Below are 71,670 nucleotides of genomic sequence, written 5' to 3'. Positions count from 1 at the left end.
CCCAGCTGGATTTTCCCAAAGGTGTGTGGACGCGATATGCGAGCGTCTGAGTGTGTCCGGGACGTCTAGCCGCGCTAACCAGCGCAGCCACAAGCTCTTGTGCGAGTCGTTCGCTTCTATTCGCATCGCTTTGTCGGCATCCAGGTACGGCCCACATTTTTACATTGCTTGATTGTGTTTGGAGACGCCTGTCGCGTGACAAGCATCGCCAGACCAGCCGTAGGTTTCGAGTGTGTGCTATGTTGATCCCACTTGCCGACGATCACAGTAAGCTTAACTTCAGAATGATAGCAGCCGATGGTTCTCTACTTACGGCGCCAGTGCTACCATTCAAACGCAAAGACCAAACATAAGTACGAATGACGTCTGGTTATAACAAAAATTGTTAACTATTCTAAAGAAGTGGAAAGGTCGCAAAAGTTTTGAACCTTTCAGTACTTATTACGAAATTGAACGCGCTTGGAGTGAGTTCGAGTTCATTGGTCAAAGGCTCCAGCTGCAGAATGAGAAGATATGACAGTGCTTTAAGAAACGTTCCAACATTCTATCGTATGCGTTTTAGGTGTTAACCGCGTTAAGAGTTTTGCACTGACTTATAGCTCCTCATTTCCTGTATCTTTTCAGCCCTGGTGATGTGCTAGTCAAGTGCGCATGCTACAGAAGCCAAAGGAAGACGTCACAGCCGTACCATGTGAACATCGTGTTGGCTGCTTCTGGACATGTAAAATCCGCAAGGGACCTGTGTGCAATCGGTGTCAATGGTATCTGGAGCCATTGCTTGTGCTCCTAAAGAACAACGGCTACAAGGAAGCCCCTCTTGAAGTAAGTTGCACAGAACTGCCACAGCAGTGGCGGCGCCCACGAAGCAGGCCGTTAGCTCCTCTTCCACTCGAGTTCGTTGACTGGAGGAGTGTGCGTGAAAAAGGGCTGTGTGAGCCCATAAAGTCCCGGTTCTACGACGCAAGGAAGGGTGACCAGAGGTTTGGCGATGCAGCTACTAGAATAAAGGACCTGGGAGAAGGCCTTGCTGCTGTTGCTTCGTCAGCTTTCATAAGGCAACTGCAAAATGCTGACCTGGTGGAAAGCACATCAATGAATGGACCGACTCCGCTTGCAAGGCCCCTACAGTACCTGAAGCCTGTTCTTCCCCATGGATATCAGGCTTTATTGTCACCAGAGATTGCCTGTTCTAACGAGAGAACCGATGCAGTGCCAACAAGACCCCAGCGCTTCCGCTCGTGCAGGCAGTGGCGACACCTATCTGGGACGTGCCCTCTCGACCAGACATCAATACTTGAGGTACCTAGATAGTCTCAACATTCGAATACATACACAGGCAGCTGAGATGCACATTTGTGCATTTTTTCGGTAACCATCTGGGTGCTGGCCGCATGTGTACAGATGTGTGTCTTAATCGGTGTCTTATTTATACTCAGGCACTCGAAACCTCCTCTGATGAAGCGGTTTCACTGGAGCAAAACACAAGGCTACAGGCTGAAAGTGCTTTGTGGAGAGAAGCACGTCTCCATCGTGTAACTGCATCCTCGTTTGGGGTTGTTGTCAAGCGGTCCACATGGACAGAAAAAGGTCTGAAGACACTGACGGCGCACAAGGACTTGTCCCGTGTACGAGCGATCCAGTAAGTACATAGGTCGTCTGTACTGTGCCTGCATCTTTGCATGTTACAAAATATAATGCACATTAACATAGAAATATATGTTCGAGCGATATATAATATACGCCTCTCATTGCTTGTGCAGGTATGGAATCTCCAATGAACATGCTGCCGTTGAGAGGTACATTGCCTTAATGAAGACAAGGGGCCATGACGTAGAAGCATTTCGGTGCGGGCTCTTTGTTGACCCCTCATGTCCCTGGTGGGGTGCGTCCCCAGACCGGCTGGTCTTCGACCCAACAGAGCTGCCAGTGCATGGCCTTTTAGAAGTAAAGTGCCCTTACAGTTTAAAGGGCAAGTCATCCGAGGACATTGGGAGCGGTCATTGCGTCAAGAATGATACTCACGGAGTCTTCAGGCTGGACCGCGGCCATGATTATTACTACCAAATTCTTGGACAGATGGCCCTCTCAGGCCTCTGTTGGACAGATTTTGTGGTGTTTTCAGAGAAGTTCATGGTTGTGAAGCGCATCAAATTCTGTGAGAGTGACTGGGCTGCCACAAAGCTAAAGCTTGACAACTTTTTTTTTTCTACCTTGCTGCCCTACGTCGCTGGAAAGGCTGTGTCTGCATCGGCCGCTTCGTGAGGACCACTGCATGCTCCCTTTTGGTTTGTTAACTGTGGCAGCAGCACTAGATTAAAGAAATTGTGCAATATCTCACATAATGTACTTATTACTTGAGCATTTGCTTATTAGGATTACGCGGATTAGGATTAGGTTATTAGGAGCTGCGCAGCACGGGCGTGGTTTGTTCTGCTCTTCGTTAGCCCTAAGGTAACCTAGCTATCTTAAGCCCCAAATAAACCCCTCACTTTCAGGCCGATGGCCAAGAATGGTGATGGTGGTCGTTCCGGTCTCCCCGGAACGCACGACGCGGTTCCCCGAGGCCGTAGTCGCTCCCCGGTACGGAGAAACCGGTCGAACTCCGCCCCTTGCGAACGGACACTTCTGTCGCTGTAAAACCTTTACTGCTCCGACTTGCACAACAATTAAAACAACACCACAGTAGACGTTTCGCCGCCTATCCGGATAGGCGGCGAAACGTCTACTGTGGTGTTGTTTTAATTGTTGTGCAAGTCGGAGCAGTAAAGGTTTTACAGTATGTCTTCATCACCCGGCTTTTGGAGTATTTTCTCACTTCTGTCGCTTCAACAGCCTTCTCTGGCAGAGGACCGAACAGCAGGCACAGAAGTGTAGGACGTAAGTCAGACCAGTGATGCAATGAATGGTGATGAATCACTGGACCAAGATATGGGGGACCCTTTCACGCTGGTGACTTACAAGAAGAATAGGCCTCAAGGCATCCCTGTATTGTTTAAGCCAGTTGATTCTGGAAAGTCGTTTTGGAAGGTCAATCCCAACGTGGTAGCGAAGACTATTCGCTCTGCGGCCCAGGAATCAATTCTCCGTCATCGTGTCAACGCTGATGGCTCCATGTGTGTCTTCGTCCAGACGGAAGGGGCAGTGTCTAATCTCATGACCCTTAGTGAAGTGGCTGGGGTGGCAGTTACTGTCACCATCCCCTCCTCATACGTTAATAACATGGGGAAAATATATGACGTCCCACTGGAGTATACCGACGAGGAACTCACTTCGTATTTGGGAGAGGATGGCGTCATAGCCGCTTGGCGTCAAGTGCGGCATGTCTCTCATGAAGATGGGTCGGACCAGTACACCCCCCTTCGAAATGTCATATTGACCTTCAAGTCCAACAGAAGGATACCTGAGGAAGTTAAGTTTGGCTTTTCAACGCATAAGGTGCATGAGTATGTGGAAAGTCCAGTGCAATGCTATCACTGCCAGAGGTTCGGTCATCTTGCTCGAAGCTGTCGATGGCCACTACGGTGCAAGTTTTGCTCTCAGCCGCACACACTCAAGGAATGTACAGCGCGGCGCCAACCGGAATGTGCAAACTGCGAGGGACCGCATGCTGCTTCGCATTCTTTATGTCCCCGGAAGAGGGCAGCTACAAGGCGCTTTCAGGCTCGTGTTTTGACCAACACCCCTTCCCCTGGGTTCAGGAAGGCACGACGTAGTGCACAAACGGACGGAGGTTCAACTTTAGGTCTCCAGGCGGCCAAAAGTGATGGTCGACCACAAACTACTGCGAGATCCCAAAGGGCACCTCAGCAGGTCTCAAAACCAACAGTCAAAACCCCAAACCACAAGCATTTAAGCCTCAACCGAGTAGGCATGTGCGGCTGCTAGATAGCCAGCATGACATCCGTAATGCTACGACTCCTCTCCGTGCAACTTTCGCGGCCGCAGTGCGAGGTCCAAGGAAGACCGACGAGACTCTGCCGGCAGCGCCTCGACGGCTGAAATGGCAATCCCCCCAGTCTTCGAATGACTTCTGTGTCATCATCCCCTTAGTTCTTGCTGCTATGAAGGCCATTGTTGCTTGTTGCCCTGAGGCTGCGCGGTTGCCCGAAGTCAAGGCTCTTCTAGAGATTGACAGCCTTTTCCTCGGTCATGGAGCAAATCTATAGGAATGCTGTCTTCATGCAGTGGAACGCGCGCAGTCTGCGCAACAAGCTGCCAGATCTTAAAGAATTTCTACTTCGGCATCGAATTCCCATGTTGGCTATTGGTGAAGCTTATGTTGAGAAGGACTTCAGACTCAGCGGTTATAGGTTGGTCACGCAAGAAGATACAGATATCTCAAGGACGGCTCTGCTTGTTCGACGCGATTTCAATGCAGCTGCCCTTCCAACGCCGAAAGTGGCTGGTCAAGACTGTATCCGGTGTAGAATTCGCGTGGGTAAAACTGTCGTCACTGTGGTGAACTTATACGTGCCGCCGTCAGCTAAGGTGTCCAAGACCGATCTGAAGGCTGTGCTGGACAATTTAGAGTCTCCTTATCTAGTGGTCGGTGATATTAACGCTCACCACCCTGCATGGGGGAGCACCAAAACTGATCGTTGAAGGAAAATATGGATGGAGCTGATCGAGAGCATGGATCTCTGCATCCTGAATGATGGATCACACACGTTTTTGCGGAGGTCCTTCACTACGGACGTTCTGGACGTCTCCTTCTGCTCAAGAGATATCTATAGGAAGCTCCATTGGTACACGGACCTTGATGGCAGGGGAAGCGACCACGTGCCCATATACATCACGTATGATGGATATTCAACGACAGCGGGATGTAGAACGGCGAAATTAACAGACTGGCGTTCGTTTCGTACAGTATATGGAGATAGGGTCCACCCTTTGTTTTCTGTGGATCAGCTAGAGAATGTCATTGCCGATGCCCTTGCCTCGTCCTCTAAAACAGTCAACGTGTGTTCTGGTCACTTAGGGTCTAACCCTCGTGTGGAGCAACTACGTGCTGTCCGAAGGCGCGCTGAACGTAAAGCTCGACGGACAGGAGATCTTTCTGATATACCGGAAGCAAGACGCGCGAGTAGGCTTGTACAGAAAGAACTCCGAAACCTTGACCGTCAACGGTGGCGGCACTTCTGTTGCTCCTTATGACCTTTTGAGAGCCCTGCTCGGATATGGAAAGCCGCAAGAAGTTTAAAGGAGAACCCTCCAGTTCGGAACCCACTTAGAGCTCTTGCGCTCCTAACATCTATGTCTGAGAAAGAGGTGGCCAGGGAATTCTGCCGTGTCATTACGAAGGGAGCCAATGTAACCAGCACCGAGGAGTACCTAACCCATACAGCCCATGTGACATCTATTCTCGAGCATGCCAACCCAGCAGCTGTCCCTGCCTTGGATATGGACTTCTCCGTGGCAGAACTTTCGTCAGCCATTTCAGCTGCATGCAAGAAGTCGTCTCCAGGCCCGGACGCCATTACATACACAGTGATTCGAAACATTGACCCTACTTCCCTTCAAGCCCTGCTGAACATCTGCAATCACTCGTGGAGGCATGGACAGGTTCCTAGGCAGTGTAAAGTCGGCCAAGTGGTACCGTTGCTAAAACCAGGAAAACACCCATCCCAATTGGCATCATTTCGCCCGGTAACTCTGACCAGCTGCTTGGGGAAAGTTATGGAAAGAATGGTCTTGCGTAGAATTGAGTGGTGTCTCGAAAGCCGTGCCTTCTTCCCTCAAGAGCAAGCTGGGTTTCGACGGCACCGCAGTTCGATAGACTCTGTCCTCGACTTGGTCACGTCGGGGGAAGAGGCACGACGAGGCAGGAAGATCTCGGCGGCGGTATTTCTTGATGTTAAGAGAGCATACGACACCGTTAGCCATCCATCAATCTTACATGCTCTATACAGCGCTGCGCTCTCACGTACAACGTTGCTTTGAATAGCCGATTTCCTCAGTCAACGAGGTATTTTCGTCCGGACAAGACAAGGCGACACAGAGCAATTCCCCATCTCTCAGGGGGTACCACAAGGAAGCGTCCTAAGTCCGCTCCTCTTTAATGCCGTTATGGCGGGCATTGGAACCTGCATTCAGCGGAAAGTCAACTTGCCCCTGTATGCCGATGACATCTGTGTTTGGACTACAGGCACTTCCCGTCCAGCACTCCGTCAGCGTCTTCAGCGCACGTTAGATGCCATTCGCCTCTACTTACTCCAGGCAGGAATGGAGATATCTGTAGAGAAAAGCGCAGTCCTAGCCTTCACGCGCAAAGACATGCATAGATATCGCCTGTATATTGGTGGAAGCCCACTGGTGCAGGTGACACATCACAAGTTCCTCGGCGTGACTCTATCATGGAATTTGTCGTGGAAGCGCCACATAGACGTCATTGGACAGAAAGTCCAACGCTGGGTCAACGTGATTCGTCACTTCGCAGGTATGAGATGGGGACGAGACGAGAAGGATCTCCTCATGCTGCACAATGCCCTGGTTCGTGGCTCAGTGATGTACAGCCTTCCCGTCCTGCACGGACTTCCTCAGACACTGATTCAAAGGATTCGAGCCATGCTAGCGCGCAGTTTTCGGGTATGTCTCGGGGTCCCGCGAGGCGCTGAAACCCGTCTAGTAGTGGCTGAGGCCAGGGACATCCCCATTGAGGTTCTCCGTACTCGGGAAACTGCACGCCACTATCTGCGTCTACGTGCCCATCATAACCGTCACACTCTGATTCGCAAGCTTCACGCTAGACGGAACGCGACGGTTCATGCTGCTGTGACATCATTCAGACCTCATATCCCCAAATTCATAGTCGACCAGACGGCACCCAAAGTGCCTCCATGGACGTTGCCATCGCCGCCTGTCACTGTCTCCATCCCCGGCCTCAAGAACAACAAAAAGAACTATCCTGATTTTATTCTTAGGCAACTTACCCTTGACTTCATCGAGGCTCAATACCGCAACAGTACCGCTGTATACACGGATGGATCGTCGACGAGGGACACTTCATCTTCAGCCTTTGCCATTCCATCAGAGTCTGTTACACGTGGGTGTCGTCTATCTCACCGTACCTCATCGACATCCGCTGAACTTTACGCTATCTTGTTATTCTTGACATATGCGGAAGACTGTGAACCGCGGCACTGGGTAATTTACACAGACTCCAAAGCAGCTCTCCTGTGCATTAAAAACATGGGCATCCGCGGTTCCCTTGCCTCAGTGGGGATAGACATCCTGTGCGCCCTGAAGTCCCTACAAGATCGCTCCCACTCCGTTGCCTTTCAGTGGGTTCCAGGGCATTGCGGAATAACTGGGAACCACGAGGCCGACGCTGCCGCTGCCACTGCACACCAACAACGACCTTCTATGCCCATTATACTCTCGAGAGGAGACAGAAGATCCCTCCTCAGGCATTTGTCCGATTCCTGGTCTACCCTACAGTGGCAACACGACATTCCAACTATGTCCTCTTTGGGAAATGTAGACCCAACGCTGTCATACCGGCTGCCTGCAAAGCTTCCTCGTCCTCTGAAGTCACTCATCCACAGGCTACGTCTGAATGTGGCCTTCACTCCGTCCTATCGATACCAGCTAGGCTGTGAGGCTAGCCCTATGTGCAACGAGTGTGGCGTACTTGCCAACGTTGAGCACATACTCCTCCGCTGCTGGACCTATGTCAACGAGAGGCGTACACTGCAGTCACAGCTTGCCACCCTTGGCTGCCGCCCCTTCAACTTGTCGACCATCCTCGGCCCTTGGGACACGCTGGCGCTCGGCCGACTCCAGGGCGGCCTTGCGTCACGTGGTTGACTTCTTTGAGGCGACAGGCCTAAAGGACTCATTATGACCCCAGCAGCGCCCTCGGACATTCCCACCATCACGATCACGTCCAGCATCGTCATCGCCACTTCGATCATTCCCGTCATCTCTCATCGTCATCACTCATCATTGTGACCACTCATATTAGACCCCTAGCAATGGGGTAGCGTTCCACTCCTAGAGTGGAAAACCTCCCCACTTTATCATCACAATATATATGTTGTTGTTGCTTATTAGGACACTCTCATACATTCATACATTGGCATGCTTGAACAGTCAGCAATGAGTTTAATGCTCTGGTAATCTCATGGTACATGGAGCCATGGCGACAGCAGACACAAAGACATTCCAAGCTCTCCACAGAAATAATTACGCATCATGCGGACGTATAAGTGGTGACTGAAAATTAGTTAATATCGCGCACACAATCCACATCTCGTTTATGACAGGCCCCAGTGAAAGAGGAATGGGACGGTCAAATATATGGAAGCACTTGATACGTTGTATTCGTCGCTCGACGTGTATACGTAGCGACGCAATCTCTTCAGTTTCTCTTATTTCTTCTTCACTAAAGTGCCCTCTAAGGAATGGCGGTGTGTTCAGTCCCACGTTGATCTCACTCAGCATGTCCTGAATCCTGAAACCATTGTCGGCCATGACAACATCTCCATCGTCAAACGGGAGTGTCAGAAAGCCACTCTGTCTCACGCATTCCTTGTCGGATATGGAGCCGGGGAATAGGTTCGATACAAAGGTGACAGTACCGTCAGGCGAGATGCCCACCAATCCCTTAAACGTGCTTGCCGACTTGTAAGTTGAAAAAGTTGCTGACTGCAAAACAAGAGAGCTTGCTGCGTGGCACTTGATCTCGGCTGCGTCCAAGATGACTCTGGTAGAAGAGTACTTTTCTTTAAATTCTGGAGGCATTTCTTCTTGCACTCTTTCCTTCGACATCCACAGTGGCAGCTGAGCTAGATGAAGAAAGGCGTAGCTTGTCCAGGTGATGCAAATCCTGGAGACCTTTGCAATCGAGATGCAAAACCTGTCTGCGAGGTCTTTCTCAAAAAGTCCCAATCTCAACGTCACAAGGAAAAGAAAAAACTCATTTTCAACTGTGAGGCTCCTTGGTCTGCCCATTTTAGGCGATTCTTTCTCTGCTGTTGACCAGACTTTAATATTTTCCCCTTCCTCACCAGGGTTCAGATAGTTGAGTACCGCCTTGAACATAGCATAGGATGGAAGACCGGTATAAAAACGCATGCCATCTTCACTGTGCTTGAAACGATCTATGGAAAACTGTCGCCCGACTTTCTTTTCTAGTTTTGCTGAAGTCTCTTTGGCCAATTCTAGCTCCCGGCTAACACGGAAAAGTGCTTCTTATGTGGCTTTCAGCTCGCGTTCTACGTCCTTGGCCTTCTGGAGTTCCAGCTCTCTGGCATTCAGTTTTTCTTTCAAAGCTTTCAGCTCTTGTTGTGCTTCCAGTAACTCCTTTCGCAGTTCGTTTTCGTGGTCTATGGTACTTGAATTGCACATAGCTGGCTGCGAATCCACGGCAGAGTCACACATCTCAACATCTTCAGATCTAAGCCCCGCTCCAAACACAGTCAGGCTTGTAATGTCAGGCTCTGCAAAAGCCCCACCCGTAACAGCTGTTCCGTTTTCCTCTTCCATTGGCTGTTGCACATGGACTTCAGCATTCGGTATGCCAAGTTCTGCAGGAGCATTGGTATCCTGGCCAGTAACAGCTGCTTAATCGTATTGTTCCAATGGCTATTGCATATGCACTTCAGAATTTAGCATGCTACGATTTTTAGGAGGTTTCCTCGGTGGCTTTGCAGACTTTGCCGGAAAGTTAAACATGCTGGGAACGGCACTTTCTTTGAGAAGCCTTATTCCTGATGCATAGCTGGCATAGAAGTCCGTATCAGCAAAATGCTTCGAACACACCTTAGTGTGTTTGCTCACACTGAAGAATTTGCCTTCGTCTCTCCGGATTGCCACAATCCACTTCTTTTTCACGGCAGGATCACTTGGGAATCCCAGGAAAGACACCTAAAAACATAGATATCAGCGCTTAGTGGTATGCAGAAAACACAAAATAAGAGGTAACATAACTTGTTGTAGGAAAATTTAATACGACGTGGAAGGGTCAGTACATGGACAGCGCCTCAAAACAATATTTACAATTTATGAGCCATGAGGCTATGAGGGGCGATATACACATTGCTACGCTTCATGATACAAAAGGGATATGCACTATTTACATTCGATGGAGCATGAGACGAGTGATGGGAGAGATGAGTGATGGGAGGGGTACTGTTCACGGACACCTCACGGAGGGACACCTCGGACAGATACGGAGCCCCCTTGCACCAAAAGCGAAGGGTGGAACCGCCACCGCTGCAGAAACTCGTCGCCGCCGAGTGCAAAGAGTTCTTGTTGCAAGCTATTAGTCACGAGAATACGCAGTTGACGTACCAGCAGGAAAACGGGGATGTTCCGTCGCCGTTGAGCGACAGCCTTGCAACGGGCCTTCCACAACACTGCAGCGCCACACGCAGTGATTACCACACTCAGCCTGTTTGGGCGCCTTTGATCACACTGCACGGGACAAAGGACATTCGTGCAATGTCTAACCAAGTGCCAGAAGATGCGGGAAATGCGGCACTCGTATAGCACGTGGTAGTTTGTTTCTGCCCTGCCGCAGTACGGACAGGCCTCAGTTGATGTGATGTCCCACGCATGCAGCCGGTCGCGTGTGGGAAGTATCCGCCAGGCAAAGGACCAAATGATGTCGCGCAGTTGACCAAGAAGCCACGGGCCGACGAACGATGTCCAAGAGATGCCTGAAGCATAGTCCACCCGTCTTCTAAGGCTCTCAGTGGTTGCGGCAGAGTCCAGCAAAACTAGTTTGGTCATCGTTGAAGGCGAAGTGGATTGCAAACTGGAACCAGCGGGGAGCAGAGACGAGACCTTCTGATAGTAAGCCCGAACCGCCGCGTGAAATCGGTGAGGAGCTGCACGATGGCCATGTTGGAGTGTGTCCCACAAGAGGCCGAGCAAGACTTTAGTTGGAGAGTCCGCCGCATTGAGAATTCGCAGTGCGGTGCTGAGCGCAATGCCCCGGTTCATCAACCCAGCAGCGTGCGGGGCGATCGAAACATGACTGAGATGCCATACGCGCCCGAGCAGAACACTACGCACCAGGTAGGACCGCTCGTGATACGATAGTTCATAGTAGCTTGCAGACTCGCATTTCACTTGCACCTCTTCGAGAGCCGCTGACCAATTGTCCGCAGTTGGCCCGCGTGTGTTAAACACCACACCAAGGATCTTAAGCGATGAGGCGCACACGAACGGCAATGACATATACTGCGCCGAACTACCGAGTGGCATACACTTCGTCTTCCGATAATTCAACGCTCCTCCAGAGACAGCCGCGTAGGATTCGTATACGCGCATAACCTCGACTGCTGCGCTTTCGTCACGCAGAAGCAAGGTTATATCATCCGCATATGCGGCCACTTTCCATTCCCCAGAGAAGGGGAGGGGAAAACCACGAATTCGCTCAGCTGTGTCGATGTTCCACAGTAGGGGATCGATTGCCAAGGTGAACAAGGCTGGCGAAAGGGGACAACCTTGCCGCACACCTATAGTCACCGAAAACTGTCCGGAAAAACGCTGGAGGAGGTACAGGCTGCTCCGGTGATTACTGTACAATTTCTTGATGACACCAACCATCCACTCTGGGAAACCGTACACCTCCAGCACAGTGAACATGTAACTGTGGGCGACACGATCGAATGCCTTCTTTTGGTCGAGAGACAGCAGGCAGCCGTTGGGAACGGTCGGGGCCACGTAGTGCAAGGTGTCGTACATTGTGCGTCCCGACACGGAGCACGTCTGCGAGTGGTGGATGACTGACGGGAACACACATTGCATCCTGCTTGCCAGCACGGAAGTTACGATCTTATAGTCACAATTGAGTAGTGTTATCGGTCGCCAATTTTCAGGGTTAGAAAGGTCACCGGAGTTCTTGGGTAGCAGAATAATATGGCCGTATCCGAATGATGTCGGGAAATCCGCGCCGCCCAAGCAGCGACACAAGACTTCAAAGAGGAATGTTCGAATGTGTCGCCAAAACGTCGCATAAAACTCAGAGGGGAGTCCGTCCGGCCCAGGACTTTTCCGGGACGATGCCCGACGCACTGCGATGTCCAGTTCTTCTATGCGCAGCGGCTCTTCAAGACAACGCCGATCAGACTGGGATAGAGCCGGGAGGCCATCCAGGAAGGCAGCTGTCTCGGTATTGACAGGGGCACGAGCATACAGACTGCTGAAGAACTCTTCAAAGCCGGTGAGCACCTCGTCGGGGTTTTCCGTAACAGATCCGTCAGGACGCCGGAACTCAGTGGCCTGCCGCTGGTCAACCAACCGCGCAGAGTCAAGGAACCAAGCTGCACCAGGACCGGCAAAAGCCTGAGATCTGGAGAAGCGTTGCTTCGCCCTTCCAGAAGGAGACTGAAGTAGCAGGTCGTAACGAGTCTGTAGCGTCTCCAGGTACTCCTGCATTACCGGCGTCAATGGAGCGCCCCTCCTTACAATGCGGATCTTCGCTGCTAAACGGCGGAGGAGGGCAGTGTGCTCGCGGGCGTGCCTCCGCCCCCAAGATTGAAACAACTCTCGAACCCAGTGCTTGAAGTTCTCCCACTCCTCTGCTACCGGTCGCCGAGCTGCAAGAAATCCTTCTATCTTCGCCCTCACGTCGGACACAACCCCTTCGTCGTACAGTAGGGAGGTACCCAAACGCCAACGAACGGCACGGCTGTTCCCAAACGCCGACGTATCAAGGGACAGGATCACGGCGTCATGGTCACTTATGTGGAGACCGAGGTGGTTCGTACCGACGATACTGCACCCGGTAATGTGTGGGCGCAGGCCGTGAGGGACGTAAAAACGATCGAGCCTGCTTGAAGACTGTCCCCTTGTCCACGTAGCCCCAAAAGTGGGCCCATGTAGGTCCACCCATGCGTCAATAAGATGGCGCTAATGCAGCAGCTGACGTAGTTCCCGAGCGTTCCACGTCGGTCGTCCGCGGCCAGGACCACGGACATCTCGGTCCGAATCGATGACGCAGTTGAAGTCCCCACACAGCACAGCCTCACGAGAAGACATGAAACAGGTGTCAAGGTTATGAAAGAAAGCGTTGGATTCGCTTGCACGAGCCGGCGCATACAGAGTAATAAATGTTAATTTATTTTCGCCCTTGCAAAAAGAGGTCCAAGAGTAGTACACGTCCCACTGCGTCATATCTTGCAAAGCACTGAGATGCCAAGGCCCTGTTGAGAATGACTACACCTACACCACTTTGATGAGTCGTCCCGAAGCTGAAGAAAGCGCGAACGTCGCATCGCTGGGTAAAGGCAATGACATCCGCATACCGCGTAAAGTGGGTCTCTTGCAAGAACAGTAAATCACAACCGGTGCTACGCGCAAACTGAACGACTGCCGCTTGCTTGCCTGCAGACCGGAAGCCCTGAACATTGAGAGTCATAACTTGGAGAGCCATGAAGGCAAATATTAATATACAGCGAAACTTGTTCATAAGACGTTCTCAGCAATCATTGTGTGGACATCGGGTGGGGACCTCGAGCGGGACTTCTTCCGGTTGCGTTTAGGCTTCTTCTTTGGGCTTCAGACGAGGACGTATCACCGGACGAGGCGACGAGCGCGTGCTTTCCCGCTTGGGGCTCGAGGGAGCCCTGAACTTGAGGCATGTCGTGGTCTGAGATCTCGACAGCGTAAAGATCCGTGGACGACCCGCTGCTTTGCACGCTGTGGCACGACGCTACAAAGTTATCCACACTATCGGGCGCATCCGAGACTGATGTCGAGTCCATGGTGAGGAGCATTGAATCGCCCTTTGAAGGTGCGGGAGAGATCACAGCTGGCGCCGCATCCGTTCCCTTCGCCACCAGGGGAACAACCGGGTCAATTGATGGCAGGGCCGTCACAGGATCAGCTGTCGCAGGTACGCACAAAATAGTACTGTCCTTGCAGGGCACCGAAGGGGACGTGGAGGAAGCACCCACTTGATTGCTCGGTGCATCACATACGGGGAGGGCCACCTCCGAGGCAACGATCTCACACCTCGTTTCAGGCAGAGTCGGGAATTCTTCCTTCTCGAGCGGAGCGGGGGCTTTGGTCGAGACACCCTGTCTAGACGAGTGGTACAGGAAGCCACGGGCCGCTGACGAGTATGACCGCCTCATGGTGCAGTCCACGGTCGCGTGGCTGTGGCCACAACGGAGACATGGGGCGTGGCAACCTTGTGTGGCGTGGCCAAATATCGCACAGCGATCGCAACGAGGTACCCGGCAGTCACTACGGATATGACCCTCTGAACCGCACCTACCACACACCTTTTTGATACCCTTGTAATCCACCATAGCCCGGTCGCTGCCGACGGCCAGGAAATTGGGCACAGGCTTCTTCATATCGAATTTAACCAACCGGATACCATTACGAATGGTGGGACGGTTCTTGTACACAGGGAACGAAAACGCAAATTGTATTACGTAATGAGTCAGACCGACCAAAGCTCCAGGTGACCAACACCAACCAGCTTTAATTCACAAGTGCCCCGAATCCCAACCCGAGCCAGGAGCCGCGCGCTAATCGCGATCGCATGCACCTAGTCGCCCATCGTCCTCCTTTAAGTTATGCAACATCATCCCGCGCCGGGACTTGGGGCGCGTCAACTTCGAGGCGACAAAGCCTTTGGACGGGTCGGACGATTGATGACCCGTTGGCCAGGCGCAGCGAGCACGCCCGTACGACGCCGTCTCGCCCTCGTATGACGCTTGACACGCGAGCCAACTTCCAAAACGATGGACGGAGATGGTCTTCTTGCACTTGCACGACGTCGCCTTCCCTCAGTTGCGTCTCGGACACTGCTGGTGAGGAGGTTGCGTGCGCTGACCGCAGCTGAAGGAGGTATTCGCGCGTCCAGCGCTTCCAGAATTGCTTCCTTGCCTGATGAATGACACGAAAACTGAGCCGCAGGTCGTTCTGGCGTGATGCATCGGCAGCGAATTCATCAGGCAAAGCCACTGCTCGTTTCCCTAACAGAAAGTGGGATGGGGTAAGTGGCTCAAGCTCCCCGGGATCAGCTCCAATATGCGTGAGTGGGCGGGAGTTGACGATGGCTTCTACTTCACAGAGTGTCGTAGTTAACTGCTCAAAGGTGAGGCGCTTTCTCCCAAGGCAGCGTCTTAGGGCTTCCTTTACAGTTCGTATGAGCTCTATTGAAAGAACTCTCGTTGCCGCGTCTCGAACTGCTGGCATGCCTGCTGTCCACGCGTCTTTATCGCCATATCTCGACGGTAGAAGCCTTAAAGGTTGCCCCCGTTCACTTCTGGACGGATTCAAGCATCGCGCTCCAATGGATTCATTGCGACACGAACACTCGCCCCTCCTTTGTCAAGTCGATGGTGGCAAAAATCTTATCGTCTTCCCGACCGGAACAATGGCGGCACTGCAACGGACGCGACAACCCCGCAGACCTAGTGACCCGCGGCATCTCCGCCAGGTGCCTACGGAACAGCCCGCTGTGGTGGAGTGGCCCTCCCTGGCTGTCCGCAGGCGATATCGGCCCTCCTACAATTCCAGACCCAAATGTCAACGACACCTGCACGACGGTGAGCGCTGCACCGGAAGCTCCCGATACCGAAGTGGTCGTTCATCCAGTGTCGGCCACGCAGAACTGGATGGACCTCTCGGCTTACAGCACCCTCTCTCGACTTCTCCGAGTTACGGCTTGGTGCGCTAGGTTCGTCCGCAACAGTAGGCCCCGCCAACCGTGTACAACGGGTCCACTTACGTCCGAAGAGCTTCGACACGCCGAAACCATATGGGTCTCACATGTCCAAACCGAATCCTTTCGGGACGACATCTTGGCGCTCAGACACGGCAGCGTTGCTGCGACATCTTCGTCGGTACGCGTTTTCCAGCCATTTCTCGACGCCTCCGGAATACTGCGCGTCGGCGGTCGTCTTCACCAACTTCAAGATTCGTACCAGATCAAGCATCCCGTCCTCCTGCCGCCTAAGCATCGATTCACGGAGCTCATCATACTCGACGCCCACCAGCGCTTGCTACACGCCGGCGTGCAAGACACCATCGCCGAGGTCCGAAGCACATTTTGGGTTGTCCGCGGACGGCAAACCACAAGGCGTGTCCTTCGCTCATGCTTGACCTGCCGCAGACTAAGTGCGCACCTTGAGACAGCCCCAGTGTCACCTCTACCTCGGGAGCGTATAACGCCGGCAAATCCGTTCACAGTTGTCGGCGTAGATTTCGCGGGACCGCTCTATATCTCAAGGTCGGCTTCTCCCAAGGCGTACGTAGCCCTTTTCACGTGCGGCGTCACAAGGGCCGTCCACCTCGAACTTGTGTCCTCTATGAGCGTGCCTGATTTCCTGCTTGCCTTCCGACGGTTCATCTCTAGGCGTGGGGTACCCTCCCTCATCTTTTCCGACAACGCTCGCACCTTTCGCAAATGCTCGTCCCTCCTCTCCCTGGTTAGCGCAAGAGATGTACTAGATTTTGCCACCCAGCATCGCATCGCCTGGCGATTCATTGTTGAGCGAGCTCCTTGGTGGGGAGGCTGGTGGGAACGGCTCATACGAACTGTAAAGGAAGCCCTAAGACGCTGCCTTGGGAGAAAGCGCCTCACCTTTGAGCAGTTAACTACGACACTCTGTGAAGTAGAAGCCATCGTCAACTCCCGCCCACTCACGCATATTGGAGCTGATCCCGGGGAGCTTGAGCCACTTACCCCATCCCACTTTCTGTTAGGGAAACGAGCAGTGGCTTTGCCTGATGAATTCGCTGCCGATGCATCACGCCAGAACGACCTGCGGCTCCTTCACCGTACCGTACGGAGAAAGGGCGCGTATGAGAGCATCATCGGGGACATACTCGGGAAGCCGTTTTATCGTCATGTATACAATCCTGGTCGATGCAAGCGGTTCCAGCAGTACCTCGGTGTCATGGAGAACGACCTTGCCGGCAGCAAGAAAAATGTCTCGAGCCTGGGCATTCTTCGCGGCGACTTGAAAACTCATTTCGCCCTGGTGCTGGACTGAGTGAACGTGGTCGAGGCCGACCAAATCACAGACGGCGTCAAGGACACCGTCCACGGGGAACCCATCGGGTACTGTAAAGTTGAACGCATGGTCCTTAGGTGGCCTCACCGAAACGAGAGACGGTGACGGTGAGAACGTGGGGCTCGCCATGGACATGATAGGGGATCCCACCCGTAACAGCTGTTCCGTATTCCTCTTCCATTGGCTGTTGCACATGGACTTCAGCATTCGGTATGCCAAGTTCTGCAGGAGCATTGGTATCCTGGCCAGTAACAGCTGCTTAATCTTATTGTTCCAATGGCTGTTGCATATGCACTTCAGAATTTGGCATGCTACGATTTTTAGGAGGTTTCCTCGGTGGCTTTGCAGACTTTGCCGGAAAGTTAAATATGCTGGGAACGGCACCTTCTTTGAGAAGCCTTATTTCTGATGCATAGCTGGCATAGAAGTCCGTATCAGCAAAATGCTTCGAACACACCTTAGTGTGTTTGCTCACACTGAAGAATTTGCCTTCGTCTCTCCGGATTGCCACAATCCACTTCTTTTTCACGGCAGGATCACTTGGGAATCCCAGGAAAGACACCTAAAAACATAGATATCAGCGCTTAGTGGTATGCAGAAAACACAAAATAAGAGGTAACATAACTTAGGGCATAATGTGCGGACTTCAAAACAGGAAGTAAGGTCACTAGTCAAACGGTAGCGTAATCGGTCTAGCGTTTGCGCATTCACACGCACCTCATTTTTACAAGCTTCCCGTCCAGTAACAGGCAACATAGAAACATAAACAAGTAATTGCACACTTCTCCCGTACGACACTCATTTTCAGGCGCGGTCACAAAACGTAGCGGGAAACATCACGAGCGCATAGCCCGAAGTCCTTATTAGATTGCGATCCGCGGCTCTGGATTAACTTATACTGTGGAAGACAAGACAGCTGAGAGGGATGACGATGTGTTTATTGCGTTGAAAAGAACTAGAATGAACACGATGTCTGTCACGTGAGGGTAACAGACAGTGACTCATCATCTTCTTTGGTGATATCTTCAACAGTTTGCCACCCTCGACGATGTTTGGTCGGATGGCTGTTGATCTTCCGTGGACTCTAGTTTATACAGGTGTTGGACCGCCCTTTTAAGTATCGCTTGGTTAGCCGTTCTCAGCAGGCAGGCCCTAACCCTTCCATCCGAGCTTGGGAAGACCTTTTCTATGAGTCCCATTTTCCACTGTAACCTGGTACGGTTAGGATCTTCTATGAGAACAACGTCCCCTGCCTTCACATCTGTTGCTCTTAGCCCTTTTGAGTGGTGTGCCGGCCGCAACTCTCCAAGGTATTCCTTGTTCCATCTGTCCCATACCAAGTCAATATATTCTTGGCGACTCTTCCACGTTCTTCGCACGAAGTTCAAAGACTGGGTCACATCCGATAACACTTCTGTCGAAGGAACAGAGTGCGCTGATGGGCGTGCAGTCAGACGCCTTCCAGTTAACATGGCCGCCGGAGTTAGAGGTATGGGCTCTGTATGTTCGTTATACACAAATGTTATAGGTCTGGAGTTTATTACGGCTTCCACTTCGGTAAGAAGAGTCTGCATCTCTACGAAGTCTATTACGCTTTTTGAGAGGGTTTTCCTAATAGCTGACTTCACCGACCGTACCAACCTCTCATAGAAGCCGCCCCACCATGGGGCTCGTTCAGCGATAAATTTCCATTGAATCGCTCTTGCAGAAGAATAGTCTTTAATCAGTGGATCCCTTAATATGCTCCAAATGGCTCGAAGTTCTTTTGCCACTCTCTTGAACGTCTTTGCATTATCGCTATATACTGTTTGGCAGATTCCCCGTTGCGCTGTAAACCTACGGAATGCCTGCAAAAACTTGGTGGCGGACATATCTTCACAGAGCTCGAGGTGTACTGCTCTAGTGACGGCACAAGTAAAGAGAACAATATACCCCTTGTGGTAAGTATTCCTTCTTCGTTTCAGCGTCAAAGGTCCTGCGAAATCAACGCCTATGACTTGGAAGGGATGACACATAGCTATACGATCTCTTGGAAGTTGACTGTCTACTAGAACCATGCTTCTGGAATAGTTCTTCTTGCATGTCACGCAATTTTTGATCACTTGCTTGATCTGCTGCCGAGCGCTAATTACCCAGAACCTTTCTCTGACCTGGAGGAGCGTGTCGCGCACCCCAGAGTGAAGCACTTGACGATGTGCCGCTAATATTAATAGTTTGGCGTAGTGCGAGTATGGTGGAATAAGCACTGGGTGTCGAGCTGCAAATGATTGCTAACTTTCGTTCATCCGTCCACCTACCCTTAATATACATTCCTCGTCCAGAAAAGGCCTGAGGTCTCGTAGCGAAGATGCCTGAGGTATCGGCTTACTTTCTTGTACACATTTGATTACGTCTCCGAATCTGGAATGTTGAGTCTGCTTTATCCAATAATTTTCGGCCTGCGTCACTTCGTTCGCCGAAAGTGGTCCTACAAGCTTCGCCGTCTTCCTTGCGTTTGTTTTGAAGCGCATCACCCACGCTGTTACCCGGTGCAGAAAGTTTATGTTGCTGAATCTTTCCACATCCAATATCGGTTGTGAGTTCGGTACCACTGCTTGCAGCGCTGTGATCTCTGCTTCTGGGGATTCTATTACAACGGGAGTTACAATACAGTCTATCATTGGCCACGTGTTCGACTGCGCTTGTAGCCATGACGGTCCATTCCACCACAACTCAGATGACATGAGTTGTCTCGGAGGGATGCCTCTGGTCAGTAGGTCCGCAGGGTTGACGTCCGTTGGTACATACTGCCAGTTGTCTGCATACATACATACTGCATACTGTCCGTTGGTACATTCCTTCAACATATACGTGTAGCGTCTTCAACGAAAGCTCATACATTTGTGTAAGTCTCCCGACTACAGAAACCTCTAGAACTGGTTGCTTCACAACAGTCTGCATACGCACCTTGTTTCCTTGGGCATCTCTCACGCCTCGCTGGTTGCAGAAGGGCACGCAGCAACAGGCCGGCATTATAAACTCAGTGAAGGACGAACTCAGATTGAAAGGACGACACTTCGGACAAAAAGCATGCCGAAATTCCAGGCCAAGCAGCCAGCAGTCATTACAAACGCGCGCGTGTCAAAGAGCACCGATACCTGCAGTTCGCACGCGCGGGAAACGCTACCCAAAGCATGGCGGACGCGCGCCGCAACCACGTAGTTAGCGCGCGTCACACTAGATGGCGCCGACTTTTGAAAAGGATCTATTGTCCTGCGTGTATGATAATGGCCAGTTCTCACTTGGCGACGCCCGACGCGGCGTTGTGAACGGACGGCGGAAGTAGACGGGCATTTCCGCCGCCCCGTCAAGGCACATGATTTTCATGTTCCCACCACGGTGGCATTCCGTCGCCCAAAGCAGACGAAAACTGAAGAGGCGTGGCCTTTCTCTGTCATCTTATTCGTCGTCAGTGTATCGTTCTCGCTACCTCTCGCCGACGTCGTGAAAGAGACCGGCATGGCAATTTTTTTGGCTCGACGTCTCTCCTCTTCCAACGCCGGAAATACACGTCTATTTCCGCCGCCCGCTCGCGACGTCGCGTCGGGCGTCGCCAAGTGAGAACTGGCCATTATCATACACGCAGGACAATAGATCCTTTTCAAAAGTCGGCGCCATCTAGTGTGACGCGCGCTAACTACGTCAAAAATGTTAGGAGGGTGTCTGGGGGTCTGGATAAAGCACTGACGAGGGGGACTCCTCCACCCCATGTAAAGCCTCACAAAACAGCTCCTGAAATATTTTCCTGCCTATGCAGCTGCATCATTAGGATGTAATTGTCATTGTTGGGCATAATTCTTGAATATGTTTCGAATATATGAAAAAAAAAAAAAGTCTGCTTGACAGCATAAGTCTTATCGTCATCATCAAACAAGAGCATATGTCGTTCTGTTATATACTTTTGTTTAATTTCAGGCGGACGTAAATTGTAGAAGGCAGCTAGTGGGGGAAAATGTCATGGTCATAGGTCATACGGCTCCTGGAGCTCCCAGTGGGCTCCCTTGTGGAGTAACTTTTCAGAACACACACACACACAGTTTGCTCACAGAAACAACGAGTGTTGCTCAAATACTGAGAGAAAATGGCGTAACACACACAAATATCGTGTGACACAGTATGACAATAAAAACATTTTTTACGAGGGATGCATGAAACACTGTCGCAATATTGTGTGCATGAACCATTCTGTGTGACACAAGCCGTGGGGGCACACCGCCTCGGACACACTTTGGGAAGCATAAAACACAACGATTGCTAATATGGTGGATGCTTCTTTTTTGTTTTTGGCTATGATGAAACATCTTCGGCCGAAATGAGACTACCTTCGGCCATAACGAGACACTTGGGGATTAAGGCGGTCCTCTCCGCTCCTTGTTTGCGCGCTACCATCGAGGGATGGCAGCACCGCCGCGAAATTGTTTTTTTCATATTTTTTTCCCCTCGGCGCTGGGGGCGGAGCATCACGCTTGCGCATGTGTCGCAGATCGCAGTGACTTTGGAGGAAATTGTCTTCTGTCTCTCGCGCAGCGGTCTTTCCGAAACCTTCGCTAGGAGGGAACGTGGCAACGAGGCTGGTTTCACACAAGTTTTCATGCGCCGAGCACGGGCATATTTATGTGTATGGGGCTGTTCACAAAACTGCTGCTCTCAATTCCATATGTTTCAATGGGATCCGTGTTGCGTCTGTGAGACGCACAGACGAGAAACTCTCCTGACGCCGCTATTGCACCGAAACTTTTCTCGTTTCACTGGCGCCTTTTCGTTTTCTGCAATATCCAGTCCAAGTTTGCGGACTTTGTTTTCGTCGGCCATCACGTAGTGCATGCGTCCAACGTGTTACATCAACCCTGGGATCGTAACTCAAGTTTCTGCTCTGCGCATCACATTCTCATCATGATCATCATTACAGATCTCATAACCCCCCTGTGAGCCATGGGGTAGTGGTCCAATATTGTAGTGGGGAATTTCCTCAGTCACCATCATCACGTATGTGTTGTTATGGCTGTTTGCAGACTTGAAACTCTGGAGTTTGAATGATTCGGGACAAATTCTGATTTTTAGAGAGTGGAATGAAATGGTGACAGCATCAAGAGAAGGGGAATATACGCATACCGCTGCTTCAAGAAAATGCAATAGCCTTGGTGGCCCTTTGAGGATCGTTCTTTCGAACACACGACCAGTAAGTGAACAATATTAGGGATCCCCTAGGCTTGAGATGTAAGGCTGTAGATAAAAAAGTCAATCGGTGTACAAAAAGCTAATTTTTTTATGCTTCGCTTTTTTTTTCACCCTCCTTGCTCTCCTTTATGGAAGTGACGGTTTCCTCCTCGTAAGCGCGGAGCCGTCGAGAGCAAGCGGGTTGCGGCCTGACCTTGAGCCATGATTCACGTATCGTTTGCTCCTATACATTTGTCGATGCTTTCCCAAGCAGCAGAATGTACTGAAAGTCGAGTGCAGTAGGGGTGGACGGTATGTGTGTTATCAATGTTCCTTAGCTTCAAGAGTCTGTTCAAGGTCTTCCACCTACCCGCCCCCCCCCCCCCCCCCCCCGTCTTTCACTACATTGTGCTGCTTGGGTTTATTGCTTTTAGTGGCGGCGCGTGTTCGACATGTGGCGTGTATGGCTCAACTGCTCCGATCGTCTCGGCTGGTTTGTCATCGCTTCGCAGCTTTGCTGACCGTTTCGCGAACGGCTTGAAGTGATAATCCATTTGGACTTGCTTACAGAATGAGGGACGCTTATTGGGGAGACGGAACTGAGCAAAACCGTGCGACCAACTTGTGTCTGATTTTTCGTTCTTCGCAATTTGGGTGATAACATTGTGTACATTTACAGCATGCGGATTAGGCGATACAAATCTATCAAGTAGCTATGCGTGGCGTATTACAGAGAAAGCACAGTATTCTGTACCTGTCTGCTGCAGTCCCAGTTGGAATCACACCTATATGGCTTTATGAGCAATGATAAAGGTAGGAAGGGACATAGACGCTGATCATGTCTCCTGTCTATGTTGGTATCCGGCTTTCTCTTCTACGGCCCACACGTTGGAGATAGCGAATTCGGGGAACCAAACAACCACTACATTCTGACTATGGCTGGAGACACAGTACATGCTGCACATGCAGCGACGCACTATCGCTATGATTTCACGTGCCATGCGCCTCACCTTATTTTGAGTGTGCGTGCCTGTTTAAGAATAGTGGAACACAAAACAAATAAAAAAATATAAAATGATGAAACGAAGCGGTCTTCTTGCTTGACACATACTCTCACGCACACACGTAATAATGGAATGACGATGGAATGGGAAGTTCACAGAATATGTGAACGCTTTCAAGTGCACTGGAAAATGGGTGAACACGAAGTAATCTTGTTCTTCCGTACTGTTTTTGCACTAATGAAAGGCATCAATGATTGATATGAGGAGATTGAAGAGGTTGAAAAAAATAAGCCCACTTCGCATATGTAACCATAAATGTCAGAATGGAAAAACAACTGGCGCCTGCGACAGATTTGTATCTGTTCCCGCGGACAGCTTCTGCTTTCAACAATGCATTTTCGAACAATGTGCAGGGTGACATCTTCTATTCCATACATATTTTTATATTATTAACTAATACTAATGGTTTGTTTTTCTTTTCTTTTTTTGCCTTGAACCACCAGCAAAACTGTCTATCTTGTGGGGAGATACAGTTGTACGAAGAAGTCAGGGTTGGACTTATCGCCACTCTGGAGTATCATTCTTCCAAGTCATCTCTGTGCAGTTTCACTCACTTCGTGTGGATGGAAAAAGTGACCGCCACAAACGACAGCATAAATCTTGATTTTGTTAGAGGCTGCCTTTCCATGGGGATCGGGTACACGCAGGCTCAAGAACTAACAGCATCAGTCGGCCTCCCATTCTTGTCGCGTAAGCTCTACCAGAAATGTGAGAACAAAGTTGGGGAAAACCTTCAGTCAGCGACATTAGACTCCATGAAGAGAGCCGCGGCCGAAGAAGTTGAGTTTGCCAAACAACGGAAGGAGTGTCGCGATTCCGACGGCTTTTGTAACATCCCAGTCATTGTAGATGGAGGATGGATGGAGCAAGCGATCTTTCGGCCATGGGTACAATGCGAATAGCGGGGTGGCTGTCATTGTCGGTCGTTACACGAGTAAAATTCTCTACATCGGAGTAGTACGCGACAAGTTCTGCACAACTTGTCAACGCGCTGAGTCGGAGTATAAGGAACCTCTACCACACTCGTGTTCTTGCAACTGGAAATCGTCTTCAACGTCCATGGAGCGAGACATTATTGTACAGGGATTCAAAGAAAGTGAAGAAATGTACGGCCTTAGGTACACTACATTGATTGGAGACGGAGATAGCAGTGTTTTCGTTGCAGTCCAGGAACAGGTTCCTTACGGCCGTTCAGTGAGAAAGGTAGAATGCATCAATCACATGGTAAAAACTATACCAAACGGCTGTATAACCTAGCAAAGGACACTAAAACATTCGCCACAGCTGAGGGCAAAGACGCCAGGAAGCTATTTTCTACCGCTAACATCAAAGCCCTAAAAGGTCTTGCCAGATCCGCAATAAGACGGCATGCACAACAGAACACTGCAGTATATCGCATGCTGCGGTCAGTAGCCTGCGCCATCAACTGAAGAACGGCCCATACCACGTATTTGGTATCCACAGCGGCTGTCCAAGCGAGCACTGCTCCGTGAAGTGAGGCGATGCTGTGGAACTTGAAAGCAGAACGGAAAAGGGCAATCTTCTTCTGAGATCCAACATGATGACTGAAATCCAGAAAGCAATAGACGTACTCGCAGACAGATCCGATATGCTGCTCCTCGACGCAACAAGTAATGCCGCTGAGACCTACATGAGCATGTTGGCGCGTACAGTCGGTGGCAAACGCGTTGACTATGCAAAGGCTAAAAGTTATGGTGACAGATGTCGCGTCGCAGCACTTGCATACAACATGAGAGGTGCAAGATGGCACGACTTCTATCCGCGCAAGTTCGTCGCGAAAAGTCCATCATCAGCTCTGAAGAAACTAATAACATCAAGACAAAAGCGCAAAGAACGAAAATGCAAAAGAGCGTTGCGGTTCAACAAGGCTCCAATGTCGAGAACACCCAAATTCGCAAGCACCGTTGAAGACAAGGACTATGGAGGACAGTCTCAAAGACCAGATCTGGACAGGACAATTTTTATTGAGAAAGCTAAAGACTTTGTGCGTGGCATACAGTTGACCAGCCAGGAAGCTGACAGTCTGCAGAAGTCTACACTAGAACAGAACAAGTCTGACCTATGGCACTCACAAAGTAAGATGAGGATACCATCACCCTCAATACCGGATAGTATATGTCGACTGGACGAACTATTTAAATCCTGTGGCAACTTCATCATCCTGGCAAGCTGCATAAGAATGCTATTCGCGTGCAGTGAGTGTAGCTATGGTGTGTGTATACAGTCAGTCCAGACTTGTACGTATTTGGAGTACTGTATTTAAAATACTGTCTTTCAAATACAATTAGCGGCATTTTGGCACTCTACTTAATACGTTTTGTTTTGTGTATTTGTACGCTATTTAAAATGCATTTTATGGTATTTTCTACTCAATACCCTAATTACATATTTTGGATCTCCCTCTCAAAGTTTCTGTGTCTCGTCTTTCCAATTATCTTGCTTGTTCAGTGGAAATTTCCTGAGTCCCTCGGACTTGACCCGGATAGTGACTCTAGACCCGGACATTGGCTCTTCTTGGAAGTCTTCATTTAGAGATCTTGCCCCGTGTATACTAATCCTTGTCCAGTGAGAGTTCTGTTATGTGTGCCCTGACGCGGTGACGCCGAATTCTGACCTCGCCGAGCAGAGACCTGCTAGCAGTTGGCTTTGTTTTGGGTACATATACTTAGTGGAGTTATGTGGTACCTCTTTGTCATCTTTTTGGGACTTGTGTTTAGATGACTTCTATCACACAGCGGCGGCTAGCGTAGTGCGCGGAGTTTCATGTCACATAGCAGCGACTTGCCGCATTGACCAGTGACTTTTTGCGTTCAAGGATAAATAGTATCTTAATTGTATTTCAAATACCATTTGAAGTATTTTACTCTATCTTAATTACTTCAATTTTCATGTACTTATACTCTTAGTTACAATCTAATGTTTAGTATTTATGATATTTTCTTAAATACATTGAGTATCTTGTACACGTCTGATTCAGTCTACATGCAATGGAATCCCGGACTATGCACAACTTTGTACCCGCCTGTTGGTGAGCGCATTGCGGAAGCAATCGGACTGTGCATGGCTGGCGCTTCCCTTTAATTCTTTTTGCAAGAAATATATCCGCCCACCCCCATCGAAATGTTGTGCAAATCACACCATGGGGATAGTGTGACGGCAGGAATATCCCCATGACTTGCCTGGGTCTGTTATTTCACGTATCATAATCGCACAATTCAACATAAGTTCACGTCCGAAAATATGATGTGCTGCACCAAGGGTGCAAGCACGCGAACAACTGTGGATGAAGCCGTGTGGTTGGTCTCACACAAATCCTGTAGCTAGACCCGGAAACACTCAATGGACATCCATAACGAGCAAGACGCAAGCAAGATCAACCGTCGTCTCGTATGTTAATAACAGTAGCTGGATATTTTGTACCTCTTGTATTACGGTCACCTGCATGAATGTTACTTATGGTCACCTGTGTGTCCTTGCTGCAACTAAGCAGAACTGAATAACACTTGTCTATGCAGATGAACAGTCCAGTTGATTGACTTTTATTTTGTCCTCTTGACAACTCGTACACACTCCCATACTTAGGGATGACTCAGATTACATAGAAATGACACTAAGGAACGAAGAGAAACACACGCACGAGAAAATTCCATAAACAGATGGTCTGATTTCTGACGGACAGAACCTGCTGTTGCTCATGAGTGGAATGGTACAGAATTCGCGCGTCTTTCCGACAAACTTGTTCAAAATCAAGACACGTGTTCTCGTTCTCAAGCCACATTTCACGGGGGCTCTGCCCGTAGCGGCCACCTAGTAACATCTTCCACATCTCAACATGCACACCTCATGTTATCGTGCACTTGTGTTGGTTGCATGACATGTCAGCACATCTTGACCAAGCCAGATTCAGGTATGAATACTGAAAAATATCTGTCCTTCGCTCTATATTTGGGCTGAAGCCTACACTGGGTCGTGAACCAGTGTAATCAAACAAGTGCACCCCCGAAAACAACACGCACCTGACACACAGAAAGCACAAGACGTACCTTCTCTTAAACACCTATTTGTATTGTGCACGGAAAGTGATTACGCCAATTTATGTCCTACTGATTGCAGCCGAGATCGCACTAACAGGTCATGCGTGAGGAATATCGATGCACGACGCTGACGTTGGATAGAGCAGGCAAAGTCATATTGGATCCTCTTCCGAGCTACGAATTTGGGCGCCTACAACTCACTTCGGTCGGCAGAAAGTGGGCGGACCTGCTGTTCGGTCTTGGTTATTAATCAGCTTTCACCATGATAAGACACGCGTCGTTCTGGCCCGTCGCCGAGGCAGGTTGAAACAACAACCTCGCGCAATGCTCCTAGCCGTTTGCCTTCCCTCTCGCTCTCGCTCCTCCCATCTCGATGTATCCCTCTCTCCCGGAGCGGAAGCCCATTGCGGTGGCAGCACCAGGCTAGCAGAAGACAAATGTCCACACTTTTGTCCAGTTCATCTCGAATAATACGAAGGTTAACGCTGCAACTTAGCTTGTACTGTCATCAGAGGACACAGATGCACGTCCTGACATATTTTTCAGGCGTTTATTTCGTCGCTGAGAGATCTGAGGAAGAGTTTTCTGCTGCTCCCATAGGACTCCATGTATATTCGCATTCACAGAAACAAAACATCGTATAAATTCGCCTATTTGCTGTATTCCGATAAAAAATATGTCAGGACGTGCAGAAGTTACCCACGTATTACCAGCTCGGCGTACTGCTTAATTACTGCAGTAGTTTTCAAGATGAACTGGACAAAGCAATGCCCATAGAGAATACACTGGGGTCACTCCACCTTAAAGGATTTTCGGCCGTAATGAGACTTTCGGCCGTAATGAGACGTTACCGATAAGGATTCTTCAAACTGCTTCATCGCTTTCAAATGCCAGACTTCTTTTTAGACGAGTATCGCTGGTACAAATGCATTCTCAATGACATCATAGCTCGAACACTTTCTGTTCTCTCAATTATTGCAGGGCGTTTCATTTAAAATCAGTCAAACTTTTTTCCAAAAATGGTGCATTGTACTTGAACGAGGCTTAGTGAGTAATGATAGTAAGGGTCCAGTCAGTCCACCCAGTCTATGTTTTGTGTCCTCGTTAATTAGTTAATTCGTTAATTAAAAATATTTGGTGATCCTCTTAACTGCAGGGACTATAGCAAAACTGTCAATGGCGGAGTTGTGGAGAGGGAAGAAGGTCTTCGATTCTCTTATCCGTGTACCTCATCTCAGTTTTTTTCTTTTTTTCCCGCTTAAAAAACAAAGCGCGAGAAAAAGTTTCGAAATACCGCCCGACAGCAGCTGAAACGCGCACGGAAAGAAGTGATCTCTTTGTTAGTTCAAAATGTATAGACCACTTTACTGTTGACCAGCTGTTGACAAACAAGACGCGCCATCTGCGCATGCGTGGAGTTGGTGTGGGCAAAACACACTGAACGCAGCCGTACGAATGCGTTCCGCAAGTGCGATATCGGATGTGTTGCAGTGCTGCACCGCTCTCGACTGTCTCCTTCCACAATACTCAAAGTAATTTAGAGCAATGAAGGAATCAGATCAACTTGATTACGAACGGTATACAACATCACGATCTCTTTGCGCTACACATCGACAACTGGACAGCCCAGCCACAGAACATGCCGCCGATCACAATCGCATTTTCGTCGAGCCTGTTCACTGCTGCAAGCGTACAAGTCACTGGAAGCACACAATTACTTCACCTTAGGCGAGCTGTCTGATAGAGTCGGGGCGTCTATGGAAACAGAGCTGATTTGGTACGGTGCATCGGTTCATGTTAGCGTCGTTTTTTTTTTTTTGTACACACGTGTTAGGGAGTCCTTCCGTTTACCTGATCAAAACAACTCTGAAGCAAACAGGCGGGACAACCTTCATGTTGCGTGATACTCAAGAAGTGATTTTATTCGAGCGGAGATCGCGCCGGAACGGCTCGGCACGGGAAGATAGCGATGGCGCTGCATGGTAATGGCGCTGGGACCGCTACAGCTGCCCCCCTCCTAGTGAATGGGCGAAGTCCATGAATGGTGCATGCAGAGTACTAGGGAGCCTCCATGTGCGTCCCCTTTTCAGGAAGGCGACAACTCCGTCGTCTGCTACGAGGGTAACATCACATTACTGCCGAAGTCTCAATACGGCCGAAAGTCTCATTACGGCCGAAAATCATTTAATCCCCAAGTGTCTCATTACGGCCAAAGTCTCAATACGGCCGATGGTAGTCTCATTTCGGCCGAAGATGTTTCATTACGGCCAAAAAGAAAAAAGAAGCATCCACCATATTAGCCATCGCTGTGTTTTATGCTTCCCCAAGTGTGTCCGAGGCGGTGTGCTCCCACGGCTTGTGTCACACACAATGGTTCATGCACACAATACTGCGACACAGTTGCATGCATCCCTCGTGAAAAATGTTTTTATTCCCATATGTATCTGTTACGCCATTTTCTCTCAGTATTCGAGCAGCATTCTACTCATTGGTTCTGCGAGCAAACTGTCTGTGTGTGTTCTGAAAACGTTACTCCACAAGGGCATGTACCAGGAGCCACATGACCTATGACCATGATCTTTTCCCCCACTAGCTGCCTTCTACAATGTACGTCCACCTGAAATTTAAAAAAAAAGTGCATAAGGTGCTGAACAAAACGACAAATGCTCTTGTTTGATGCTGATCATAAGACATATGTTGTCAACCAGACTTTTTTTTTATATATTCAAAACATATTCACGAAACTACAGTAAACAACGACAAATATATCATCATGATGCAGTCGCATAGTCAGAAAAATATTTCAGAAGGTGTTTTATGAGGCTTTACATGGGGTGGAAGAGTCCCCCTCATTCATCTTTGAGGGGCACTACATTAGTGCTTATGTCACTGCACTGATGTCACAATGTTGTAAGCGTGTGTCACCCTGGGCATTCGGAATTACTCTAAGCTAGAATATGCAAATTCAGAATCAATATATCAGAAGGGTAAGCAGCAAATGTTACCTGCAGGCTTCACGCTGAAACGCTTGTGCGCAAAACACTTCCGCCGTGGTGGGCGACGTCGTTAGTTTAATCATACACGCAGGACAATTGCGGGCACATGGAGCAGTGGTAGCAACCTGAAAACGGTACATTTTCTCGTTATATATGAACAATCAAAAATATACCTTCCCACATGTTTGCTTTTGTCGTTTGTAGGAAGCGCTAGTAGGGGAACTGCTCTTGGTTGGTCACATGCAAGCTACAACACGCGAGATGCCGATATTTCGATTACGCGATCAAAAATAAAAGGTCTAGAACCATGCGCACCATGAACACTTCCCCATGCAAATATTTCCCCAGCATCGCGAGACACCGTACCCATGTATCCACGTAAATCAGGTGCAGGAATGAAAAAGATGCCAAAATACCTGTAATCCAGTGTCCCACAAGTTTGATTCGATTTTCTGGCAGCTATCATGAAGAGCAAATGCACAATTCACAAGTTTCGTTTCGCCAGTTTCATTGCTGTACAGGCAATGCTGCGTCAAGTAATCCCACGTGACCTCCTTTGGATCAGTGAAAAGTGAAAATTACTCGCGTCATGAACAAATATGTTCATCTCAGCGCAAATCACGTTTAGCATGCTATAGAAGAAGGGGGATCAATACTCTTCCTTTCGTGTTTTGATATCTTGTTGTTTTGCTACTCTCACTTCGGAGTCGGATGGTGTCTAGAAACGTTGGGTATCTCGTTTCTTGTGTGAGCGAGTGGTTGCTGTTTACGACGTGTTCACATATCGATTTGTAGTGCTGTAATGTGTAAATTAGCGGACTTTATAGCGGCTTCGTCGTTGTCTCTCGAGCAGCGCCTGTTGTTCCGGTGAAAGTCGAGTTGAATGAGTCGCAACAGTCCCAACGTATATCGCGCAGTGTTGAACAAGACCAAGTCAAGCAGGAATTCTGGTGAGTTATGCTTTCGTAGACTGTCTGGCTTAGTAGTGCGCTGTCCACACATAGCTGCATTCTCATACGAGTAATTTAAATGAATCAAAACAGCCGAAGTGCCTGTAATAGGTGTAACTCGGTATCTGTTCGTACACTCTAAATCGTTTCACACCTTTAAAGGTGTAAAATAAGTGTATTAACAAAGATCACACCCCTTTCACACCCTAAAACTTTGTTTTGGAAGTTCCTGAGGGTGTAACAATGGTGCACTACACCCTCAGGTGAAATATGGTGATAAGTGTGTCGCCTGGGTGTAGGAAGGGAGTATGTTATTTCCGTTCACTTGAACAAAAGTAAATATATACAACAACAGGGAACGGGATGTTACATTACAAAAGTGCATGGCATGGATTTACAACACGTCTACCACCTAGTAATGTATGCAGATTTAGAAGATCTGTTGAGATAGTGCTTAAATTTCTTAAAACACGTTGCTCCTCATTGCAAGACAGAACAAATACACGATAGTGCTCATCATTCTCAACTGTAGTTAATGTTTGTATGAGAAAAATGGTATCAGAGTTAATAACATATATGCCTGTAATCTCAACGAACACGGGTAAGTCCTGCTCGGAAGATTCTTTGGCAACAACACAGCCAACAGCAAATGTGTTATCATTATCAACTGCACTTTTCACATAGACTATATATTCTGCGTGAATATCACGGTCATGAATGTAGCTCTGAATTGCTTCTGGGGCATGTTGAAGCAGTATCTGCTTGGAACCATCAGTAGATGTGGCATTTCTGATGAAGGGCTGCGACCACACAACATTTGATAAAATTGATGTCTTCTTGCTAATGATATGTTCTTAAAATGTCGAGTTTTTCTAGCAACATCTTTAAAATGCTGGTGTTTCCCTTCGAAACGCATACACCATACAGCTAGGAGAGGAGAGGAGAGGACCAAACATCCTGATGAGTCGCGGATAATGAACAATGTAATGCATTTTACAGGGGTTAGATATTTGTGGGAACAACACTGCAAAGCCTTGAAGAAACGAATAAATGCAACGTTCTAAGTAATGAACATGCATATGGGTGAGGTGCCTGCTCATGAGAAGGTCTACAATTTCACGAAAAGCTATACACAGATACCCGGTCATCAGCCGTACACCGAAGCACTTCACGCTGCGTATCAACGGGAAGGACGACAAAGTTTCTATTGACCGGCTCAAGCCGGCTTACACGGAAGCCTTCCCGCAGCCTGGCTACACCATTTCTCAACCCCAAGTGCCTGCCAGTCCCTGCCCTACGGACTCCGCCCGCCAGCTCCAGCAACGCCGCCAGGTGTCCTGGGCGCCGGTACTCTGCTAGGGAGCCTCTATGGGTTGCTGCTGCTTCTCCGCTTTTTAGGGAGGAGACACCCTTTAACCGTGCCAACCCCGCCTTTCCTCCTCGCCCTCGCGCGGAGCGCGCATTTTGATTCCCAACTTGCTGCGCGCTGCCCATTGCCTGCTGTGCATTTTGCGCGTTCGAGCGGCCATCCGACACATGTGCACGCAAGTGAATGCATTTCTTCTGTATCTTAGCGTCATTGTATGTTTTGGGAGCAATATCGCAACTCATCCTTCCGGAATTTTAAATCAGGCGTGCAACAAGCGTGTCAGAACTGCCTATTACTGCTGAAATCGGTCGTTCCACGAATCATTTCCTCGGGTAATACCAGTGTTCCGTCCCATTTTTTCTGCGTGTACCACGTTCGGGTCACAGTTTCTTTGAGAACCACTGCTAGGGCTCAGTTCATCTCCGTATTGTTGGTATGAGGTCGTTGGTCTGTCGGTTCAAGAGCTAGGTCGCGAACCAGCGTTCGCTCTTGTTTGAGCAGTTCCTATTTGATTGAGCAAATACATTCGGTTGGTGGACGAAGACCAGCGTGCGTGGAGATCTGCAATGCGCGTTGCTCCCATGACGTCGCTCGCATGAATTTGCTGCACGTCGTGCAGCAAAATGCCAGGGTGATGTGTGCCAAAGTGTGCCAATCACTCTCGGAAAGGTTCGCGTTTGTATCGCTTTCCAGCATCAAAAAAGCGGAAAGATATTTGGCTCGCGCAAGTAAAGAGAGCAGAATGGGAATCAACAAGGAGCTTGTACGTGTGCGAGGTAAGCAAGCACCTTTGCAGCGTGCAGTGTGTACCGTGTATTCCGGTTGCTCAGTGGTCATTTACGTTAAAGTAAATTAAATTACGTTAAATCTCCAGAAAGCCACAACAAGCTCATTGAGCTTCGTGAACACGTACGTGGTGCAATGAATCTTCGGTATATTTCGTGCAGCGTGCCGCGTACAATGTGAAGAGGCATTCAGGGCGATATCTGCTTCGAAACGCATTTATGCGATGCACTCATCTTTCAAGACTGTGTCGACTTTTATTCATAATAACGTGGACAATAATCTTCCGGCTTGTGACCAACACAAAGAACTATATCATGTAATCGTGGACATATTTCTGCAACTGCGGTTGAGGGTGCACTTGAGACAGGAGCATGTCGGTAAAACATCGTTTTCAAGAAAAACGGCACCAGTGCGACCTACGTTTCCATTTTTTCTTTCTATTTCTATTCTATTCTATTGAATGAGTTGCTGTAATAAAATCTGCTTGCAATTAACACATTTTTGTTGTCTATACACATTCCCATGTTTACTATTGCAAATCGTTGGTCGAGACACGACCGCGTGTGCAGGTGCAGTGATGTGTTTAGACAAACTTTACAAAGCATTAACAACATATTTTACAACCCATGACCAGCTCTACTAGCATATATGACAGTTTTTCTACGCCAATATCCTTCATACCGCTTTTACCCTCTTCCTGTCACGAAAAATCGAGACAAACGCAACCCCGCCGCTGACGCCCAATGCAATGTGGGAGTCAAGATGGCGGCGCTCGTAGCGATTGTGTCTCATTACGGCCGATGTCTCAATACGGCCGAAAGTCTCAATACTGCCGATAATCCTTTAATCCCCAAGTGTCTCATTACGGCCAAAGTCTCAATACGGCCGAAGGCAGTCTCATTACGGCCGAAGATGTCTCATAACGGCCAAATGTCAAAATGTGTATTGTAACCTGCATGGACATGCAATGTCGCAGCCAGGTATGGATATATATTCAGCAGGGTATAAGCCATGCACTGTGCCCTTAGGGCCCTTATCATATTTATATACACACATTGCGTGACAAACGGTATGTTATCATCTATTTCGGATATCTATATCATCTATATCATCTATATATCTTTTTCGGAATCCTCTGTGCAGCCACATACCATGCCTGGAATGGAAAACCAGCTATAAATAACAATGTATTTGAATGACTTCCTCTTGAAGTATTTATTCTAATCAGATATGCTTTTGTGCCGAGTATGGTGCGCGAAGGCACATAAGTACAACATTTGCAGACGTTCGACGTAAGCAGTTCAAGGAGATCAATTCAAGTTCGCCGACTTGCGCTTTTATTTTTGAACAAATACGACGACCAATTTAACAAATTAAATATGGCTCACAATGATACGAGTAAATGCTGCTGTACGGTGATGCATTATCGGTATCTTATCGTCTTCGAATAAATTTGTTGTTCCTACACGCGCAACCAACTAGAAACGGCGGAAACCGACACTCTAAATTGTTTTACACCTTAAAGGGTGTAAATCAAAATGTTCATGGCGCACACCTTTTAAGGTGTATTTTAACACCCTAGTGGCAGTTGGGGTGTAAAGGTCGTAACGCCGAATAGAACTGCTGTGTTCGTGGCAATATGCTGGTAACTGTGTATTCACAATTACCAGCATATTGCATATAATCACATCGAGGTCCATATATGTATGTACATCAAGGTGATTAAATATGTGTGTAGGGTCATTGTAGGGCGGTTGAAGGGGCTTGCGTACAGCGTCGATATACACAAAAACGTGCGTGCACGTGAGCAGGTCCCGATGAACGTAGACCTTAGCGCCAGAGCAACGACGCGGGGGTGTCGGGCGCAGGTCGGCGAAAACGGCTCGCAGCCGAGAAACGTAGTCTGTGGGGTCGGGGACGGTGTTGGCAGACGCAGGCACGAAGAACTCGCCAGGAAGGCGAAGGGTCGTGCCGTACACTAGCTGCGCGGTAGTGCATCCCGAGTCAGACTTGAAGGCCGACCGCAGGCCGAGAAGGATGACTGGTAAGGCTTCAGTTCAGGCTGAGGGGTTGGAGTAGGCTCGCAAGGCGGCTTTAAGGTGACGATGAAAACGCTCCACCATGCCGTTAGATGAGGGGCGGTGGTGCGAGTGCGGTGGATGCCAAGGAGCGCAGTGAGAGCGGCAAAGATGGACGATTCAAATTGCCTTCCCCGGTTGGTAGTTACGCTGGAGAGGACCCCGAAATGGGACACCCACGTCAATACGAAGACAGCTGCGACAGTGCCGGCGGTGATGTCAGGAATAGGAGCGGCCTCGGGCCATCTCGTGAACCTGTCAATGACAGGAAGCAGGTAGCAGTGCCCTTGCGAAGGCGGTAAAGGGCCCACGATGTCGAGGAGCACCTTGTCAAAACGTTGATCCGGCGGAAAGAAACTTGCGAGAGGTGCAGATGTGTGGCGGTGTATTTTGGCCCGTTGGCAGTGCAAGTAGAAACGTGTCCACTGCCTGATCTGGGCGTGCACGCGGGACCAGACGTAGCGCGAGGCGATCAACTTCTGCGTTGCCCGTATGCCAGGATGAGACAACGTGTGGAGGGTGTTGAAAACTTGCCGGCGGAGAGCGACCGGCACGAAAGGCCGAGGGTTGCCAAGGGCGGTATCACAAACGACAGTCGACGTGGCTTCTGGGAGCAGCAGGTCCTCAAAACGTAGCGCCGAATTGGCATCCGCGCGGAGCGTGGCCAATTCTTCGTCTGAAGCCTGGTGACTGGCCAACACTTCGAGGGAGAAACGGTTGTCGGGGACAAGACGCAGGTCTCGTGACAAGGCGTTGATACAGCTGAGGGTATCCGCTACAGTATTGTTCGTGCCGATGATGTGTCTGATATCAGTGGAGAACTCAGAAATGAGTGAGAGTTGGCGAATTTCTCGAGGGGTGTAGTTGGTGCCGGATGACACGAAGGCGTAGGTTAGCGGCTTGTGATCCGTGTAGATGGTGAAGGGCCGACCCTCGAGAAAATGACGAAAGTGCTTCACAGCTAGGAAGACAGCGAGGAGTTCACGTGAAAACGTACTATAGTGCACCTCCCTGTCCTTGAGCTTGCGCGAAAAGAAAAATAGGGGTTGCCATTGGTTGGAAACTTGCTGCTGCAGGACAGCGCCGACGGCCGAGGCTGACGCATCTACCATGAGGACAGTGGGCGCGTCGGGTACCGGATGCTCCAGAAGAGTGGCGTGCGCCAGGGCAAGCTTAATCTTGGCAAATGCGTAGATGGCGTACTGCGGCCAGTCGAGGGCGGCAGAGCGACTCTTGGCTGAGGAAAGTAAAGCTTCTAAAGGCTGAAGATTTGATGCGCAGCCTGGTATGAACCGACGATAAAAGTTGACAAGGCCGAGAAATTCCCGGAGCTTGCGTGCCGAAGGCGGCTGGGGAAAGTCTCGGATGGCTTGAACCTTGGCTCGGAGTGGGGTGATACCGGTGCTCGTGATAAGGTGGCCAAGGAATTCGAGCCGCTCTACGCCGAATTCGGACTTAGCGGCATTAATTACAATGCCAAAGTCACTGAGCCGAATGAAAAGTGCATGGAGATGTTCGACATGCTCCTGCGGCGTAGAACTTGCGATGAGTATATCGTCGATGTATGCAAACACAAACGGGAGGCCTCTGATGACTGAGTCGGTAAATCGCTGGAAGGTTTGTTCCGCGTTTCGCAGGCCAAAAGGCATGCGCAGAAACTGAAACGCGCAAACTGAACGGCGTGGTGATTGCAGTTTTGCCGACATCTTCGGGCGCGACCGGGATCTGATGGTACGCACGCACCAGGTCGACCTTCGAGAAAAGTCTGGCGCCGTGAAGATGAGCGGTGAAATCTTGCACATGAGGAATGGGGTACCGATCTGGCACCGTGACATGGTTCAGGGCTCTGTAGTCTCCACATGGCCGCCAATCTCTGGTCTTCTTGGGGACCATGTGGAGAGCTGAAGACCAGTTACTGGAGGACGGTTGGACGATGCCGAGGTCTAGCATGTGCTCGAACTCGGCTCTGGCCACTTTCAGCTTCTGCGGAGCCAAGCGGCGTGGGCGAACATGCACAGGCGGCTCGATGGTCACGACGTGATGCACGACGTCGTGCAGGACCGGTAACTTCCAGTTACACTCTAAATCGTTTTACACCTTAAAGGGTGTAAATCAAAATGTTCATGGCGCACACCTTTTAAGGTGTATTTTAACACCCTCATGGCAATTGGGGTGTAAAGGGTGTAACGCCGAATAAAACTACTGGGTTCGTGGCAATATGCTGGTAACTGTGTATTCACAATTACCAGCATATTGCATATAATCACATTGACGGCCATATATGTATGCACATCAAGGTGATTAAATATGTGTGTAAACGGGCGTAGCCGACATACAGACAATCATGTATGGCTGTGCATGGCAATGAAGCATAGCAGCTGTATATAGCTTTTCGTAAAATTGTAGACCTTCTCATGAGCAGGCATCTTTCCCATATGCATGTTCATTACTTAGAACGTTGCATTTATTCGTTTCGTCAAAGCTTTGCAGTGTTGTACCGACAAATATTGATCCCCTGTAAAATGCGTTACATTGTTCATTATCCGCGACTCATCAGGACGTTTGGTCCTCTCCTAGCTGTATGTATGGTGTATGCGTTCCGAAGGGAAACACCAGCATTTTAAAGATGTTGCTAGAAAAATTCGAAATTTTAAGAACATAACCCTTTCATTAGCAAGAAGACATCAATTTTATCAAATGTATGTGTGGTCGCAGCCCTTAATCAGAAATGCTACATCTACTGATGGCTCCAAGGAGATACTACTTCAACATGCCCCAGAAGCAATCCAGAGTTACATTCATGACCGTGATATTCCCGCAGAATCTATAGTCTATGAAAAAGGTGCAGTTGATAATGATAACACATTTGCTTCACATCGTCCACACATCATCACACATCTTCCGAGAAGGACTTACCTGTGTTCGTTGAGATTGCAGGCGTATATGTTATTAACTCTGATAGACCATTTTTCTCATACAAACATTAACTACAGTTGAATATGATAAGTACTATCATGTATTTGTTCTGTCTTGCAATGAGAAGCAACGTGTTTTAAAAAATTTAAGCACTACCTCAACAGATCTTCTAAATCTGCATACATTACTAGATGGTAGATGTGTTCTAAATCCACGCCAGGCACTTTTGTAATGTAACTTTCCATTCCCTGTTGTTGTATTCAGTTTTGTTCATGTGAACGAAAATAAACATACTCCCTTTACATACCCAGGCGACACACTTATCACCATATTTCACCTGAGGGTGTTGTACACCATTGTCACACCCTCAGGAACTTCCAAAACAAAGTTGTAGGGTGTGAAAGGGGTGTGATCTTTGTTAATACACCTATTTTACACTTTTAAAGGTGTGAAACGATTTAGAGTGTAGGGGGGTCAGTAAGCGCCGGAAAGTCTTGAACAACGGCCTCGTACGCGGTTTGAGGTGGCGGCCGCCGGAGGGTCGGGCCGACGGTATGATTTGGAAGGACGGCACCCTGAACAGACAGGTTAGTCGTGGTGTCTGTTAAACGGCGGTGGCTCATGTCAACAAGTAGGCCGAAATGGGCTAAGTCGTCAGCTCCAAGGATGGCGTGGGGGATCTTGGCGACGATAAAGACCCAGCGAAAAACACGTCTTAGCCCGAGATTCAGGGTCACGAGTTTCTCACCGAATGTGGTGATAGGGGTTGCGTTGACGGCTTGCAGGGTGTTATTAGCTGCGCAGCGTCGAATGTCGTCAGCGGACGCTGGAATGACGCACACCTCAGCGCCAGTGTCCACTAGAAACCGCGTGCCGGAGCAGCGGTCAGTGATGAAGAAAAGAAACTGCGTCAGCGAGACTGGTCGCCGTCAGTTGCTGACGCTCCCGTTTACCGAGTGGGAACAAGGAGGTTGACAGTTGCGGGCGTTGTCGCCGAAGTTTTGGTGATACCAACACTCTGTGGAGTCGGTAGACTGTGGGCGCAAGGGGCTGCGGCGACGACGGGGCCTGGGGCTTGGGGGACGATGGCTAAGGCGAAGCGAGGTGGAGACCATGGTAGTGAGTCGCGCTAGCTCATCACGGAGAGCTTGAAAGTCAGCTAAGGTGGGGGTAACGGGGGCGGTGGATGAAGAGACTACAGAAATGGCTGGTGGAGCAATATCCATGATCTTATCCGCCATCTCCACCAAGGCTTCCAGGGACACAGTGGAGGACGTCGTGAGGATCATGCGCACGGTGTTTGGGAGTCGCTGTAAGAACAGTTCGCGTAAGATCGATTCGTCCACAGCTGAAGCCCTATCGCCCAAGAGTTGCTGCATGCGACGGAGGAGTTGGGAGGGTCTCCTGTCGCCGAGGACTTCAGCAGTGATCAGCTGACGGAGGCGCTCTTGTTCAGAAGCTGTGGTACGACGGGTCAATGCAGTTTTGAAGGCGTCGTATGGGCGCTCCGTGGGGGGAACGGTGATGATGTCTCGCACTTCAGCAGCCTCGTTTGGGCCGAGCGCCCCAACGACGTGATAGAATTTTGTCAACGGAGCAGTAATACCACGGAGTGCGAACTGCGCATCAATGTTGGTGAACCAGAGGACTGGGTCAGCCGGCCAAAACGGGGGAATCTTGACGGTGAGTGCGTGCAGTACAGGTTGATGAGCCCCATGAGCTGTAGCGGTTCCAGCGCCATCACCATGCAGCGCCATCCTCTCGTGCTGAGCCGTTGCCGGCGCGATCTCCGCTGGAATAAAATCACTTCTTGAGTATCACGCAACATGAAAGTTGTCCTGCCTGTTTCCTTCATTTGGTTACCCGAACATGAGCTCGATGGAATCTCAACCAACACCTCCGATCATCCCTCCCGGGCAGGACGTTCCATCACACGGTGATGGGGCTCATCAACCTGTACTGCACGCACTCACCGTCAAGCTTCCCCCGTTTTGTCCGGCTGACCCAGTCCTCTGGTTCGCCAACATTGAGGCGCAGTTCACACTCCGCGGTATTACTGCTCAGTTGACGAAATTCTATCACGTCGTTGGGGCGCTGGGCCCAAACGAGGCTGCTGAAGTGCGGGACATCATCACCGTTCCCCCCACGGAGCGCTCATATGAAGGAAATCACCAGGAAGGAATCACCATGAACGAAGTCACCAAATGAAGGAAACAGGCGAGACAACCTTCATGTTGCGTGATACTCAAGAAGTGATTTTATTCCAGCGGAGATCGCGCCGGCAACGGCTCGGCACGAGAGGATAGCGATGGCGCTGCATGGTGATGGCGCTGGAACCGCTACAGCTCCAATCAAACGATTTCTTCGTTCTGCGTTGCGCTGAAACTTATGTAAAGTTATTTCAACCTCTAATCATATGATAAAAAGTTGAAAGTTCGACATTTCCTGTCTGCCTCTGTGTTGCTTTCGAAGTCTTCACTAATGACTCTCTAAACCTGTCTCTGCGTCAGATTTTTACTCGATTAACATTACTAGTATACTCCTACCAAACTTCTGAGCAAGCCCTGCAAGACCGATTTGTAATATTAGTGCATTCAAATCTACTAGACACGGACCGGTAGGCTTGGTGATCTCCCGAGTGAATTCGACCATCTACAGGGTGTCCCAGAAAACGTGTCATTGAATTAAAAAAAAAAAAAACTACGCCCATAGAATAATGCGGTCAACGGCATTTGTCCTTACTAGGTTTTTGCCACCTCCTGATGTGTATGTCATGTAACATAAGTTTAATTATGTAAATTTTTGCGAACTGAACTCGGAAACTTGCCAAGTAAAGGTCACTTTTTTACCCCACCAATGTGAAGAACGTGCCGAATTTACTCAAATTAATGATAATTGACAGGAATATTGAGGAGCTATCGTATAGGAAAAAAATAGCCGAAAATCATGCTCTACGGAGCTCGCAGAGTGCGCGACAAATTTTTCAGCGGAATCATTGTCAGTCCTGCAAAAGGAGGTTGGAAACCTAGCTCACACCGGCATGGTAGAAAGAACTAACACTGACATAACTTATCGCGTCCGGCCTCGAGTGGGACCATACCTTCGCTTTCCCAATTTCAGAAACTGTCACTTTTTCTACTATCACTCTGTGTGTTGGGTTTCCCAAATCCTTTCGTCGCACTGACAGCGATTGCGCTCAAAAATGATGATGATTATTCAGGTTTTTATGGCGCACAGACAACTAAGGTCATAGTGCGCCAAAGCTATGGTGAAAAAACAATGGGGATGGTTGGTGGCTATGTAAAAGCAGCAAGATTAAACTAAAACCATAGTTTTAGAAAGGTTTAGACAGTAAAACAAGATACATGAGCAGAGCTGGGTAAAACTATATATTGCATTTAAATAGCCAATATCTTTAAAATAGTTAAAAACTCTCATGAAGGGTAAAAGAGGCTTATCACCCAACAACAAGGCTGGGTGAAGTGGCAACTCATATCGGTAAAGCTCTTTAAAGTGATACTGACGATGAGGTTCATGTGCAGGACACGTGATTAGGATGTGCAGCACAGACAGCTGCTCCCCACATTGCGTACATTTCTGTGGTTCCTCCCGGCGCAGTAAAAAACCATGTGTGACGTGTGTGTGACCAATGCGTAAATGACTAAAAACTACTGAATGGAGACGATTTTTAAAACTCGGTATGCTTCCCAAAATTGTGTTTTTTGACAGCCAAAGCTTGTTGTTTTCTCGTGTAGCCCACTCTCGTTGCCATTTCACATTAATTTTCCTCCTCAGGACTGACCTAAAGTCTTGAGAGGGACTCTCCAAAAGGCTCACTTCAGAAGGGAGCGCAGCTGCAGCATTTGCGAGTTCATTGCCGGGTATCCCAACGTGGCTGGGCACCCAGCAAAAACCTAAACAGAGACCTTTTTTGATTACCTTGGTCGCAAGATATCGGGCCCTTAATACAAGGTGATTTTTCTGTTTCTGTATTGTACAGATGGCTTTAAGAGAACTCAGTGAATCGCTGTAGATGATCGAAGACTTGATCTGACGGTCTAAGATGAAGCTAAGCGCCATGATTATTGCATATACCTCTGCAGTAAAAACTGATGCAGAGTTTGGAAGCCGCTGTGACTTCGTGCAAGATTCAGTAACCATTGCACAAGAAACGGATGTGTGTGTCTTTGACCCATCGGTATAAAAAGCAGTGTGATCTCCAAAGCTTTCGGCTACATAACTGAATTCTTGTTGGAGCACACATGGTGGAGTGTCGTGTTTGTTATATTTAGCTAAAGAGTAATTACATTCTGGAAGTACGTCCCACGGCGGAGCTCCCACACACGCTTGCACAATTGGTGTATGATACTCAATGAACTCATGCGTTTCGATTCCCTGTAGCACACGCATACTAAAAGGAGGTATAACTGTGGGTTTGAGAAAGAACTGTTTAAACCGTGTCTCCCTCAGAGACTGGAGTGCAGGATGTTCCGGATAGCCTTTCACTCTAAGCGCATATGATGCTGAGAGGTAGAACCTACGTCTCTCCAACGACCACTCCTTGGATTCGACATATAGACTCTCAACTGGCGATGTACGAAAGGCACTAGTTATTAAACGCAACCCCTGGTGGTGAACTGGGTTCAAAATCTTGAGAGCAGATTCGCGGGCAGATCCATAGACAATGCACCCATAGTCCAATCTTGACCTCACTGTCGAAATGTAAATTCTATGCAACGTGTTGCGCCCCAGGATCTGTGTGACAGCACCTTTAAAAGGCTTAGGGACTTGATGCATTTAGTTTTAAGGCTCTTAATGTGCGGTAGGAAAGTAAGTTTGCTATCAAACGTGACCCCAAGAAATTTGTGCTCACTCTTAACAGTGAGGTCCTGTCCATTCAGCTTAAGAGTAGGTGGAGGAAGCATTCCTCTGACCCTAGAGAAGTGAACACAGATAGTTTTCTCGTGCGAGAACTTAAACCCATTTTCGAGGGACCATGTGGTAAGCTTGTTTAGAGCTAGCTGCATCTGACGCTCACATATTGCTAGATTTGTAGAAGAAAATGATATTTGAATGTCATCTACGTATAAGGAGTATGACATGGAACGAGGAATTGCATTGGCTACTGAATTGATTTTCACAAGAAAGAGCGTACCACTCAGGACAGATCCCTGTGGCACTCCATTCTCTTGAACCAGAACACGAGATAGCGTCGTTCCAAGTCGTACTTGGAATGTCCTGTTTTGTAGGAAGTTCATGACGCACCTGAGTATGCGCCCCCTGATCCCAAAAGAGTACAGATCTTGTAGGATACCATACCGCCAAGCGGTATCGTATGCCTTCTCAAGATCAAAGAAAACAGAGAGGCATTGTTGTCTTCGGACGGAAGCTTCACGTATCATTGTTTCTACTCGAACGAGGTGGTCTGTTGTGGACCGCCTGGCACGAAAACCACACTGAAGTTCAGAGAGACATTTGTTTTCCTCAAGAAAATGGACGAGCCGACCATTGACCATACGCTCAAACGTTTTGCCGATGCAGCTTGTGAGAGCGATAGGTCGATAGCTAGTTGGATTTGAAGGGTCTTTTCCAGGTTTTAACAGTGGAACAACGGTGGCAGTTTTCCATGCAGATGGTAATGTGCTGTCTGCCCAGATTCGGTTGGAGAAACGAAGCATGCATTCTTTCGATGTTTCGGACAAGTGCTGAAGCATGGAATATGTCACTCGGTCTGGACCAGGTGAGGTAGCCTTTGCTGAAGATAAAGACCTCTGAAGCTCTATCGTAGTAAACGGCTGATTGTATGCACGGTCGTCCCCGCCACTCATTCGAATTGTCTTCTTTTCTGCAGTGTCTTTGATCTTAAGAAAGTTTTCACTATAATGAGAGGAGTCAGAAATTCTTTGGAAATGCTTCCCATGTGCATTAGCCTGCTCTTCTATGCTTTCACATACCTGACCGTTGACTTCTAAAAGAGGGACGGAATGACTGATGTGTTCTCCTCTGATTTTGCGAAGTTTATCCCACACCACTTTGGATGGGGCATTACAAGATAGAGAAGATACAAGGGCGTGCCAAGAGGACCGCTTAGCTTGCTTGCGTGTCCACCTGGTCCTTGCTCTTGCCTTTTTAAAAAGTAGGAGATTTTGTGATGTGGGGTACCTCCGAAATGTACCCCACGCCCGATTTTGAAGTTTGCGAGTTTCCTCGCATTCACTATTGCACCAGGGTTTAGGTCGCTTTGGGAGACGACCTGTAGTCTGGGGAATGAACTGTGTTGCTGCATTAAGGATGATGTTACTAATAAGATTGCTTGCTTCCTCGATCGTCACCCTATCAATAGGAATCGGAGAGGGGTCACATTTTTCAGAAAACTGATTCCAGTCGGCTATTTCAAATTTCCACCTCGGAGGGCGTGTCGTCAGAGTGTCCACTAGTGTAAGGTATTTTAACACCACTGGGAAGTGGTCACTTCCAAGTCGGTTTTGTTTTACAGTCCATTCTATCTCCTGGAACAAGGATGGACTGCAAAAAGACAGGTCTAAGGCTGAGAGAGACTGACTTGAAGAGTGTATGTATGTAGGTGCCCCTGTATTTAAGAGACAGATGGATGTTGATAATAAAAACTTCTCTAACATTTTCCCTCGAGTGTCAGTTCTTGTACTGCCCCAAAGTGGATTACGAGCATTAAAGTCACCTAGAACTATAAAAGGACTTGGAAGTTGGCTGCATAAATCTTCTAATTCTTTTTGTGTAATAGTGTCTGATGGTGGCAAGTATACCGAGCAGATGGTGACGATCCTGTCTAAACACATCTGCACAGCTACAGCTTCCAAGTTTGTAACTAGGTGAATTGCTTTTGTTGGGAGAGATCGTCGTGTGATGATCGCTACAAAACCAGATGCTCGGGTGGCGTCAATTCGATCTCTTCGAAATATGTTGTGTCTACGCAGTGGATTTTGTGTTTGGTTGTTCAAATATGTTTCTTGAAGACAAAAACATGTAGCATTATACGTCTCGAAGAGATCGTTCACATCATCTAAGTTAGAGAGAAACCCACGACAATTCCATTGGAGGATCCTGTGCTGCATAATAGTTGCAGTACTAAAAAGTAGTAGTAAGTGTGTCAGAAACGACTTTGAAGAGCTTTCATTATCTATTTTTTGTTGGAGGTGTGACCCGCGGTCTTGTGGGTTTCTTCCGCGCAGCCGCAAGCTACTTGTCAGATATATCAGGGAGTGACCCACTCCCCGACAGACTAGCTCTATTCTTTTGGAGGACTTGGGAGCTCGTGCTCGCAAAGGAGCGTTCAGAGCTGGTCTCGTCCTCGCAATCCATGGATGTGACCTCCGTGGACTGTGAAGACAGAAGTGGCGTCGGTGTTAGTGACGCCACTGGAGTTTCGGGGACTGGAGGTGGATGTGCACCTCCTTGGACTTCATTTGTGGTTGTTTCTGTCAGTAGTGATTGCTCGGTCTGTGTGTACTGTGTTACTAGTTTTACTTTCTGTTTTACGGCTGTGGCAAAAGATTCTTCGAAAAAGATGGGAGCTACTTTTTTTCTGGCTTCTGGGTAACTGATGTTCTGTGTAACCTTAACGTGCAGGACTTCCTTTTCGTATTTCCACTTTGTACAGGACCTCGAGTAGGATGGGTGGTTAGAACAACAGTTGACACAGCAGTCTGGCCCTTTGCATTCTTTAGTCTCATGGTCAGACTTTCCACATCGTGCACAACAGGCAGAGCCACGGCACCCGTCTGCAGCATGTCCAAACATGTTGCACTGAAAACAGCGCAACGGGTTCGGTATGTAAAATCGCACATCTGTTGACAGGTAGCCTACTTTTAGTTTTGTTGGAAGTGTGGGCCTGTCAAAAGTCAGTACTATGTTTCGTGTGGTGATGTACTCCCCATTTTTACGGATTTTGATTTTGCGTACATCAACGACATCCTGATCCCTGAGCTCCATCATGATTTCTTCAGGTGGCACGTCAACCAGCTCAAAGACTGAGATGACACCCCTGCAAGTGTTTAGTGTTTTATGCATCGAAGCTGCAATCTTTACTCCCATCATTTCATGAGCGTTCAATATACGGTTGCAGTCTTTCTCATTGGTGCATTTTATGAGCAAGTCCCCAGATCTGATACATTTTATTTCCGTGATATTTTTAGACAGGGATGCCACCGCTTTTTCAATAAAAAATGGTGACATCTTTCCCAGTGGTAAGTTTTTCTCTTTTTCGGAGTCTGCACTAGACAGTACTATGTACTTGGCAACGAACTGTTTAGATGTACTTTGTAAAGCTTCGGTCCGTGGTCGCTTCGTGGCCACGATCTCAAGAGAAGAAGAAAATTTACCCATACAGGTTTGTTGAAACGAGTATTCCAAAGAGTCACCCGTACTTCATACTCATACATCCGGGAAGGTCCCGGAGTTTTGACAACCCATCGGCCGGAGCTTGACCAATGCCCCGACCGCCACCATTCAAGCTTTCTACCCTTCGCCTTACATCCCCTCGGCACGGTACGGATAACACCTTGGGACTGGGGGCTGGGGTCCGTGGTGGCGCCACTCACCAAACACCAGCCGAAGCCAGTGCCCCCTGCGGGGGATTGCGCTCAAAAAAAAAAAAAAAAAGTCCTCGCGCGTTATACTCAAGTGCCCCGAGAAGCATGATTTTCGGCTATTTTTTCCGACAGGATAGATCTTGAATATCACTGAATTATCACGAATTTGAGTAAATTCGGCACGCTCATGTTGGTGGCGTAAAAAAGTGACCTCTAGTTGGCAAATTTCCGAGTTCACTTCGCAAAAATTTACAAAACTGAACTTATGTTATATGACATGCACATCAGGAGGTGGCAAAAACCAAGCAAGGACAAATGCCGTTGACCCCATGATTCTAGGTGGCGTAGTTTCTTTATTAGAATTCAATGACACGTTTTCTGGGACACCCTGTATACCAGAAGCAGGCTACCCCAAAGCAGTCGTATGCGGGCCGCGCGGTTCCTCTAAGGTTCAATGCGGCCCGCAGACACGAATGAGTTCGGCATCCCTGGTGTGCACTAAAAAGAAAACAAAAGAATGATCGGATATCGCCATGGTGATGGGAATATTGAGGTAACGTTATCTTAGGCTATTGACAGTACTTTGTCGAAGGCGAAGCACAACGTCACCTCGAGCTTTGCTCAGGGTGCACCATTTCATGCGCAAAACATGCCGCTAAAATAAGCAGGACTCTGCACAGAATGATGAATGTCTGCGAGCATTTGCTTAAAGGAAGGACCAAAAAGCGCACTTCTGGCAATGTGTTAAGTTTCTGCACAGGGACGCGGTCATGATCGGCTTGAAGTCAAGAAAACATTGACACAACGCGATTATATGCGCTAGATCCCCGTTGTTTGTATTCGACGCATTTAAGTGAGTTGAACATATAGGAGGATATGCCTTACTCAGATGACGTACAAATTTGTTCGTGAATGACGCAGGCGCAACGGCTCGGCCATGCACAGTTTAAGCATGCTGTCGCCGAGACATGTGTATGCATCAAGAAAAGAAAAATTGCCTTGCCTTGCCTTCGCTTCTCCTAAATAGAGGTATATAACGTCGTTAGACAAAATATACGATTTTACAGCCATTAAGGTACCCATCAAATTTAATACTGGTGGCAACCAAGCTTTCCCGTGGTGCTGCGAGGAAAAATTAAGAAAGAGTGTGAAACATAAAAGTAAGCATACATTGTATAGTTACAAAAAACATGACGGTCACATCTGAGGTAAAGATGAAAAAGAAATCATCGGCGGGCAGATCACAATGAAATAACGGTACACTACAGCCATGAGAATTTTTGTACATCTTTTTAACGCCATAAGTACAGTGTCAGAAAGGGTTTAAGAAACTGATACTAAGAGGAAGAGAGAGAAACCGGCCTCGGTGGCTCAGTCGGTAGCGTGTTCGCCTTCTGATCCCGAGATCGCGGGTTGGAACCCGGCCGAAGACGCCAGCAACTTGGTGGCAGGGTACAAGTTGCTCAGACACGCCGTCTTCCGCGAGGGACGTTAAATACGGGGTGCCGTGTCATGAGCTTTCATCGCACGTTAAAGAACCCTCAGGTGGGCAAAAGCAATCCACAGACCGACCGCTGTGGCGTCGCTCATGATCTCAGTTGTCTCGCGACGTAAACACCCAATTATTATTATTATTATTAAGAGGAAGAGAGCGTTCGATTTCCCAAAACGCGAGTACAATGTGTAAGATTTCAAACGCCGGGGGAACAAAAACCTGTATAGATATACGGATAATTCCTTTTCGGCATAATTTCTTGAACATAGAGCTGACAGGATCCAGTGGCGAACCAGTGAAAACTGTCGGCGTTCTCCGCCAAAATGAAATTATACGTTTCTTATGCATTGCGTCTATGGGTGTAATGCAGGCGAAGCACGCTTTAAGTTTTTGTCCGCGAATCTTGGGCATGATACTGGCAGAGGGGATGTTTCATTACAAGTTTAAGCATGTACTCTCTCCAACAACAATGCAGATGTCAGATGCAAAGTTAGCAGTCCCTCTATGAAGATCCTACGCAGGTGCTTTTACGGTTCTGCTATTCGGTTGACTTCGCAGTCGTTACAATCACTGAAAGCGCGGTCCTACAAAACGTTGTTTCTTAGTGTACGAAAAATGGCCTGTGTCTTCTTCCATCGGAGGCGTCGTGTCCATTAAGTGTTCAACATCCATGAGATCCGTGATATCCATGACAAGCGACACAGCCATTGTGCTCAGAGTCTTCAAAATCGTAGTAATTAAGTGAGCTTCCAACGTCCCGTTCTCAAATCAGGCACAACCTGCAATAAAGTGATTAGAAGGACGTCCTATTGAGCGCGCAGGCGGTGGACGAGGGCTACTACGCAACCCAGACCACTGATATTTTCAAACGTACAACGAACTGCAAAAGAAATTTTCGTCTTTATCGTTCACAGAATGTTCATCTCTATCGCTGTAATTCCGTGATAGCTCTTGCTATGGGCGCTATCAGCCTATATGCCTACACGTACCATAGATTTCACTGAACTTTGCATAACCTTCATATTCGCAACATGTGAGAAATTTAACATAAACACAATTAAACAGGTTAATATGAACACACAACAACAAAGATTTCGTTGGTTTCGTTGAACCAGCAGCGTCCTTCGTTAGACCCCGCCGATGAAAAAAAAAAAAAGAAAAATCAACATGCTGTATTAGTGCTCTTGCAAATACATTCCACACCTTCGATAACATTCTAAAACAAGTGCAACTCACCGAAAACCCCACCACAAGCAAGGGATACCAGGCCCAAATCTACACTGGCTCACGGGACATTCGTCCTGACCGCTAGCAGGCCAGCAGCGGATTTATTTATTGGCTCGAGGCGCTGAACCGTTGAACTCAAATTTTCGCATGAGCACGATGGCAATAGGAATGAGCGAGCTCCATCGCTGCATCGGTTGCGCCCTCTACACCAAGATGCTTCCTCGTCCGTCCTTGGCTTCAACAACGCAAGCAAGGATACGCTCATAGAAACAAAACCACACCTACTATAGCATGGGAACAGGCCGCACAATTGCAAGTCAGAAGCACTAATAGCATTCGCCGTGCTTCAGTGAACCTCCCTGGGAGAAACCGAAACCGCACACTACCCCTCCCCAATCAGAGCGACAGTGGCGAATCCTGCAGCCAAGCCAAGCCAAATGGTGAAGCTTCTCGCTCCACCTCCATGTCCAAGGACGGGCTACGCTGCATGGACATTCCCAGGACTTTTTCCAAAGAATTCAGCAAAGCGCTTTTAGAGGGAGGCAAGCGTGCAAACCCCCACCAACTACCAATTTTTTTTCTGGATGCGGACATTGCGCACTGTATGGGTGCCCAGAGGTTCCTATTATGACATCTCAGGCCTGTTCCCATGCTATAGTAGGTGTGGTTTTGTTTCTTTGAGCGTATCCTTGCTTGCGTTGTCGAAGCCAAGGACGGAGGAGGAAGCATCTTGGCGTAGAGGGCGCAACCGATGCAGCGATGGAGCTCGCTCATTCCTATTGTCATCGTGCTCATGCGAAAATTTGAGTTCAACGGTTCAGCGCCTCGAGCCAATAAATAGATCCGCTGCTGGCCTGCTAGCGGTCAGGACGAATGTCCCGTGAGCCAGTGTAGATTTGTGCCTGGTATCCCTTGCTTGTGGTCGGGGTTTTCGGTGAGTTGCACTTGTTTTAGAATGTTATCGAAGGTGTGGAATGTATTTGCAAGAGCACTAATGCAGCATCTCGATATATATATATATTTTTTCATGAACGGGGTCTAACGAAGGACGCCTTGGTTCAACGAAACCAACGAAATCCTTTGTTGTTGTGTGTTCATATTAACCTGTTTAATTGTGTTTATGTTAAATTTCTCATATGTTGCGAAAATGAAGGTTATGCAAAGTGCAGTGAAATCTATGGTACGTGTAGGCGTACAGACTGATAGCGCCTATAGCCAGAGCTCTCACGGAATTACAGCGATAGAGATGAACATTCTGTGAACGAATTTTCGTCTTTAGACGAAAATTTCATTACATGTGAACGAATTTTCGAATTTAGACGAAAATTCCTTCTGTAGTTCGTTGTACGTTTGAAAATATCGGTAGTCTGGGTTGCGTAGTAGCCCTCGTCCACCGCCTGCGCGCTCAATAGGACGTCCTTCTAATCACTTTATTGCAGGTTGTGCCTGATTTGAGAACGGGACTTTGGAAGCTCACTTAATTACTACCATTTTGAAGTCTCTCAGTACATTGGCTGTGTCGCTTGTCATGGATATCACGGATCTCATGGATGTTGAACACTTAATGGACACGACGCCTCCGATGGAAGAAGACACAGGTCATTTTTCTTACACTAAGAAACGACGTTTTGTAGGAACGCGCTTTCAGTGATTGTAACGACTGCGAAGTCAACCGAATAGCAGAAGCGTAAAAGCACCTGCGTAGGATCTACATAGTGGGGCTGCTAACTTTGCATCTGACATCTGCATTGTTGATGGAGAGAGTACATGCTTAAACTTGTAATGAAAGATCACCTCTGCCAGTACCATATCCATGCTTTTTCTTACGTGAACCAAATCACTGGCAGTGCTAGAGTTTGTACGTTAAACGGGGTGACTCGTTGCGAAAGTAATGCTTCATATGCTAGAGTGCACTAGTTTCTTGATTCCCACCCTTCTGTTACTGAGTACAGCGTACACTCTTAAAAATGAACTTCACCGCATAGCACGCTCCTAGCCAACCATAATCTCGAATGATATCGTTATCTGCCCTGATTTGTTGAAAACGGGAGGCGTACGCCTTTTTTGTGACACTTAAGCTGTTCATAATTGTCACAAAAAAGGCGTACGCCTACCGTTTTCAACAAATCAGGGAAGATAACGATATCATTCGAGATTATGGTTGGCTAGGAGCGTGCTATGCGGTGAAGTTCATTTTTAAGAGTGTACTATTGCTATACGCTCTAAATACATAACTTCACTGCATAACATGCTCATGTGCGACTGAGAGTATGCCATAGAAGCAGGTCGGTCTGGGCAACAACTAGAGGGACAGGACAAGCACACAAAACGTCCCTCTAATTGTTGCCCAGACTCTGGCTTTTCACATCATGTGCGACCATCGCTTAGAGCGATATCCTTCTGTCTTGTAATTGTTGAAAGCGGGAGGTGTGTGCCTTTTCTACAATGCTTTATATATCCTCCCGAAGTCTCCCGATTTACCTGACAAGAAATGCGCTTATAAGCGCATTTCTTGTCAGGTAAATCGGGAGACTGACCATCATTTGAATGGCCTCGATCATGTTATGCGGTGAAGCTCCATTTTTATGGTGTAGTTGGTACACTGTTAAAAGACAACTTCACCGCATAACGTTTCTCAGATCCAACTGTAAATGAGAATATCCTTCTGCCTCCTGATTTATCGAAAATTTGGATACGCATATTTTGGACGCTCATCGGCCGTAACTCTTTATTTGTGTGTGTGTGTATTTCTAGATTCCGATTTTTTAATTGTTATTCCCTGATCTCGTGTACATTAATAACAGAACTGTTGGGTCAAGCATCGAATTCCTCTCGTCACTGCCACCCCACTTTGCATTTTCCATAGTGCGTCCAAAATAGGTGGGTGAATCCCGTTTTCAACAAATGAGAGAGCAACGTCATTCGGGATGATGGTTGGTTGGGACTCGGGAGTGCGTTATGCGATGAAGTTCCGTTTCAATAGTGTAGGAAATTTGAGTGCACTTGGTGCGGATCGACAGTTTTTGTTGAATGCATGAGAACCCTGCACTCTAAAAACTGAACTTCACCGCATAGCACACTCTGTGCCAACCATTGCGACGAATGATAGGGTTATCGCTTCTGATTCGAGGAGAGAGGGAGGCGTACACTTTTTCGTGTGTCATTTATCATACATCCATATTGCCACAAAAAGGCGTACGCCCCCACTCCCTCTTTCGAATCACAAGCGGTAACTCAATCATTCGTGGCAATGGTTGGAGCAGTGCGTGCTATGCGGTGAAGTTCTGTTTTTGGAGTGTAGTACCAGGCAGAGATGTTCCGTATAACAGCGTGGTGATCCAGCCTTTTGGTGGATACGATATGATCAAATGACTGCGCAAATTGTGAAGTTTGCGTTGGTTATTGGTAGTTGTACACTGTTAAAACAGAACTTCACCACATAGCACGCTCCTATAGCCAACCATCATTCCGTAGGATACCATTCTGTGTCCTGATTTGTTCAATACAGTGGGGAGGTGCCTATCTGGGACATGCATAATGTGTCCCAGATAGGCGCCTCTTCCCATTTTCAACAAATCAATACACAGAATATCATTCGGAATTATGGTTAGCTATGAGCGTGCTGTTTCGTGAAGTTCTGTTTTAACAGTGTAGTAGCAGACATTATTGCTGCCAACGTAACCACAATGGGGTCGAGTTCCTTCGAACTGTTTTTATGAGAAGGCACTAGCAAAGTAACTGATAAGATGGCATACTAATACAGGCCATCATTGACAAAGCCAGGCTCTTGGCGAGGCAGAGACACCAATGTGCACGAGACTTGAAACTTTCACTATTGTGTGCGTGTTTCTGCCTCTGCGTTGCCCATTCCATGACGCCTTTCCATGACGGGCTAACAGTGTGCAATGCGCAGAAGTAGTGATGAAAGGCAGTGGGGGATTGAATATCTGGTCGGAGATTTACGGCTAATCTAACTATGCCACTGGGCGTTTTGAGCCTAAAGTGTCCTTTTGCATCTCATCAGCCTACATGATCAACACTATACTTGCAGTGCCGTGCACGCTGGAGCCAAGTCTCCCGGAGGGATCCCGAACTGGTAAAGCTCAAAATTTGCTATACAGGCCATCATGGACAAAGCCAGACTCTTGGCGAGACAGAGACACAAATGTGCACGAGACTCGAAACTGTACGTGTTTGTGCTTCCGCGTTGCCCATTCTCTGACTTGGCTCATGACGGGCTAACAGTGTGCAATGCGCTGAAGTAGTGATGAAAGGCAGTGGGGGATTAAATCTTTCAAGATCTGGTCGGAGATTTACCGCTAATATAACTATGCCGCTCTGCGTTTTGAGCCTAAAGTGTCCTTTTGCATCTCATCAGCCTACATGATCAACACTATACTTGCAGTGCCGTGCACGCTGGAGCCAAGTCTCCCGGAGGGATCCGGAACTGGTAAAGCTCAAAATTTGCTATACAGGCCATCATGGACAAAGCCAGACTCTTGGCGAGACAGAGACACAAATGTGCACGAGACTCGAAACTGTACGTGTTTGTGCTTCCGCGTTGCCCATTCTCTGACTTGGCTCATGACAGGCTAACAGTGTGCAATGCGCTGAAGTAGTGATGAAAGGCAGTGGGGGATTAAATCTTTCAAGATCTGGTCGGAGATTTACCGCTAATATAACTATGCCGCTGGGCGTTTTGAGCCTAAAGTGTCCTTTTGCATCTCATCAGCCTACATGATCAACACTATACTTGCAGTGCCGTGCACGCTGGAGCCAAGTCTCCCGGAGGGATCCCGAACTGGTAAAGCTCAAAATTTGCTATACAGGCCATCATGGACAAAGCCAGACTCTTGGCGAGACAGAGACACAAATGTGCACGAGACTCGAAACTGTACGTGTTTGTGCTTCCGCGTTGCCCATTCTCTGACTTGGCTCATGACGGGCTAACAGTGTGCAATGCGCTGAAGTAGTGATGAAAGGCAGTGGGGGATTAAATCTTTCAAGATCTGGTCGGAGATTTACCGCTAATATAACTATGCCGCTCTGCGTTTTGAGCCTAAAGTGTCCTTTTGCATCTCATCAGCCTACATGATCAACACTATACTTGCAGTGCCGTGCACGCTGGAGCCAAGTCTCCCGGAGGGATCCGGAACTGGTAAGGCTCAAAATTTGCTATACAGGCCATCATGGACAAAGCCAGACTCTTGGCGAGACAGAGACACAAATGTGCACGAGACTCGAAACTGTACGTGTTTGTGCTTCCGCGTTGCCCATTCTCTGACTTGGCTCATGACAGGCTAACAGTGTGCAATGCGCTGAAGTAGTGATGAAAGGCAGTGGGGGATTAAATCTTTCAAGATCTGGTCGGAGATTTACCGCTAATATAACTATGCCGCTGGGCGTTTTGAGCCTAAAGTGTCCTTTTGCATCTCATCAGCCTACATGATCAACACTATACTTGCAGTGCCGTGCACGCTGGAGCCAAGTCTCCCGGAGGGATCCCGAACTGGTAAAGCTCAAAATTTGCTATACAGGCCATCATGGACAAAGCCAGACTCTTGGCGAGACAGAGACACAAATGTGCACGAGACTCGAAACTGTACGTGTTTGTGCTTCCGCGTTGCCCATTCTCTGACTTGGCTCATGACGGGCTAACAGTGTGCAATGCGCTGAAGTAGTGATGAAAGGCAGTGGGGGATTAAATCTTTCAAGATCTGGTCGGAGATTTACCGCTAATATAACTATGCCGCTCTGCGTTTTGAGCCTAAAGTGTCCTTTTGCATCTCATCAGCCTACATGATCAACACTATACTTGCAGTGCCGTGCACGCTGGAGCCAAGTCTCCCGGAGGGATCCGGAACTGGTAAGGCTCAAAATTTGCTATACAGGCCATCATGGACAAAGCCAGACTCTTGGCGAGACAGAGACACAAATGTGCACGAGACTCGAAACTGTACGTGTTTGTGCTTCCGCGTTGCCCATTCTCTGACTTGGCTCATGACAGGCTAACAGTGTGCAATGCGCTGAAGTAGTGATGAAAGGCAGTGGGGGATTAAATCTTTCAAGATCTGGTCGGAGATTTACCGCTAATATAACTATGCCGCTGGGCGTTTTGAGCCTAAAGTGTCCTTTTGCATCTCATCAGCCTACATGATCAACACTATACTTGCAGTGCCGTGCACGCTGGAGCCAAGTCTCCCGGAGGGATCCCGAACTGGTAAAGCTCAAAATTTGCTATTATCAACCCCTAATCTACCAGTTGGGAATGATTGCAAAATGTTTGTCAAATTATGCGAGAGTGTACAAGTTAGTGTATAACCCGTACGAAAATTCCAGATCGGCCGGACACGAGCCCGGATTCATGCCAGATCGGGTCAGATCTGAAAGCGAGCATGGTATATCCGGTTTTATCTGTGTTTAACCGACAGGTGCCGGACGCAGATCCGGAAACCAGTCTGTGTTAGTCCGGATTCATCAGTATTATCCGGACACCTGTCCAGATCAACTGGAACCATTTCCGACCAGACAAGGTCCGATCCGGATTGACGACCATATAAGGTCCGGACAGGCCGGATCCGGAACTCATCGGAATGATCGTGCCCTTTACGAGCATGTCCTGTGTGATGCAATTCACGTTGGACGAATCTTTCGTGATAATTAACCGTCGCAATTAATCTCCGGTGCGAACGACTAGTGATCTAGAAAGAATAATGGAGAAGAGAGACAGGAGCGGAACTAGTTAAGGTCTCTCAGTCCCGGTCGTCAAACAGCAACAACAAATATCAGTGTACGACTGTTCACGTTTATTTTACATGCTAACCAGTAAAAGTGGAGTTCACTACAAATTCAGTTCTGTAAAGTTGGGCGATAAGCAGACACAGTCAAGGACCCTCACACATTTCTTTAGATCCTGCGGCAAAGCAATTATTTCCAATGCACAAGTTCTGGCCCTTAATGCACAAGTTCATGTGTTAGCTGGTATGTCTTTGCAAATTAAATAATGAGGTATAAGAGAAAAGTACTGCGACCTACCACACAACTGCAATAACTATATAAGGCCAGATCTGGCCTCACACAGTGTGTCCTACTGAAATGCACAATGGTTTCAAAAAGTGGTACCACACTGCAAAAGTAGAAAACAACATACATATGCTGTTTTCTACCTTTGTGGTGTGATATCCACCTTCTTTACATCTTTGTGAATATTTTATGTGGGACACTGTTTGCAGTCAGATCTGGCCTGATATACAAGCAGATCTAGTCAGGCCAGATACCAGACAGATCAGGAATTGGGACATTTCCAGATCTGGCATATTAATCAGGCCAGATACCAGACAGATCAGGAATTGGGACATTTCCAGATCTGGCCTGACAAGAAAGCCAGATCTGGAAATGTCCCAATTCCTGATCAAAAACAGATCTGGAAGTTGTGATCAGGTCAGATAAAAATCAGATCTGACTTTTTCGTAAGGGAAGCTAGAGTGTACAACTCGTTAAGCGCCCAGGCACTTGGTGTCCATTTTTCTTTCTTTTTTTATGGGAAGTTTAACAGTGGGCGTTGATGATGATGATAGGAAAAAAATGGAGATGTGAGCCCGCTCGCTGCAGGACAAGCTACTCCAGGTCTAGTAAAGTGTCGCAGCATCGCTAAGCGACTGTGTGTTATTTTGTGTTTGTCATATTTAATGATGATGCGGGTTGGTTCGTTGGATCCATGTTATCCAGTGAGATGCCAGGGGAGGAGAATTTGAAGTTATGAGATTCCATGACAGCAATGACAAAAGATGATGACGATTCGGTTTTATTGGCGCAGCGGTAGCTACGACCATAATGCGCCAAGACGGCCAATGACCAAAGGCAATCTGATACTCTTTCTTGCAGGTTATGTAAACATGGCAGACAAGGAAAACGTGGTTAGTATGTCGAATGTGGCTGCACTAGTTTTGTCTTCTGTTTGTAGTTCATTGCTTGAGTTACTGGTGCGCTATTTGTAGTTAACGAAACCCTCTCTACATTTCTTACTTCTTTGGTCTTCTGAATAGCCAAGATACGCTAATACGCCCACAAATGGTGCACAGCAAAGGTCTCAAGGGGTTCGGAAGCCCCAAAGGAGGAGGTTAGCGTTGGAATACTTTTATATTAAGATGTGAAGGTGCTCATCTCCTTTTTATTTGCAGGACATGCTTGGAATGGACTATTAATGATTTTGACATTGGCAGGCCACTTGGAAGCGGAAAGTTTGGCAACGTGTATCTTGCTCGAGAGAAGCAGAGCAAGTTCATCGTTGCACTGAAGGTAGGTGTTACTTTTTGTTAATGCAATGGGCTCCAGCCCATGGTTCGAGCCACTTCAAGTACCATACTACTACTGCACTAGTACCACACAATAACATAGCACAGTTGAGCTTGTCGGACATCAGGACGAGCGTAGAAATGCGGGGTAGTTGGTAACTGTACATAATGATAAACGGAACGCAGCCAGGGACACGGACGAGGAAGTGCACAAACGAACTACTGACTCTCAACTAACAGAAGTTTACTTGCAATACACATTTAAATACAAAAACAAGACACAAGGAATGTGACAACACCTTATCACAATAGCAAAACAGAAAAACTAGCTGCTCAACACATGATTGCGATCCGGGCACGTTCCAAGATATTCCATTTCGGCTGATAAGAGTGACAATGACTGAGCTAACACAGTGATCTTCCTCTGACGTTGTGATTAAGAAGGTCTCTAGAATTTCCCGAGCAACGCGAGTTTTGAACCTTCCCTCTATTGTGGTATTATTCAATAGCGAGAAGCACCCACAGGTCTTGCAGTGAAGAGCCAGGTGTCCTGATGGAGTGGTGCTCTAGTTGAGCAGCTAGTTTTTCTGTTTTGCTATTGTGATAAGGTGTTGTCACATTCCTTGTGTGTTGTTTTTGTAAGTAAACTTCTGTTAGTTGAGAGTCAGCAGTTCGTTTGTGCACTTCCTCGTCCGTGTCCCTGGCAGCGTTCCGTTTATCATTATGCACATCAGGACAGGCTCTATGGAACCTCGCTGGAGAATCGCTTTGTTGGAGCAATGTAGTTCCCTCACGATGTACCTTTCTCACATTCGCGTCGTATCCTATGGCGGGTCTCTAGCGAACGACCCTCGGCCGTGCCGAGGGTCGTTCGTTAGAGACCCATGTGCCAAAAACATACGCCAAAACATACGCCAAAAACAGACCCATGTGGGTAGCATAAAGGGCCAAAACCAGTCTTGGAGTGGGGCCGACGGTGTCCACTGTCGTCCTCATCCAGCACCATCGATTAAGCATGGAGATATCCTTGTCCGGCGCACCCAAGGTAATCCGTGCCGCAGTGCACGCGCATAAGCAGGGCTGTCTTACTGAGCAGAAATAATTCCATAGCTAAATATATTAGCTAATTCCCTGCTAGCTAATTTGGTCTGGCAGACCTTTCCCTCTAATAAAAGTATATCCCCCCCCCCCCGCAAAATCCCTCGGATACTATTTTAGATCAATACTCATCTACACTCTTATAAAAAAAGGGTGGAGCAGTTACGCCTATTAGGAGGTAATAGTTGTCGCATATATTGTGCCTAAAAGGTTGCAAAGTTCTACCTGCGACCTACGAATGATAGGGTTACCGCTTCTGGTTCGGTGAGCGAGGGGGGCGTACGCCTTTTTGTAGCCATTTGGATATATGATAATTGCTTTTACTACCCTTTTACACCCTTTATCAGACGCTATGTTGGCCTAGGTGGTAACTATAGGTGGTAAAAAGTTACCACCTTTTCACACCCTTTTTTTCTTAGAGTGTAGATTGATTGATGGGTTACTGAACTGGGATTCTTCACTCTGTCACCGTCTTCACTGGTGTCATGTAAGATGTATAGATGAAACCAGTGGGAAACAATGTGAATTTTTTTCTTCCGTCACACGCAGATCTTTAGATAAGACATTGAAGGGCAGTTCCAGAGTGCTTGCAACATGTCATGGATTATAAAACTTTGAAACTGAAGTCTGGGGCTTTGTAGGACAGCGAGAATTCTCCGTGTCCCCGTGAGGCCAAGCCCTTCCTTGGTTCCACGTTTGCATCCGGAAACCCAATTATATGAAACCGATACCATTGTGAACTTGAAAGATCAGCGATGCCTCTGCACCTGCATAAGCTCTAGCAGTGTGACATCACTCCCCCTAACCAGAGGAGTGAGAGGGCTGCGGCCAGAGGGGAGAAAGGCTCCGTCCAGACGCTCGCATGGCCACAGAGTTTCTTTTTTCGAGGTCGCGCCCTCATTGGTTCTTAGGGAGAGTGCCGTTCTTTCAGAGAGGGAATTTTGGCAAACAGTCAACTACGAGCAGTAAAATAATAGTCTTGAAATCGACTGGAACTGATGCAACCGCCTCTTAATCTTGCATTCAAAAGTTGAGAGGGAGTGTGAGATGTGCAAATGTTGTTGGAAGGAGTCTGGAATCGATGTTTAGTGATTGAAAATGTTACAAAGGCACGTTTAAAATAGTGATTGCAACTATAAAATGCACTCTTCCTGTGACAAGATGGTGTATATGCAGGTCAGCTGGTGGATGAACGCCATAATGGGCACACAGAGGGACGACACGAACACAGGACTCAGACAAGTTTGAGTCGTGTGTTCGTGTCGTCCCTCTGTGTGCCCAGACTCAGGCTTTTACATTATAGGGACTCTTCCCGTGCTTTTCTGTCACTGTTACACATATTCCCAGTAACGAATGTTATTACAAAATCCACGAAAGTTGGGTCCTTGCGAAGACTACCATTACAGTCCATACACAGGGTGTCCCGGAAAACGTGTCGTTGAATTATAATAAAAACAACTACGCCACCCAGAATCATGCGGTGAACACCATATGTTTTTACAACCTCCTGATGTGAATGCCAGTTGTATCACGTTGATTCTTACCAACTGAACTCATTTGCCAAGTAAAGCTCTCCTTTTTACCCCACCAATGTGAAGCGCGTGCAGGATTTACTAAGTTTATGATCATTAAGTGCACGACTATTTCAGCACCCTCGCTGTCAATCTGAAGAAAGGAGGTATAAACCCAGCGATCAGAGGGATAGTTGAAGTGGCAATTCTTGAAACTGGGAGAGGGAAGGCATGATCCCAGCAGAAGCCGGATGCAATGAGCTCTTACCTCTTTCTACTACACTCTTAGAAATGAACTTCACCGCATAACACCACTCCTATCCAACCATAATCTCGAATCATATGGTCATCTGCCCTGATTTTTTCAAAACGGGAGGTGTGACAATTATGAGTGTCACAAAAAAGGTGTACGCCTCCCGTTTTCAACAAATCAGGGCAGATAACGATATCATTCGTAATTATGGTTGGCTAGGAGCGTGCTATGCGGTGAAGTTCATTTTTAAGAGTGTGTCCCTCTGTGGGCCGAGTTTAGTAACCTCCTTTCGAGGGACCGGCAACCAGGGCGACCAAAATGTCGTGAGCGCCTGGCTCTGGACGCTCCGAATTGCATGATGTCCGGCTATTTTTTCAGATGGGATATCTCCTCAATATCCGTGTCAGTTTTCATGAAGAGTAGATTCTGCACGCACTTCACACTTGAGGGGTAAAAAAGCGACCTTTACTTCGCAAATTTTGGAGTTTAGTTAATAAAATTTGACATAATAAAAAGTTAGACGAGAAAAGCCTAGCAAGAACAAATGCTGTTGACCGCATGATTCTAGGTGGCGCAGTTGTTTTTATTATAATTCAATGACACGTTCTCTGGGACGCCCTCGTCAAGAGACTACCCCATACTGTGAGCCAGGATACAAGAATTCCATGAAGTAACAAGCCCAGCTCTTCCACTCCCGTGTTTAGTCTGAGTGGGGTTTCCGGGGCCTACTTTCGTCAATTTCTTCCCACAGGTACTGTTCAAAGCTCAGTTGCAAGTGTATGGAGTTGAACATCAGCTTAGGCGGGAGATTGAAATCCAGTCGCATCTCAGGTATTTACTAATCCTCTCAGCATTCACGCAGATATGCTGCATTTTGTGTCATCACTCGCCCACAGGCATCCTCACATCTTGCGGCTGTACGGCTACTTTCACGATAAAACCAAAGTATACCTGATCCTCGAATATGCTCCGAGGGGAGCGCTGTTCAAAGAGCTCCAGAGGTGCAATGTGTTTGATGAAACCAGAGCAGCCACGGTATGAAAGCGAATCTCTTTATTGCCGGTGTGCTCTCACGTTCCTCACTTGTGGATTCTCACGCCTTTTTGTTTTGTTTGTTGTTGACTTGTTGTTGCACACACGAAAATTAATTCAATTATAACGTGAAATTTAGTTTCTCTGTCTGCCTGGACGTATTTCTGCTGATTGCGATTGGTAGTGTGACAATGTCTCCATTCATGGGTGCGTTTGAATGGGGATTTGATTGCTTTCGCCCATGACATTTTGCTGTTTGCCTGCTTTTAGTTCAGCTGCATGACTTATTTCCTTCTGACTCTTCATGCAGTACCTCTACCAGATGTGCGATGCACTCAAGTACTGCCACAGCAAGAAAGTTATCCACAGGGACATCAAGCCAGAAAATCTCTTGCTGGGCTATCACGGGGAGTTGAAAATAGCAGATTTTGGCTGGTCCGTTCATGCACCATCCTCCAGGTACATATTTATGTTTCTCATGGCGATTGGATACTTGAAACCTTGCGTCCTTGGCTGCAGTGTTACTCCCATGGAAAAATAAGGCCCACGCGCGATGGCCGGGACACACCGCTGTTCTAGCTTTTACCCCTTCGTTTTTGCGGTGACCGAGTCGGAAGTAGGATTTCTTGCCTTTCGTAGCAGAAACCATAGTTCAGGGACTGACAGTTGAATTTTTCAACCTGGGGCACCCCAGTTATATTGAGGGCCTTGCAAACGATACGACACTTTTTTTTTCTGATTTTCAGGAGGAACACCATATGTGGCACCAGGGACTACATTCCCCCGGAAATGCTACAAGGAAGCGTGTACGATGAACAGGTTGATCTGTGGTCTATGGGGGTCCTGACTTACGAGTTACTAGTGGGAAGACCTCCCTTCGAGTCGAAGACCTCGGAGGAGACTTACACGCGCATTCTTGAAATTGACATGCAGTACCCTGATCATGTATCACTTGAAGCCATGGACTTCATTGATAGGGTAAGGTTTCCACTTGCGAGTATTAAATGGCTTAGTATGTACATTCCGAGTTTGCTTTCTCTGTTGGTCTACGTAGACAACAACAAGATTGCCATAGCCAAACTGAACTGTGGGCAGTTCGTTTTTAAATGAATATTTGTGCTATTCTGTGTATCTAAAAGGGGCTTCGATAAAAATCTTTAATCAAACGCTCAATGTTGTGTGCTATACCTTGCACTGTGCATTTTTATGATTTGCTGATGAGCCTTCTTAATGGGTGATAACTTATACAACAATTTATCTACTTTTTAAATGCCCAATCCCTGCTAAATCCAAAGGGTGGGGCTGTGATAATTTCTGCAGCATATGACAGTGCAAAGGAAGCCACCTTTTTGCACTGTGTCGGTTTTTCAAGATTCCGCACTTCAAATCTGCCTCTGGGTATCTCATAGTGTGCTGCATCAGCATCTTTTACTTCCATCTGGCCCACACTTGATTCGTAGCAGTTCAATAAAACCTATCTTCCTAGTTTGCTGACTATTTAAAGGAACCATAAAGTTAGTATACCTTGAGCACGGTATAGCGTTTATACCTCAAAATGTATGCGCCATGGGACAAGCCGTTTGTATCTTAAAAGATATAAATTTTGTAAGGCAGGCTAGCTTGGTGTAACCTTGGTGGAGTGAGCAAAGAATGTAAGTGACGTCAGTCCACTTGCAGGTGGTGTGTTGGGCGACCACTGGACGCTTACTTTACATGTGAACTGCGCCCGTGTCGAACGCAATATGACAAAAATAGGTGCAAAGCCTCCTGGCGCGCCGTTCTCTACTGAGAACTCCGATTTTTTGGGAGTCTCTTAAGCGAGATTAAATTACATAGGAAAAGAAACATCCCACCGCAAGGTAGAAGCGTTCCTAGCACTGAGCAGTTTAGAAAAACAAGCCACGTATCTGGTGTGCCGATTTCTGTGATTCTGGCCGTCTAATTGATTCCTAATCTTTCCAGTTTCTTCAGCTTGTTCCTCAAGAGAGGATGACCCTTGATCAAGCCTTAATGCACCCGTGGGTGGTGAGAAATGCAGACACCAGCTTTGTTGCAAGGGCACGTCGAAACCGCTGTATTAGCTAGACATACACTTGACTGCCGTGTACTATGCATTGTAATAAACTTTTACCGTGCTTTTTTTGTATGTTCGGTATTCCATTATTCAAGACATGCGGCATGTTTGTGGCATACAGGACGATTCCGGATGCAGATTTTCCTCGCTTAGTCATGACTGTGCACTGAGGAGAGCTACAAAAACACTTGCTAGGAGCAGCCTGTAGTGCATTTGCTGTGTAATATGCATCCAGCATGTAATTCATAACTGCACATAATCCAATACTCTATCTGCTACTTCTTCGTATATCCTATGTTTCTATGGTATATGACGAGCCCTGCAAATAGTCGAAGAAATTCAGGGGGTTCATACCCCCCCCCCCCCCCCCCCCCGCAAATTGTATCTCAGGGAAAGGGATCAGCAGATGTACAGTCATGGTGTCTGCGTGCAAATGTTTACGCTTGATTTGTGTCTCAAACTTGGTGTTCTGCTCCCGCATTCCGAAAGCGGATTTCATGTAGCCTGCTGAATTTCGGTGGAAAAGAATATAACCACCTGATCTAGACATCCCAAGCCGTATGCCGCAGAACGACTGGAATACACAAGAATATCTCAGATGAAATGTCCACACATGTAAGTGGCAAAGCGCCCAACAAAAACGGACATTTCTGTCAGCCGAAAAAAAAGAAAAAGAAAGGAGCATCTTGGGAGCAACTTAAACGATGAGTACAAGTTTCTGCCACAGGCTGACTTTTAAAATGATTTGTGTGGACCCAAGGATGCATACTAACACCGCCGTCGCCAGCTCCTTCCTGCTGTCCTCTCTCCATACGAATTAGTTACTCCCAAAATTATGAAAGCGAGTAAGCTGAGCAGGGTATTAAAGTTACATTTAAGTTACAACTTCCCTGAACATCTCGTAAACGTTTTTGTCGTAGGCAAGCCTTCTAATCACCTGGTGGAAAGTATCGTAATGCGTCTCGCATTTCCACTTGTAGTGCATAATGTTTTAACTAAACAGCAAGGCATCTACAGCAGACGTACATATGTTATAAAAGCATTTATTTGCAAGGAAATTTTTTGGTGAAGCAATGGGGTCAAAACGTGACCCAACAAATGACGGTCATGAACAGGTGGAAAGGTTTCCAATGAGCCAGCTATGCCTCAACCTTTACTTCGTGATGGCTTAGAGCAGGTTCATCACACGTCACAATGGTGAATAATTTTGCATGTACTACAGTTGTAAGTTGAACATTTCATATAACACATGTGATTGTGCCACAAAATGTTATAAAACATGCTAACACATCAAATGTATTGGTACATTTCTGAAAGATGGATATGAGGGAAGAGAAAGCTATGTACAGTGGCCCACAGTGAATGTGGGTATAATATTTCTTGCCTATGTTAATACCTTCTTTTATGTGCTCCCCAACGGAGCAACAACTGCAGCTCCAACGCATGGGAATTCCACAATGAAATGAGACGACATTTTGCCTTTTAAGATGGGTGCACAACCTCGTTTTTTTTCTTATAGTGCAAAAATTTCCTTTTTGATGGAACTACAGAGCTGCTTATGGCAAGAGCAGAAAACTAATCATTAGAACAAGAATCATATTTTTTATATTTAATGACATTTCTTGTGGGTCATTGCAGCGCCTCTAAGTTTTTAGACTTCCTGATTTTTATTTTGAAGTATTTTGGAGTAGCCGGCTCCTGTGTTTTGTATGAACCTCCATCTCCATACTTTTCATTCCTAACTCTAATTCCATCCAGGTTCTGGCTGATAACCATTAGCTCTTTCCTAACTCTTAACTCCAACGAGCACTTTCTCCACGTCGCCTTCGCATCATTGGCATCACAACGGTCCGCAAGCTGCTATGGAATGCAAGATCTTGTCCTCGACTAACATTATTTCTTGAAATATATCAAGCGCCCATCTCTTTTGCTAGGCAATTTATCCAACACCCTTCGCACGTTGTTTTATCCTTCGTGTTCTTCCTCTGTTCACTCCGGGGCGAGCCCAGCTTCCATCTGCTTCCGTTCTCAACGCACGCTTGGGCTTCCATCTCAGCGGATTCCCTTCACCTTTCACAGTTTTCACTGACGGCTCAGTCCAGGATGGAAAAGCAGGGACTAGGATATTTATTCCGCAGCTTGGCATACGCACTAGTATCCGTTTCCCTAATTACATCCCGATCTATTTTGCTGAGCTACTTGCAATTCTGTTTGCCCTTCAGGCTACACCATCCTCTTACTGCCATATACTCTTTACGGACTGCCTTCCCTAATTTAGAAACTAGAATGCGGCCCAGATTTTTACTAGAATGATTTATTATGCGCGTTTTTGCCCCTCTTTGGTCTGTGAGATCTTTCTATCCTGGGTTCCCGGTCACGCTGGCATTCCCGCCCATGAAACTGCTAACGCACTTGCGAGGGTGGCTCTTTCTTGCACTTTTCTCGTCATTTTGCCTTTAATCTATAAAAATTCTCTACTTCATGTACCAAAGGTTTGATCGTCTTCACATGTCCTTTATGGCCTACGCCTTTCTTCAAGGACAGAACTAGCTCACTTGGCGCAGGCATCGGACCCCCTGCTCTCGGGTTCGCATCCGCAGCATTCCTTCCCCGCGTTGTCCTCGTTGTCGTTGAGATGAGACCATGGATCGCTTTTTACTCGTCTGTTTTTGCTATTCAGTCGGCGCACGTCAAAGAAACCACAGATGGTCCAAATTATCCGCAGTCCTACCCTGTGGCACGTGTAACATGTCGTCATCAGACCTGTAAAAATTACTTTTGCCAAAGTAATTGAATTACGATGACAATTACATGTTCACAAAAGTAATTAAATTACAGTTACAATTACTCATTTTCTATTGTAATTAAATTACAGTTACAATTCCTTATTTTCTATTGTAATTCAATTACGATTACAATTACTGAAAAAGTAATTGCATTACACTGAATTACATTCACAAAGTTGACTGCAATGGGCAAACGACGTACAAACTGCAAGATTTGATGTACGCATTTATTGGACATGTTCTGAAAGATGGTGGTAGTTGTGCTTGTGGTAGAAAAACTAGTTAGAGAACACACAAGGACTTACAAAAGGACAAGTATCTTACATGACAAGCCATGTTAAAGAAACACCGAACATCACAGTCAAAAGGCTTTCTTTCTTCAGGTATGTGAACAAAGTTGAGTGCAGCTTGTAACGTCCATTGGCTTTCAAGCAGAGACGGAGAGTTTTCATTTTCCCGGGGGGGGGGGGGGGCAAGGGCGCACCGCGAAGTAAGTACTCTGGCGGGGGGTATGTTTATTAAGAAAAAAAAAGGAAGGAAAAGTAAGCCAGATGGATGTCGGTTTGTTATTTTAAAAAAAAGTTAAAGGGGGAAGACAAAAAAGGCAAAGGAAAGAAGAAAGCAAAAGAAACCAAAAAGAAGGAAGGAAAAGGAAAAGAAAAATGAAGAACACAAGACTAAAGCTGAAGAATCACTCTCTCTGGCGGTATACTATGATAGAGATAAGAGGAAGGAAGAACAGAAAAAAAAAACAACAACAAAAAAGAAAAACAGAGAGAACGTAAACTGTGAACATGTTCACAACTGAAACTGAAGGCATTACGCCTTTGAAAACTGAGTGCAAAAGGAACAAAATGCATTGTATCCTCGCTGTTTGACCCGAAATGCGCGCAATATAATGAATATTGTCAATGAAATGGAGCAGCGGGAGTTGAACCCGCTCCCAACGGGTATGCGTTCTGAAGATCCTACCGTTACACCTCACTGGCAGCTGCTGGTACCTTTTCGACTACTTCGTTTCATTGATCTGATTGCTTTGGCCGAAATTCTCGCTATGCGTTGTGTCATCCTCTGTGTTTCTTCGCCTCACCTTCTACTGTGGATGACGTCCGTCGCATGACGGACGAAACGTCTGAGTAAAACTTGTTATTTTGTTATGTTAAGTCTGAGTTCTCTACTTTTTTGTCCAGTTAAGTTGTTTTAGTGATGATAAGGCATATCGCTGTGAAGAGATCATTATTGCTAGTCATATAGCATTCCAATAGGAGAAGAACAAACGCAGTTTTAATTTTCATGCTCTTTTTATGGACGTAACACATTCTGCTTTATGCCCTCCGTGATCTGCACCTTCTGTTCCAAACGTAAGACCGCAGACACATCTACATGGTGTGTATACGGTCTTGCGTTTGGTACAGAATGTGCAGAATACAGAAGGTGCCGAGGGCAGAATGTCCTAAGTCCGTAAAAGGAGCATAAACATCGTCTACAAATAAAGATGTATAGTAGTCATGCATCCAGAGTAGTCATGCATTTTGGCTCGCTATAAAAACGCGATTTTCTAAGAGTATAAAGCACAACTTGACTTGCAGACACCGTAAGTCACACCGGTGTTCTTCATGCGTTACTCCGGTCGCAAGTGCCTGGGAAAGCGCTTGCATGGCTTTCCAACTTCCTGAGCCAAAGGAAAATTTTTGTCAGAACAGGCGAGGGTGACACAGAAAAGACTGCTGTTCCGCAGGGTGTCCCGCAAGGAAGTGTCCTAAGCCCGTTACTATTTAATATTGTCATGGTTGATCTCAAGGAATGTCTACCGAGGAGAGTAAATCTCTCCATATATGCGGACGATGTGTGTATCTGGACTGTCGGAAAGTCCCGGCCGGCAATTCAACATCGGTTGCAACGAGCACTGGATGCCATCAACAACTTCTTCTTGAACGCGGGGATGGATATCTCCACCGAAAAAAGCGCTGTCCTTCCTTTTACTCGAAGAGAGATGCGGAGGTTCCAACTACGGATTGGGGATTGCCCCCTCATACAAGTCAAGTTTCACAGGTTCCTGGGTGTTATCCTGGACCACAACCTGTCGTGGCGAAGGTACATTGACTTCATCATCTCAAAGGCTCAGCGCTGGGGGAATGTGATTCGCCACTTTGCCGGCGTGCGCTGGGGCTGCACTGAGCGGGATCTTCTTGTGCTCCACAAAACTCTGGTTCGCGGCTCCCTGCTATACAGCTTGCCCGTATTGCACGGTAAATCAGCCACGTCTGAACACAAGCTTCGGTGTACACTGGCACGCAGCCTGCGGACGTGCCTTGGTGTCCCGCGCAGCGCTGAGACACGGATGGTGATCGCCGACGCCGGGGAAATACCCATCGATGTCCTCCGCCGAAGAGAAACCATCCGACACTACCTACGGTTGCTCGCTCACCACCGGCGTCATCCTCTGGTTCAAAAGTTACGTAGGTGGAAGAACAGTAAACTCTCGCTATGTGTTACAGCAACATCTGGAAACATCCCTATCTTCACTGTTGCCCCGACCGCCCCTTCAGTGGCACCATGGACACTGCCGAGCCCATCCCTCTCGACACACATCCCTGGCCTCCTGGGGCCGAAGAGCCAGATCCCCGTTTCGGTTCTCAAGCAGTCTACTTTGGAAATGATGGATACAAAGTACAGAGGCCGCACGGCTGTGTTCACAGATGGTTTGTCTACGTCGGATGGCTCCTCCGCTGCCTTTGTCATACCGGATGAGTCACTATCATGTGGGTTCCGCCTGTCACATCGCACTTCGTCGACCTCTGCGGAGCTGTATGCCATCTTGTTATCTCTAAAGTCTGTCTCCAAATACCCTCCCCGCTCCTGGGTGATATACACTGACTCAAAATCAGCCCTGCAATGTGTAGGAACCATGGGCATCCGCGGCTCGTTGGCCCCGGTGGTTGTTAGTATCCTGACGGCGCTCAAGGTTCTCGGCGAACAGGGACACCCGGTGACCCTACAGTGGGTCCCCGGCCACACCGGCATTCAGGGCAACGAAGAGGCAGATTTGGCGGCTGCTGCGGCCCACCGTATCTCCAGAGCCGTGCCCATTATCCTCTCCAACGGGGATAGGCGCTCCTACTTGTCTGCGTTGGTGTCACCCTTGGCCCGCCAGCAATGGCTGCATGACATCACTCAATGGTCGCTCCTCCATGCAGTGGACCCGTCATTATCATTTAGGATGCCAGGTGGCTTCCCTCGCAGCTTTACGACACTCCTGCGGCGTCTACGACTCAACGTCGCCTTCACCCCTGTGTTCCGTGTTAAGCTGGGTTACAGTAACACGGCGCTGTGCCTAGCTTGCCGCACCCCAGCTACGATCCCCCATATCATCGAGGACTGTGAGCGGTACACGTGTGAACGTCGGGTACTTCGACGCCAACTTGAACTCCTCGACCATAGACCATTCAGCCTGTCCAAGGTACTTGGCCCATGGAGCTCCCCTGCGCATCAGTGCCGGGCTCTTCGCTCCCTTTTTGCTTTCATGCAAGCCACTGGACTCCTCGAAGAGCTCTAAACAGAACTCCGACCTGTTGTCGGCTTCAATCTCACCATAATTCATCCTCTCATATTAACCACTGTGAAGTGGGGTAGTGTCCTGTGGCTACCACGGGGAAACATCCCATGTCATCATCACTTCTTCATTTATTGTTGTTGTTGTTGACTTGCAGAGGAAGAAAGTTGTAAAAAAGATGCAATACAAATATACAATCAAGCAAGACCCAAACAAATACAGCATGAATCATAAAACCCATGCACAGCACATATATAGCAAGATAAAAAATGTCATTCTGTATAATGTGTAAGTGTTTCTCATACTTTCCACATCTCCCACCCCTACCAAAAAATGAAGAGACGAGGAGGATACTACAACTAGTGAACAAATACGACATTTGATAGTTTGCTGGGGGAGATATAATTTTCTCTAGCGGGAGATCAACAATATTCTAAAATACACAATTTTGGAAGCTTCAGTACAGTACTGCCGATATTAGCGTACCTTTAGCGTTAGTTTATATACCTGAATCATTTTAAAATTTTGGACGTTAGACCGAGCACCTGACGCGAACAGTACATGGAACTGACTGCAGTTGACGCGATGCATGGACGGATTCGGCGGCCAGTCGAAACAATGGGAGGAATTAAGTGGCATTCTGAAATAAATTTTCGCATTCCACAGCACGAGGGATGGGTATATTTTCTTCCAGTCGTAATAAGATCACTCTCGGTTTCTGCACAAAAACAGATAAAGCTGTAAACCTCTCCAAGTAGGGTTGCCACCAGGCCGGTTATTGGCTCGCTCTGCCGGTAGGAAGGGGATACCGGCAGCCTTCTGCCGGTATCTGTGGTTCAAGACCTTTCATAGGGCATTTACGGGGTTTTCCCTTCAACATTCCACTATAGCGTGAATAAATCTGGAGCACAGAACAATTCCGCAGTCACCAGTCTTTTTCTTAGCTATTCATTATTATTATTATTATCATTGTTATTCACTATGTGTTGTGTTCGGAGTGGACAAGATTAGTGGTTGTGCAAAGCTGTTGGTGGTTGTGTCGACTGTCAGCTAGAACTCGGCCGTATCTAAAGAGCGTTCTTTCGCGGGCTGCCGGTCTGGCGGGCAGTTACGAGAAGAGAAGACAGAGAAGCGGCAGCGGCGTCTCGACGATGTCAGTTGACAGTGCTATTCTGACCTCATCAGAATGATTAAGAAAACTGACTCGTCAGATAGATAAACCTCGTGGAGAGGTGAAAAAACGTTCCTGTATTTCACCTTGAGTTACATGTTCAGACAGAAGAGAGCGAGAGCTCAACAGTTGGTCTACATAATTCACAAGGGAGAGAAGAAAGGTCACGTGGTACAGAGACCCAAAGCGTTGTACACAAACGGAAAGAAAAGGA

At 47.7% G+C, this 71,670-nt stretch overlaps 4 protein-coding genes across 20 annotated transcripts; 3 read left to right on the top strand and 1 right to left on the bottom strand.

The window, feature by feature from the left end:
- Positions 1 to 2,898: 2,898 nt before the first annotated feature.
- Positions 2,899 to 3,885, top strand: LOC135370905 (uncharacterized). Its single transcript, XM_064604856.1, has one exon. The coding sequence runs from the start codon at positions 2,899 to 2,901 to the stop codon at positions 3,883 to 3,885; it is 987 nt and encodes a 328-aa protein (XP_064460926.1).
- An 11,420-nt stretch (positions 3,886 to 15,305) lies between these two features.
- Positions 15,306 to 16,964, top strand: LOC135370755 (uncharacterized). Its single transcript, XM_064604616.1, has one exon. It carries the CDS (start codon positions 15,306 to 15,308, stop codon positions 16,962 to 16,964), a length of 1,659 nt encoding a protein of 552 aa, XP_064460686.1.
- A 28,646-nt stretch (positions 16,965 to 45,610) lies between these two features.
- On the bottom strand, positions 45,611 to 46,465 carry LOC135370589 (uncharacterized). The gene has a single exon (XM_064604396.1). The coding sequence runs from the start codon at positions 46,463 to 46,465 to the stop codon at positions 45,611 to 45,613; it is 855 nt and encodes a 284-aa protein (XP_064460466.1).
- A 4,027-nt stretch (positions 46,466 to 50,492) lies between these two features.
- LOC135400701 (aurora kinase C-like) lies at positions 50,493 to 64,018 on the top strand. 17 transcript variants are annotated; one of them, XM_064632567.1, is made up of 17 exons: positions 50,493 to 50,618; positions 51,183 to 51,282; positions 53,736 to 53,870; positions 54,090 to 54,134; positions 54,444 to 54,488; positions 54,798 to 54,842; positions 55,152 to 55,196; positions 55,506 to 55,550; positions 55,860 to 55,904; positions 57,569 to 57,600; positions 57,730 to 57,803; positions 57,865 to 57,982; positions 61,592 to 61,671; positions 61,737 to 61,875; positions 62,183 to 62,331; positions 62,619 to 62,850; positions 63,835 to 64,018. In XM_064632567.1, exons 2-17 carry the CDS (start codon positions 51,213 to 51,215, stop codon positions 63,955 to 63,957), a joined length of 1,422 nt encoding a protein of 473 aa, XP_064488637.1. In that variant the 5' UTR covers positions 50,493 to 50,618; positions 51,183 to 51,212; the 3' UTR covers positions 63,958 to 64,018. The 17 variants fall into 17 exon arrangements, with proteins under 17 accessions (XP_064488637.1, XP_064488661.1, XP_064488629.1 ...); XM_064632591.1 differs by having other exon boundaries at positions 51,124 to 51,282; positions 53,736 to 53,780; XM_064632559.1 differs by having other exon boundaries at positions 51,124 to 51,282.
- The last annotated feature ends 7,652 nt before the right edge of the window (positions 64,019 to 71,670 follow it).

This window comes from Ornithodoros turicata, chromosome 1, assembly GCF_037126465.1.
Source record: "Ornithodoros turicata isolate Travis chromosome 1, ASM3712646v1, whole genome shotgun sequence".
In the NCBI taxonomy this organism is placed as follows: Eukaryota; Metazoa; Arthropoda; class Arachnida; order Ixodida; family Argasidae; genus Ornithodoros; species Ornithodoros turicata.
The sequence above is the reverse complement of the archived record's forward strand: the minus strand, read 5'-3'. Positions and strand labels throughout refer to the sequence as shown.

Excerpts from the sequence above, each read along its gene's own strand:
- LOC135400701 (XM_064632567.1), top strand. The coding sequence starts at position 51,213 with ATGGATATCACGGATCTCATGGATGTTGAACACTTAATGGACACGACG. Across the intron at positions 54,489-54,797 it reads CCCGGAGGGATCCCGAACTG|TGCCGTGCACGCTGGAGCCA; the intron begins GTAAAGCTCAAA and ends CTATACTTGCAG. Across the intron at positions 61,672-61,736 it reads GAAATCCAGTCGCATCTCAG|GCATCCTCACATCTTGCGGC; the intron begins GTATTTACTAAT and ends ACTCGCCCACAG.
- LOC135370755 (XM_064604616.1), top strand. The coding sequence starts at position 15,306 with ATGGTGGCAAAAATCTTATCGTCTTCCCGACCGGAACAATGGCGGCAC.
- LOC135370589 (XM_064604396.1), bottom strand. The coding sequence starts at position 46,465 with ATGGGAGTAAAGATTGCAGCTTCGATGCATAAAACACTAAACACTTGC.
- LOC135370905 (XM_064604856.1), top strand. The coding sequence starts at position 2,899 with ATGAATGGTGATGAATCACTGGACCAAGATATGGGGGACCCTTTCACG.